Below are 50,941 nucleotides of genomic sequence, written 5' to 3'. Positions count from 1 at the left end.
TTAACACTTTCAATTGTAACCTATCGTTACTGCAGTTTCGTCCTAATATGTGGACCAACTAACACAATTGTATTAGTTTGAAAAGTGGTAAAAAACATATAAAGTTTCATTTTTCATGATTTCCTACCACGTAGTAATGGTTACATCAATCAATTCACAAAAAATGCAACATTTTTGTTCTTCATATGATGTATTTCTCTTTCTTTCATGCCTTTTTGATCTATTCAATAGCATAGACTATGTATGCGCGGTATGGGTTTTTGGCGGGACACAGTGCAGAGGACACTTGAAAATATTCTCAAGGACTTCAGCTCATGAGTACTTTTCACGAGAAAGAAAAGTCTTAAAAATTTTCGATTTCTTTAGACTGGTACAATTTATCAATTAATGAAAAATTTTCGTTAAAGAAAGAAACATTACAGGTTATTAAAAAATACTGTACATGAACTAACTATCTGTAATATTATGCCGATAATCTACAAACAAAAATGTAACTCATCTCACAATTTCTGGTGCAGTGAACTTAGAAATGATTGTAGGGCAAGACTCATAAAATACAGTGTTGAAGTAGAAACATGTTTTTCAGTTTCTTAGTGTATATTGAATCGTTAGTACGCACTGTACCTCTGTGAGGAGAGAATACACATTCGACAGCCAGTAGTTAATGTTATTCGTTCCAAATAGTGCGGTTATTGACAGCAGAGTAAACCTTAGAAAATGAATAAATTTGGTAAGGATATACAGATAAAATACCACAATAAAAGATTTCAGTCTTTTCAACCGAAAGTGCCTATTGAAACTAATATCATTATATGTTTTTCTGAAGCTCATACAACGTTCAAAAAGATTTGTTCGCTATGTTTTGATGCGCCTTTAAATGGGTTTTTACTGTGAACAACTGAATATAATGAACCAACACATAGTCGTTCTGGTTTGAAATTTTGGTAGTGAACACAATAAGATACGCTGCCTGATGATCCCATCAGTGATTAACATGTATTTGAATAAAAAACAGAAAATTGCGCATATAAAAACATCCAGAAGTATTTGAGCTAAAATATTGAGAAATAAAATTGTATGTTTTAAATCTGATAAGATTTTACAGGGTAGCCCATTATGTTTGCAACAAATGGGATTTTTTGTTAGTTACACAATCGATATTTCAATACGGTCAAAAGTTAGTGTATATTCGATAAACATATTAAAAATACTTGGCATCAAATGAAATAGCATATAGCGCAAAAATTGAGATTGTAATGGTTTTTCAAATTTATTATGTTATCTCATTTACAATTCACCTAACTTAACTTAACATAACCAATTAGGTGAGGTAACTACTACTGTTGTATTTGAGAATGGGGAATGCTCTTCCTGACAAAAATCAAGTAGTTTTCATAAAAGAGCTCTAAAACAACGTATTTTAAAATTATCATTTCAACTTTTTTCTTTAAAAAATTATTTAAATAATTAAAAAAGAGGAATGAAATAATGCATTAACATTTAAAGGGATTCGTTTCTATTCCGCCATTTGGCAACATCGGTTATAGCTAATAAAGGACAATGAATCTGTTACCTGTATGAAACAAACAAAGATGACATATTTCAGAGGCGTGCTGTTCTGTTTACTTATGTTTCGAGTTCCGAGACATTCCGTGACATATGACATTTTGTGCATCTAACCTATCTTCCTCTATATAAATAAATAAAAAAACAACTGTTGTTTATGTGTCTTGTGGATTTGATATTGAACTATAATTTATATTTTGCCTCAATTGTTGATTTATAAAGATAATTTTCCTTTTTTAAAGTAGAATTATTTCAACTTGATATAGGGGCTGTGGCCAATATGTGAATAAGAAACAAATCCCTTCAAAAATCAAAACCCAAAGTAAAAGTAAAGTAAAAGAAGTTCAAAGACTATTCAATGAAGCTAAAGAGTCAGGTAACTGGGAGCTTTATAAAGCTACTCTAACGACATACAACAAGGAAATTAGAAATCAAAACGGGAGTCTTGGAGGAAGTTCTGTGAGAGTATCTCTGATTTACCTCGCAGCACAAGAATTCACAAGATTCTCTCTAGAGAGCCGACTGCTAAAATTGGGTCGCTTAAATGACCCGATGGAACATTTATGACCTCTAGTAAAGAAATGTTAGAGCTTTTGATAGAAAACCACTTTCCTGGAAATCCGACTCTTGATGATAACAGACTGCCCATCTTCGCTAAACGCTCAAGAAAGAACGACTGGGACGTCGCAAAAAAGGTTATCACAGCACCGGCAGTTGAATGGGCTATCAAGTCTTTTCAGCCCTTCAAATCTCCCGGAGAGGATGGTCTATTTCCAGCTCTTCTTCAAAACGGACTGGAAATAATTTTACCAATTCTCACAAAATTGTATAGAGCTAGTCTGGCGTAGAACTATATACCACCCAGTTGGTTGGTAGCAAGGGTGGTATATATACCTAAAGTGGGACGGAGATACCCACACCTCAAATCGGTATGACCAATCAGCCTAACATTCTTCTTGCTGGAAGGACTTGAGAGGATACTGGACGGACATATCAGGAATCCCCCCTGAATAACCACCAGTATGCTTATCAAACCGGCAAATCAACAGATTCAGCATTAAACAATCTCATTGATGAAATATCCCAATCCCTTGATAACAAGGAGATCGCAGTGTTGTATTTCTTGACATTGAAGGATCATTTGACAATGCACTACCTAAATCTATAGGATTGTCTCTGGCTAGGAAGGATATAGAATCGACCATAACTGGCTGGGTCTATGCCATGCTAGTAAACAGAACTTCAAGGCGAGGCTATCAGGTTCAGGGCCACCAGGGCTGCCCTCAAGGTGGAGTACTATCTTCCCTTCTTGCGGTGAAGGGTCGAATAGGCCCACTCACTTTAGACCAACCTAGACCTGCTTGATGCCTTCTACAGAAGAGAGGTTGATCTGCGAGCTTATGCAGATTACCTTATCATCCTGGCAAGGTCCACCTCGGGAAGGGTAGCTTGTTGTCCAAAGCGCGTTGGACGCTGTTCACAGTTGGTGCCTGAGGAAGCAAATGTCTGTCAACCCCAGCAAAACCGTGTTAATCCCCTTCACCAAGAGGAGAAAATTGGACGATGTAACGCCACTTTCCCTCAATGGTGTGGTCATTTCATTCGGAAGGGAGGTGAAATATCTTGGCATTGTCCTTGATGAAAGACTCACGTGGAACGCTCATTTGGAAAAAATTTTACACAAAGCCAGACTGTATCTATGGACATGCCGAAGGATTTGTGGTTAAACTTGGGGTTTAGGTACCAAACAAATCCTCTGACTTAGGCGAAGTTCTCTGGCTTACAGAAATAGTCTTGTTTGGCTATCTCTGGTGTCGTCAGTACCACACCGTCAGCGGCCATGGAGATCCTTCTAGAACCACCTCTTTTCCAGATTTTTCTGGAGAGAGAGCCTAGATAGACTGCATATAGACATGATTACATCGCTAATTGCACAAATCAATTCAATGCAGCGTGCAACAGACTGTTGGTTGGAATTGGAAGTCACAGCATCCAAGAAATGACCTCTGACTTTATGCCTCCAACTGTCAACTACGAAATGCCTTATGAAGTACTATTTCCAAGGAGAGAGGACTGGATCCTCCAGGAGAAGGAAATATTAAGAGCAGATAGTTGTTGGTTCATAGATGGATCCAAAGACACCTTCCGGTTCTGGTGCAGGTGTTTTTAGTCGCAGACCCAGGACAGAGTTATCTACCTACCTAGGAACTTATGCGACTGTATTTCAAGCGGAAATTTACGCTATTGAATTGTCTGCGGAGAGATTGGATGAATCCAACCTCACTCAAAAGTCAATAAAAGTATTCTTGGACAGTCAAGTGTCGTTAGAACCTCTTGGCTCCTACCGAGCAACGTCTAAATTGCTGGCAAACTGCCAAAAACGGATCTCCTCGATAGGAAGACTCAACAGATTGTCTCTGGTCTGGATTCCTGGCCATACTGGCCTGGAAGGCAATGACGCTGCTGACTCTCTTGCAAAGGAGGATGCTGCAAGCAGCTTTATCGGACCAGAACCTGTCATAGGCATCGCTTTGGGCTTTGCTAAACAAACACTGAACGCCTGGATGGCACTCCAAGGCGTTTATTCACCCTTCGAAGCTTGATACCAAACAGTTGTTGGACTACAGTAGTGATGAACTACGATGTCTAACAGGCCTTCTTACAGGTCACTGTAATTTCAATCATCATATGAAGAAACTTGGACTATCGGAAGACAGTGTGTGTCGCCTCTGTCTGGAAAATGATGAAACATCAGAGCATATACTTTGTGCCTGCCCCGCTGGGGACCGAATCAGGTTCGTAGAGTTCGGCAGATCCATACTCTCACCATCTGACCTGAAAGACCACTCACCATACAAACTAATCAGCTTCGTTAAGAAGCTGGGTTCATTTGGCCGAGTGTGAATATGTGTGAGCCATAATAAACCCCTGCGGGTTGCCATGGAGGATCGAATAGACCCACTCATTTTAGACCTACCTACCTACTTCCGTATGATATACTTTTCCAGCATTCTGAATCATAACATATGCAAAGTAGCCAAAATCACATCACTTTGGCACAATTTTCTAACATTTCCAACGTATATGAAATACACACGAAAATATTTTTTTTTGACATTTTTCTGTAGACGTCATTCAATATTATTCAATTCTGTTTGCAGAAATCGGTTATACAAAATTGGTTCTGGGGCAAAAGTCCGTGAGGTGTTTAAAATGAATATATTTTTTTATTTTTTCTGTGTTAACTTTTTGCTCTGAATATTTATTTCACTTTTCACACAGATTTTTTTGAAAATATGAGCTAGTTTTCACAGACCCGTATATTATTAGAGTTGTGCTGGTTTTTGGATAACTGCCTGAAGTACTTACTTGTAGCTAGTTTTCTTTTGGACATACAATTTTTGTATGGTTTTCATTGTACATATTTGCCAATGATCCCGTCTGTTTGAAATGTTTGAGAATTCTTGTAACTGTTGAATGGTGAAATTTTTTTTCTGTATGTATGTTGTTTGTCTTTTTGTAATGTGTAGGTATATCCGAGATTGGCTTGAACGTTTAAAGTTCATTTCTTTAGATTTGTTTGTAATGCGGATGAATTATGAAAAGCAAAACTGTTTCTTTGACGTTTTTTAGCTGATGTTGCTCATAATGATTTGAAATATGAATTTCATTTTTCGATTCAGAGTTTTCATTATCATATTATGTTGAAAAGATGGTGGAAACGATTTGCAAAATTTTTCAATGCTCTTAAATGTTGCAAAAAATATTATGTTGACGGTTATCTAAATCCAAGTGAATTCTACTAATGCGCTTCAATTCGATTGATTATGATACTTTGTATACGTATCATAAAGGTACTTCATTCTAGAACAAATTTTATATATTTTTTGACCTGCTTGTTTGTATGCTGTCATTCTAAGTGCATTGAATTGGTTATCGAAAATGCTTAACTTTCCTAGCTCAGAATTATTTGTTATCTGGTTACTTTGCAATATGTTTTACTCCTTTATCATGGTTAACATGTTAGCCGGGTTAGCGGGGACTACATGTTAGCCGGGCTACTCTGAACAACTCACCGAAAAACACTGAAGTCGAACAAGTTCAACCGTCCTCTCGATCAAAGGCGCAGAAACATAGTCGAAGCACAGTATATCTGTATACAGTAGTTTCACTCAGCGTCGGTCCCTTTGATGTCGGTGTCCAGGAGTTTCATTTTTTATAATGATGACGTATTTGACACTAATGACATTTCTCCCTACTACAATCTCAACCAAAGCGTGTATACACTGCTCAACATAACAACTATTCATATAAACTGCTCAAAAAAAAAACAGTCTATGAAAACCATGTTGGGCACCTGAGAAAATTGTACAAATGATAATTTTGCATTTGTGTAATATTGAAGTAACCTAGATCATTTGGGCAATGATGAACTAAGTTTCAAGTAGATTTTAAAAATTCATGGAATCGGCAGATGTTTATATTCGAATGTGACAAAATATATTTTCATTTCAACAAGAAAAAAGACAAGATAAAGAACGTGTTTTGTTATTCATGAACCATGGTACGAATCCATGCGAAATTTCTTTGTAGTGATTTTTGGGGCCAAATATAGCATATTCATTTATTGATTGGAGAATTCAAGATGGCGGACGAGTTTGCCGATTCGATTATATTAAGGACCAATTATTAAAAATATTCCTAATCGAATTCATCAATCAAGATTAAGGAATCTGTAGAGCCTATTCTTTCTGAATTATGTAGTTACTACTCAGGACTCGAAGAAGTAAAAAAGTAATTAAGTATGTAGTGTTCAATCATATAAAATAATTATTTTGTATGAATGTACTAACTATAAATGTATGTGAGAGTTTTCGGAGTCGGAAGTTATGAATTATTTACACTGTAAGATAATAGGTTGTTTTGCTGCTTCCAGCTTTTATCCAAGTAAAAATTGATAATAAAATCACTGACAAGTCCAAATGCATTTTGACTATACCATTATATATGTTTTCCGACAGAAAACAACTTCTTCTTTAGCTAATAACTCGACATATATTGACAAATGTTGATATTTGAATCTATACAAGTCTAGATGTCTAATCAACCCCGAAAAGTTGCTGCGTAGATTAAAAACAGTTATTCTAAATGAAACATGTCCTATTAGTCAGCAACTTCTTATATAATGTAAATTTGACTATCAAAAATACCCTACGACTGTTAACCTTTCGGAATCCAAGTCGCCTCAGACATAATTGCAAAGATTCTCACTTTGAAGAAACAACTTTGCAAGAGCTCTCTAGGACAAATAGTGGGACTTCGCCTGATTCGAACAAGGAACCAACTGCGAACCGTTTTGAAGTGTTCCTCATCAGTGCAGACCATGCTATCACGGTTGTATACACACAGGGACTCGTTATTCCTCCTAGAGAGCTCTTGCACAGTACCATGGTTCATGAATAACAAAACTCGTTCTTCATCTTGTCTTTTTTCTTGTTGAAATTAAAGTATATGTTGTCACATCCGATCCCATGAATTTTTAAAATCTACTTGAAACATATTTCATCATTGTCGAAATGATCTGGGTTACTTGAATATTACACAAATGCAAAATTATCATTTGTACAATTTTCTTAGGTGCCCAACATGGTTTTCATCGACTGTATTTTTTTGAGCAGTTTATATGAATATTTGTTATGTTGAGCAGTGTTTAAACGCTTTGATTGCGTGCCTGTCTTGAACTCGTCATTTGCGCAGACCTGAGACTGCAACTCCTGGGTCTGCGTGTAGAAAATTCAAACCAAAAATCACCCGAAGTGGGATTACTGTATATAGTATACTGTGGTTGAAGTGCACATTTAAAGTTGGCGGCACTCTCAAAAGCCAAAAAAAACATTGAATAGAAATGAACCGGCAGCGAACTAGTCCACGTGGACTATAGACTTGACGGTTCGTATTGGATAATTTTTACTAACCGAGTTTTATGATTAGCTGAGAAGTCATAAAATCAAATTTTAAGTTATGTACGGTGATGAGGGGATGGTTTTCGCCGTCGTGTTCAGCTCAGGAACTGATTGCGTTTTGAGTGTTGAAATTCGATATTGGTGCAGTTATAATTATTATTTATCATTTGGCGTCCTTGGATAAGTACTAATAATAATAACGAGCGTTATAACAACGCAGACTTTTTCCGGTGTGGTGATTCCAATAGCGATGGTGAACAATGTGAAAAAGAGATAGCAGTGAATACGATTTCAATGCATTTGAATATTAAAACACAGAGACTAGGTTTCAATGTATATAAGAATCTACATCTCAAGTTTGGTTTCAAAGGAAACAACATCAGATTTGACCGAAATTCTTTTCTCATCTGTACGTAAAATAGTCAAAAACAAACCTTATGAACGCAAGACGCGATGTGATGCAGGATTACCAAAACCTTTAGATTTTCATTTGATGAAATCATTGAAAAAAACAATATACGACTGTTGCAAAAGCAATGAGATTCCTACAACTGAAATCATAAGGAAGGTAGAGATTGAATATTTCCGGCCATAACGTGAGCTGCTGTGACAAAACTCTTCAGAATTTGATAAAGAAACTAGGATTTAGATTTAAAATAATAAACAAACGTCAAGCGAATTACATAACAAATACTCAAAATAAATGACTAAATATAGACAAGAAAAACGGCAAATTTTCTTTTTGGACTAAACTTGGTATGACACCCACGACATACTTACGAAAGGGTGGACTGATGGTTCGATAATGTGTACGCCTAACATGCCTGCAAACAAAGGATCGCGATTCATCATTGTGCATTGCGGAGGCAGTAAAGGATGGGTTACGAATTCTTTGAAATTACATGGAAAAAAACTTGAGGACTGCAATGTTGACTACCATAAGAACATGGAAGCTAATATTTTTGAGGAACGGTTTGAAAACACATTGATCCCAAATTTGGATGCGAATAGTAAAATAGTTCTTGACAACGCTTCCTATCATTTGCGATAGCTCATCAAAGTGCCGAATAAAAATTCGAGGAAATATGAAATATAAAGTTTTTTAATGAAAAACAGTTTCTATTTTGAAGATTACTATACCAAAAACCAAGTACTTGAAGTTTTAAAAACAAAAACATTTGAAAAAATGTATGCCCTTGAGAGTATTGCTAAAAAGTATGGACACACCATACAGAGACTTCCCCCCTATTTTTGTGTTTTCAATCACATCGAATTGATTTGGGGAAAATTGACATATCACCGAAGAAGACTGACAGAAAAGTAATTAAAAAGTGATTTTAGTTGAAAAAGACCATATGGTGATTGGATACTTCCATAATAATAGTGGAAATAAATTCATCTGATTTAAATGACGACAGTGATAGTGAAACAGATAATATGGAGAAGGAACTATCAGAAGCTTTCGAAGAAAGTTAGTGAAGTGTTTTTGATGTACATTAATAATTTAGTATTAATATAAGTTACAAAAAGGATTTGAAGCTTTATAACTCCTATTTAATTATATGCGAACGCTTTCGACAGTTGGTCGTGCTATTATCATCAAGGCTCTACTCAAACTGAGTAGAAGTATAGTATATTATATTAATATAATTATTAATATTCCGGTAAGTGCATTATGACATGCTGAAGGTTGCCCCTTTCCTCTCATGCAGACTTACGACTTTGTAGGTACGTGTGGTAGATACCCAACGGAAAAATAGCAACTAACCCAACTAATGCCGTGCAGAGAGTTGAAGTGGAACCATCAAGCACCTGTGCAACGTCTTTGACTTGGAAGATTCGTCGCAAATTATTTCCCACTACGAAAAGCAGAAATTAATTTTGTTTGGTCGATCAGACCAATCGATAGATCGGTTTCGGGGTGATTGCCCCATCATCAGTACCGGGCATGGTCTCTTCAGAACGGTGTGAATCATCTCAGTATCACGACCAAACAGACGACAGCCATCTTGACTTTGAACAGGTTGGAGCCTGGCTCCCTTACCCATACATCTGATGTTTGTCAGAGGGACAAATGGGTCATAACTGATGGTGGGATGGCGACATGAATGTCTTCAGACATCAGTGCCGCCTTTCACGGTGTAACCCTACCTGGCTGGAATGAAATGGATGAAAAGATTGTTCATTTTTCAACGAGGGACATAGGGGCCTCATTCGACAGAGTCGGGGCCTTTTATATCGGTAGGGGTCGTCTACAGCAAAATCTATAGCTTCCCTAACTAAGGGATTTTTATGAGTTTCTCATGTTGTTGATTATGAGTTTCTCATGAAAATCCATTAGTTAGGGATTTTCTGTTGATCAGAGGGTACAGACTCGATCAGCCCTCGATCCTTGTTTTAACGGATATAATGTGCGGGTTCCAGGTAAGCCTACGGTCCATTAGAAGGCTGAGGTACTTTACCCGCGCTTGCCAATTGATCTCACTTCCAGATACCCTCACTTCCCTACGACCAAACGAATATAATTTCAGCTAGTCATACAATCTCTCTCCAGTGGATTCAGTGGGATGACCACTGCGCCACCTGTAGACAGAGTCAGGAAACAACTCAACAAGCATACTCCGGGGTGGGAATCGGAATAATCATTAATATTCTGGAGAGGTGCATTATGACATGCTGAAGGTCGAGTGTGTATGATACAATTCAAAAATGTAACAAATAGTGGACATAAAACTCCAAAAAGGGGGGCAAACCGCGGACACGTGTTTCTGGCTATTGGCCTCATCAGCGCGGTGCAGCCAAGTGTAAAGATGGGCAACACTTGTTTGCCGAAAGCAGGATACAGCACATACGTACGGAGTCAATAACAGGAGCCAACCCCACATTTGTGGTTCCAGTTAGAAGACCTAGAATTCTCAGGGTAGATCTAACATGACCACGTAGGTACTATAGCTACCTGCGTGACATCCGGGTCCAGGATATAAATACAGAGAGAGATTTTATCGAGTGTGTATGATACAAATCAAAAATGTAACAAATAGTGGACATAACACTCCAAAAAGGGGGGCAAACCGCGGACACGTGTTCTGGCTATTGGCCTCATCAGCACGGTGCAGCCAAGTGTAAAGATGGGCAACACTTGTTTACCGAAAGCAGGATACAGCACATACGCACGCAGTCAACAACAGGAAACAGGAGCCAGTGAAGAGTTTGAAGATGACTTGAAAAATCGGGAGTTGCGATTATAATGTCATCTAAATACACAAAGACAAATTCTTCCAATTCAGGCCCCAAAATAGTATCTATGAGACGCTGCCACGTTGCCGGACTGTTATGGAGTCCAAATGGCATCCTAGTAAATTGATATAAGCCTCGAGTTGGTACCGTGAAAGCGGTTTTGTCTTTACTGGACTCTTCAAGCAAAATTTGATGATAAGCACTTTTGATGTCGATAGACGAAAAATATTTTGCATTATTTAACCTCGCCAAAATGTGATTAACATAAGGGAGGGGGTAAGCGTCTCGCCGGGTTACTTCATTGACTTTACGAAAATCAATACAAAATCGGTAATTTCCATCAGGTTTTTTAACCTGGGCTAGACCATGCAGATTTGGACGGTTCGATAATACCTAGAGATAACATCTCGTCTATCTCTTTATCTATCACCTTCTGAATATAAGGCGAAACTGGCTAATATCTTTGTTTTATGGGAGGACTGTTCCCTGTATCAATAACATGAGTGATCCCTTTTGCACAACCCAAACCATTTCCCATTTGATCAAAGTAACCTTGAACTAAAAGGCGATCAACAAAATCATACGACTTTCCCAACTCATATGAATTATTTCTAAAAGAAGTGATGATATCCATATCTCTCCAAAAATCTATGCCAAAAATAATTTCATCCTGTAAATCTAACACAACTAAACATTTCATCAACTTAACCCTTGAATCCAATTTTATCGGAATATTAACTATACCTAAGACATCACATTTTTCCCCATTTGCCAACGAAACACTATGAATATTTTTTTCTAAAAGTAAATTAAATTTAGATAGTTTATACCAACCATCTCTACCAATACAAGTCCGAGATGCTCCGGAATCTAGAAGACCTCTGAAAAGAACACCATAGATCGTGACCTCTAAGCGGGGTCTCGGATCTGAACCAACCGAAGTGAACAAGGCATTCACTTTTTCTCTTCGGTATTCTCCACCGACAAATAATTTCCATGACTCCCAGGAGTCATCAACCGGTTTTGTAGAAATACTTAACTTAGAGACCGTTGACCGGTTTGACGTTGGCCTCTCTTGTCGTTTTTTGGATTACAAGAACAAGTATATTTTGTTACACCTGATTTTCCACAACAGAAACAGAACTTTCTGGTTCTAGGTTCCCTACACCGAGAAAATTTGTGTTGATTAGAAGTACAATTCCAACATGATTTATTAGAACTCTTAGCCTGATCAACATGTACTTCATGAACCGAAGGTGGGTTTTCAAGTGGACCATTGTATGCTAAGTCGGGTTCCAAAAGACAAACATTACCTTGCGTCTTAGACTTGTATGCAAGTTCACGTGAAATCTCGATTTTTTTACAATTTTTTAAGAGTTCATCAACACTCCTTATTTCAACCAGAGCTAATTTTTCAATGAAGTACGGTCCAATATTCCGTTGTAAGGTGGCAAGTTTATCGTCTTCACTACAATTAACAGGGAGACGGTTGAACATGTTTATCATACAAGCAAAATATTCACCAACTTTTTCGTTCGGCTTTTGTCGCCTATTTCGGATTTCTTCCCAAAGATTGACTTGATAGTCATGTCCCAAATATTCAGTTTTAAGTTCGTTCACAAATTTTTCCCACGTATCGATTTTTTCCCTAACTGATCGAAACCACAAGAGAGCTTTATCACTCAAAATATCTTCCAGAGAATCGACTAAATCCTGGTCTGATACGTGCCATGATTTTTTATACTCTGAAACGCGTTCTAAAAATGCATTAACACTTATACTGTTAGGTTTGCCAGAAAAAGATATGTCCCATTTGTAGACAGGAGTGGAATTCGTTTTATAAACCGTATTTACTACCGGTACTGAAGAGGTTGTAGAAACTACTCCATCACCAAGAAAAAGCTTGTCTTCCAATTGTTCCTCTAACTTGCATAATCGTTCGAAAATGCGAGCTGAAGTTGCATCATTGTCCGGGACATTGATTCTCTTCAGTCTAGCATACAAATGCTTGAGCTTCGACTCTACAAAGCGAGCATCATGGCTATTTGATTTTATGCTTTCTCGAGAATTCAAATAATCAGCTAAGGAACGAATTTTTTCCTCACAAATCTGTAATTCTTCCACAGCATTGAGTTTGCATGAAGGATGACAACCAGCAGAACCAAATTCCTCTCCTTCTACCAACTCTTTTAATTTCATACGCATGGTTTTCACGGTTTCGCTTGTAGTTTCCGTGATCCCTCTTACATGTAATTCATAGACTAATTCGTCTCTGAGCAATCGTGAGAAATCCATTTTTATATAAGTTTCCCAGAAACAAAATACGAAAATGAATATAAACAAATTCACCAAAATTAGTGTATGCTCCCGTACTATGGAATTATCGTTAATGCATCAAGAATCAAAGCAGTCGACACAAATGTAAAAAACCAATACCATGTCTTGGAGAAAACAGAATAAAAAATGTATAAAGATAACGACTACCTACTGTTCAGAAAGTCAACTGAACCTACAATTTTTTAGGTATAATTTTTTTTGTTTCGTTTGTTTTCTTATCTTTTTGGCAAGCAAATCTCATGTCAATGACAATATATAGGTACAATATATAAAGAACTTCAATTAACACTACCAAATGAAATGAAATGAAATTTATCTATGCCTGAATAACAAAATGTATTTACAGGCCCCACGTTGGGCGCCAAAATCCCTTGTTACGTAATATTTTTTTTCTTATTACTTACTATTTAATCATTAGTTCATATGTGGGGTATTTTAGATATAAACAGGATAGGGTTATTTGCTCACTGCTAGCTTTTAGACAGCGAGAGGGGGGGTGAGTTATACAAATGATTTATGTTCCAAGGGCGCCAACAGATTTACTATTAACCCTATATAATGTAATAGCAAGCAGATCCAAATCTATAAAGTATCCACGATACAGTAATGCCCCAATAAAACTCAAAATTTGGCAAATGGATGTATTGACATATTTTCACACAGGGTTTGGCAATGTGCAAGGAAAATCGTAACTAATAAATAATAGCCAACCACGGAGGGGGGTCGTGCACGACAGAGAAAACTGGACAGGGTGTTTGGGAAAAAGAAAACTACCCTTCCAATCTCCTGCACAACGAGGGGGAAAACTTATTTTCTAGTTAGAAATTTCTGAAGAGAAATTTGACCGGAAGACATGATATTGGTAATGTGAAATGTGAAGGTATTAATATAAAAAATAATATATATATATATTAAATTTTCACTCAAAAGGAAAGTCCTTAATGCCGCTATGCGGTACTTAGCCTCGATTCCAGAGGGCCAGCTGTAATACGGCACTATTACGTTGCTCCATCAAGGAAGAGAATGAAATCCCATGTGTCATTTCCTCATTTCCTTGTCCCCAAATGAGTGTTCGTATAATAATATCGAGTTTTTCTGGGTGGTACAAAAAGTTATTAAAAAAAAAACGCCTGAAATTAAATTATTGTTAGATTCCTCGTATTATGGGATATATTGTTGTCCTGTGATGACACAAGGAATAATACTTGAAAACTCACCTCCGATTATCGAACCCTAATAATTCGAAGACGTTTTCATATACAGTTGGAAAAAAACTGATATAAATATCCTCCGAAGAGATAAAAAAACGGAATTCTCAACCTTCCAAATCAGCACTATTACGAATCCGTTTCTGTGAATATGTGATTTACAACCGCTTATAGCGTTTACGAAAATCCCTAAGTTAAATTCACAGTTCAAGTATCATTGTCAATTTCCAACTGAAAATGATTAAAATACCTTGGTCAAGGACCAACAAAGTTTCTAATTTTTCCGTTAGTGGCAGCAGCTATCGGGTGGTTGTTTATGATCTTAATATGAGCTATTAGTACGTGGGCAAGCGACAATAAATAGGTACCTTTTACGGATAACGTAACAATATATTGGAGGTTATAACTGGATTCAAACAAGAACTCTGTATTTCGTCATTCGAAAGATTTTATTTGTGAATTGCCAACGTCGATAACGTTGGCAATTACGTGATAACGTGTTAGGAATGACACGTTGAGAGGTTAGACCTCGTTAGTCCATAGCTCGCACAAGTTTCGACTTCTGAGGGTTGTCGTTCGTAGGGGTGTAACAGCTGGTTAACGAAAGCAGAAAAGGTTAAATGAAAAGTCAAGAGAATAGTCAACAGATACAGGACAGAAAACATTGCAGTCACATGCAATAAATACATTGAGTAAAACATAGGGTATAACAATACCACACAACTGATTTGTACCAAAATTTTCAAAAATTATGGAAAAAAATAATGAAGGAAAGGATAGTGAGCTTCCTGAATAAACAAGAGACCTTTTCACAGTCAAAATATGACTTTAGACAAAAAAATCGACTGAAATATACCTGCTGAATATACGAAACTATCTTTGTCAACAAGATTTTTTTTTTGGACAATAAAGTATATTATTATTATTTTTATTATTATCTATAAAAGAAAACCTGCTTTAGACATTTCAGTAGTATCTGTCAAAGGCCTTCGACACTACAAAAACGCTGAATGACCTTGACTATTTACCAGACCGAGAGCAAAGAGTCAGCACGGATGGTATTATGAGTGATCGAATGACCATTACATACGGTGTACCGCAAGGGACAGTATAGGGCCCCCTTTTACTCATCATCTAAATGAACAGTTTGTGTTCGTAATGAAACAGTTTTTCATTACGAACACAAATGATATTATTAGGAGCTTCGCTGATGACACCGCCATCTTCTACCAGTCAGTCAATGTGATGTTTGGAAGCTATTTTTTCAAATATAACGAGTGGTTCAGATATAACAAGCTCGAATTTAACTTGGAAAAAAGATACATAATATTCACTTCTCATTCAGCTCACCTACCTAATATGGAATTATTAAGATTCGGAAAAACTGTGAAATTAAGGAAGACATATCAGCATTCGAGATGGAATCTCCCAATTCAAATTTTAGTGAGAAAACTAAGTGGACTCACATACATTCATGCACCTAAAAATAGTATACTACGCTTTGGTTAGATCACTATTATCTTATGGAATCATAGGATAGGAAAGTGTGAGTGACTATTATCTCGAGAATTTGATTGTTATCAAAAAAATCATACTGAAAATAATTCAGGGGAAAAAGTTACGTGCCCTAGAGACAACATGTTCAAAGAAGTGTGTGTGGTGTGTGAGGTAGATTTATTGCTTAAATATTTTGACTGGTGTGCGGAAGCAAACAATTCCTACCAAGGCTATTGGACAGCCATTTGCTAAATATTTTGGTCCTCAACTTTATAACATGGCACCTGAACTTGTTAAGATCATTTATATTCGATTTTTATATGAAAATGAAATCAAATATTGGAATATGATTAACGGAATTAAATTGATGGTGCAGGATACTTGAAAAACTTGAGAGTGTGACAATACATAAAACTATGACAACATGCCCAACATGCTCAACTAGTGTCCGACCGAAAGCTCGGTTTCGGTCGAGTTTCGGCAAAAAAAACGGGTTTCGGTTTAGTTTCGGTTTCGGCGACAAACTGCCGAAACTACGACCGAAACCGAAAATGCATTCGGGAGTTCCCGCACTGTGATCGGTCATGTTCGTCGCATTGAATTTCATGCAAGCGACGAAGCATTTTGCCGAGTTCACGTGCCTAATATTGTCATGACTTACTTTGTGATTCACTTTGTTTATTACATAAATATTAATCAAGTACCTATTGTGATATTAGGTAACTCAAATAAGTAATTTTATGTTTAATATTTTTGAAAAATCATCAATAATATTCAAAAGAAAGATCTACACCTACTCAAATAAACACCTCACCTATTTTCAAGGTGCAATTAATATTTTTTCTTAAATAAGGGTTTGTTATGTTGATTATCAATAAGTAAAAATGTCGAAAACTGCATAACGTTGTGATTTAAAGATGAAAAAATTAAGACTGACTGATTGTTATAACGTTTTCTTTATTTTTCCCTCAAAACATAATCCTTATAAGGATTATTATCCTTATAACACTTCATTGTGAGAATTTTACTGCATAGTTTTACAAAACCGAAAGAAATGTTTCGCTATACAATAGCTTTTTCGGGTGTGTCTGAGTTAGTTACCTGTGTATATAGGTGATTATAGACACTGGCGTTTATATAGTGAGTGAGTATAAACACGCCCAAAGAAGCTGTTGTATAGCGAAACACCTGCTGAAAGAAACAACTGTTGGGTGAAAATCACACAATGAAGTGTTTCTTGAATACACTTAACAATGTCATCATACCTCTATGTCTGGAGACACATCTATGACAACATAGGTATCCAATTATGTCAATACTCCTAATTACGACTTTCATAAGATCAATTAATATCAGTTACGTAAAAAACACCATAGTACAGTAAAAACTTAAACACCAAACAGTCTTTCTTTTCAAATCATCTGAAAGAACAATTCGTTCAAGCCAGTCTCAAATTGCCTACACTGTAAGTTGATGGAATGATACCTATCAGAAAACAACTTCTCCCTTGGATAATACCACGAAGGTCGTTGGATTATATCCGACAGTTGTCACTGCAGGATTCTTCACTGAAGTTCCTCTGGCATATGCTGTTAGTGATACAACTGCCGCAATCGATTTTCAATTATTGGAACACACTTGGAAACCGGTTTCAGGCTGTTTGGCCACTCGTCAGTGCAAGGTAGTGTCTATCATCAACATAAAGTCGATGATTTTCAATAATTGGAAATCGAATTCCTTCAAAGTATATTCCAAGTATGCCCACTCAATTTCTGCATAATGATTCAAACCTTCACTGACAATTTGTTAGAAATTTGATGTTACAAATGTAAAATAATATTTTATTCAGATAAGATTATCATGACTAATATTATATTTAAAGTAAGTCGCTTGTATCACATAAAAAAGCAACAGTTTCACCACTAGCACTTCGTGATTCTCTCCTTCTTTATTCGTTCCATGTCATTGTTTTCACTTTTGTACTGAATATCTCAACAAACTCAATTATATTATTGTTATTTCGTCTTCTTTGTGGAAGATTCGATCATCTGCTACATTGCATGATTTGTAACTTTTTGTGTTATAATACTCAATTTTTCATTCCCTTTAAATTCTACTCATACGAATATTTTATATATACTTTGTTTTAGCATTTACTTTTATACATTTCTATATTCCATTATTTTTAATATTTATTTCATATATACTCTGTAATAATAGCATTTCCTGTAACTGGGTACTCCTGTTGGAAATAAATCGCTTTTTTTTCTTGTTCGCGACATTGAAAAAAACACTGGGATGAATATTGCTAACTTTCCTTCTGTTATGACATTAATTATTCATGCGCATACAATCGCAAATATCATAACCTCAATTGTCTTTGTCCCCCATGCCTCCCGGGTTGAGTGCCCTGAGTTGAAATATTCTCCACACGGTTAATGTGTACAGAACAAAACAATCTTGTCCATCCACAACCGCTCCTCCGGAGCGGTCCTCGACTTACTTATGGTCACTTCAGCAAGATTGACATCTGTTTTTCTTTGGTCGAAAGTCAGCCTCTAGGTGCTTTCATTTTTTGATCTGTAGAATTGTTTTAACATGACTTTCCTAACTGAATTATTGCATGGGGTCCCCAAAAACTATCCGGAGATTAGTGTTTTTAGCAGCGAGCAAGTGTTGGTTCTCGGTGAATCTGAAAATTAGATCAATTTGAAGTCTGGTTAAGAAATGTTTATACTTACCGGAGCCGCTTGACAGCGACTCTCGGGGGTGGTCTTTGGTTCTGCTTCGTTGGCCTCTTGTGTTTGTCCCTCTCTCGGAATCTGGGGTCATCCCTATTCAATGCGTTATATAGGACGCTTAGCGCTGGATTGTCGTGCGCTTGAATTCTGTCAAACGTGTCCTCTGCGTGTTTCCTCATGCCTGCGTGTATGTTCAGGACTAGATCCCGGAATATGTACCTATTCGGTACATATCTTGGAGCGTTTAAGGCGGCCCTTACGCACGCATTCATAAACGACTGGATCTGTTTTCTGTATGTCGCATACAGGCATACAGGATTATCGGCAGTATTAAGGTCTTTTTCATCAGCAGCTTCACTTTCAATCCCATGTTGCTTCTTCGACCTATTATTGGTAATAGGTTTTGTCGGGCAGATCTCGCCATTCCTATTCTCTGCCGTATGTGGGACATGACGTTAATCTTTTGTCCAGGTTGAACCCCAAATATCTAGCTTCGTTAGTCCACGGAATCTCTTGTCCGTTGAAGATGACGTTTTCTTCCGGGTGTACCATTCTCCGGGTGAACAGTATTGCCTGACTCTTGTCAGGGTTTATACTGATCTTCCACAGGTTGGCCCATTCCTCTAATATATCTGCTTGTTGCTGCAAGTATCTGGTGACGTGCGCTTGACTTGTTGATCTCGCCAGCAAAGCTGTGTCGTCCAGATAGAGCACCAACTTGTTGAAGTTGTTCTCCGGCTTGGGCAAGTCTGCTGTGTATACCGAGAAGAGGTGAGGCGAAAGGACTGCACCTTGTGGGACCCCTGCTTCCAGTAATTACATCGTTGATAGTTCTTGTCCCACTCTGCAGCGGCATCGAGTGTCAGCTAGAAAATACTCCAGTAATCTTACCATTGGTTTTGTGTAGCCAAAGTTGATCATTTCGACCAAAAGTCCATTATGCCAGACTCTTGTCAAATGCCTTGGAGACCTCTGAGAAAATCGCTCCGGTGTTGCATCCTTTGCCAAGGATGAAGCCTTCCATGGCAAAGTCTACTAACCTCAGGACTTGCAACTCTGTCAAGTATTCAGATCTGAAACCGAACTGTTCATGTGGTAGGATTCCTAGTTCGTTGGTTTGGTCCTCTAATCTTTTCAGGATGACACGTTCTGCCACTTTGTTTAAGGAAGGGATTAAGCTGATTGGCCTGGGAAATTGTCTTTGTGTGCACCATGACATCTATCAATACCCAACAAACAGAATGTCGTCAATTTGTTGAGTCCTTGATTATTTTCATAGTTCAAATATTTCGGTAGTTGTTCTGCCATTCTGGGCAGAGATCTATCAAATGAATCAAAAATTAATGAAATCGGCCCAGCCGTTATTGATTCATAAATGGTGTACCTACGATTTTACGACTTTGTGTTATATATCTACTACATTATTTTTCTAATTCTTCAGATGTTTTGATAGTAATTCTGCTATTCTGGGTAGAGACAAATATAACCAATCAAAAATCATTAAAATGAGTCCATCCGATCTTGACTTATAACTTGTGAAACTAAAACGATTTAGTTTTATATATAAAGATAAACTTTCATGTATTATTACTAGGTCCTGGATATGCTTCACCTCAAGATGCCATGAAAAATGGACCAAGGGAAGAGCTTTTGTATGTAGTATGTGTCCAACCAAATGGAGGCAAAGGCAAATCGGATCTGTTGGCAACTGTGGATGTCGATCCGAATTCTCCGACATATTGTCAGGTGAATGATACTACATAATAAGTATATCAATAATATATGAATGGTTCACTATACTATATCAATCCAACAAACAAAGCACTCCAAACAACGAGAGATGCGTGATCAAAGCATGATCACAATGCACATTTGCTTTCAATAGGTAAAATAAATAAGCCTCCTTACGCTGGCCAATCAGATTTACTTGTAATCGGCTGGCAGAATTCATTGTTTCAGGTATATCGCTACAGTGTCGGAGTGGTCAGTTACGTTTTAACTTCTGTGGTGTGTACGAATACGGTATTTTAGAATTTAAAACTTTCAAAATGTCAAGTACTGATACGGCTGAAGAACCTGCTAATCTGTGTCCTTACACTTCACCTAAAATAGAAAAAAAAACTGCACCTTTATATTAATGAAAAAAATGTATTTATGAATATTTACAAAAATTAAATTGAGGCAAAGACTTTATTGTCCGTTGATAAAATCGTGAAAAAAGTAGGAACCATCGCTGGAGTGTCTCCTTCAAATGTATATGGAGTTATGAGATAATATAAATAAAAACATTCTTTTTCTGATCTAAAACCTTCACGAAAGAAAACCATTGATAAGGTAGACGATTTTGATTTGAACGCTATTGGAAATAAAGTACATATTTTTTTCCAAACGAAATGACAACAGTATATTCAGTTCCAAATTTCAAAAGGTCGACATTCCACAAATTATAAAAAAATTAGGTTTTACGACTAAAAAGGAGGGAGAAATAGTTTGTTGCTCGAGGAAACAGAAATAGTATTGTGGAGACGACAATATTTGATGAAAATAAAAGCCTACAGAAGAGAAAATAGAAAAATCTATCACCTGGATGAAACCACTAGGCCACACTAGGCCACACTAAGTCCAAAATTTGGGTTGATGAATCGATAACTTCTTCGAGACAAGCCTTTTCAGATGACCTCTCAACTGGCTTCAAGAATCCTTCAGGTAAAAATTACCTAATTATACTCTCAAGAAACCGCGTGTGTTTGTGAACAAGATAACTTGTTATTTGAATTGAAGGGGTTATATTTATAGGAGTGATTAATTTTTTGGGAAAGGAAGTTTTTGGCTTTCTACTACTCCATCTGATACAAAAAAAAGGGATGAGAGAATCTTCCAAAGAAAGGAAGGAAGTAATCAATTTGAAACTTTATACATGAATGTGTAGATCATGCAAAGAAGTAACTTTCAGATACAAACTGAAAGAAAGTCCTTTCTTTCAGATCATGTGCACTATGCATGATAACGTTTTGAAACACTCCGTTGCTTGAATGGACAGAGTTTATTCAAAACATAAAAAACTTTGGAGATTCCTGAACTTATTCAACTTCTGAATTCTATCAATTCATAAGTTTTAGTAAAGTTACTTCTACGTTTTATTGTGGAAACGAAGCGATAAAGTCTTTTGTGTTGAATCTGCCCATCAAATACCTAAATATATATATCTGAAAAAAACGGACCACATCAAGCTTATCAATTATATGAAGTAATCAAAGGTCAAATTGTTATCCGTTTGTTTTTGTTTACATATGTGAACTGTTAGATAACTGTAGTGAAGTAACACGAAGGAAATATGAAATTGAATATCGAACAACTTTCTGTAAATTTATAAACAAATTTATAATGCCTTTTTAATACTGATTCCAACACACCTCCTCCATATCAAGAGATCAAACAGAACACATTTCTTTTTCACTTCCTTTGCATAATTGTATCTGATCACAATATGTTTTGTTTTGTCATTATGTCTTTCTCATTGTAATAATTTTCAACAACTTTTGATCTTCCAATAATTTGATTGATGTCAATGTTTTCTAAAAGTTTTTGTCATTCGCCTCCTGATCAGAGGAAGCTTATCAGGAGAAATCCTGTTTTTTGAATCTCCACCCCAGTCTGCATCCAGTCTCCATCTGCATAACTATACAGAGTTGAATTGACTCTTTGTGGAATAACTTGCATAAGTTTCAAAGTTTGTGTACTTTTCGTATAATTCCTAACTATAATTCTTATAAACTTAACACTTCTGTCCAATCTTTATACGTCGGACCACTTAGTTTTATACTCAAAATTGAAGTACATATTGAAATATAGCTATGAACAGAAACGATCCAATAGCTCTTTTGTATTAATTTCATCAGTAAAACGTCTGTAATTTCAAAATAATCTAAAAAATATTCGATATACTTTGGCATCCATCATTTTGAAGTCTTCTAGAACTCAATTTATATAAGTTGACTGGTGTATGGACTGAAAATTCAACTCGAATATAGAAGAGAGGCTATCTCCAACCTTTTTCCGATGTTCCAGACTATCAAGGTTACAAGTGATGTTCGCGCTTCCAGTGAGGCGGATGACTCTTTGCTGGAATCGAGCAGCTTTAGGGTATATTTGGGGGCGGGTATACATGAGAACAATACTCCAAAGAAGGTCTGATCTGAGCTTTATAAAGCATCAAAGGTTGCTGAGGTGTGTACAGTTTTCTGGTTTGGAACAGTGTTCCAAGCTTTTGAGAAGCAGCCCTTACAATTCCAGCATCATGATTGTCCAAGACATATTGGTGTCCATTTCAACCCTCAACAAACTTATCGAAGCAGAAAGCTGAATTGTCTGTCCTGATATTATTATATTCGGTTCGGAGAGATTTACCTTTTTGAAGAAAACCGATGCCTGTGTTTTCGTGGCATTGAATTGAACCTGGTTAGTTTCACCGCAATTCGAAATCACTTCTAGATCCCCATTAAGATATGGAACCTCCTGCCTGATGAAGATGTGCATCCGCAGCCGATGTCCTGGAATCCAAATGGAATGACGTAACAAGTGTACTGTCAACAGCAGAGCAATGTATCGGATTCTTGATTTTTTCCAATAAGTCGTTAATATACAATAAAAGAGGGTTGGAGACAATATGAATCCCTGGATTGAAAGTATTCGAGAGATATCCATCGAGGCCACTTGCAGGGAATGTTCATTCAGGAAGCAGGAGAGCCATACACAAAAATCCGACAAGCCATAGCATCGAAATTTGGCCAGCAAACACGGCCACACATAGTCAAAAGCCTTAGAAATAATAAGCTCATCAGCTCTTAACTCTCCATGTTTCTCGATTGCGTTATCCAAATATGGTTGAGATACGATAGGAGGCCGCCTGTTGATCTTTGTTTCCGAAAACCATATTGATGATCGCTCAAGATGTTGGAGCCTTCCAAATATTTAAGGTATGTAGTTATTTGAAAGATTTTTTCTTGCCCTTTTTGGGAATGGGCTGAGCGCGGGAGTTCTTCCAACAAAAAAAACCCTCTTTGTAAGACAGGTTGAAAGGTTTACAAAATACCGGTGCGAGTTTATTTGCGCACTTTTTAAGTACGATGACGGGCACTTCTCAGGACCACACGCCTTGTTGATACTAGGCTGTTTCAAAATTCTCCTGACTAGACGTTATCGAAAAGTAATTTCTGGCATTGTGGATTCTAGTGTGGAAATAGTGGATGGTGCCTTTCCAAGAAAATCGACTGTGGAGTGGAACGCAAATTGTTCAGCTAGTATATTTGCTTTTTCTATGGCTGTTGTTGCAATCGGACCATCCGCTTGTGTTATTGGTGGAATTGTGGATTTTGTAAATTTTGATTAACAGCTTTAGCTACCGACCAGAAGGATCTAGAACCGTTGGGACTGGCAAGCAACTCATCCTTAATTCTCTGATAGTGAAGTTATTTGCATTATTTATTTTAAGTTTGCAGCTGTTGTGAGCATCAATAAACCTAGTTCGGTTTTTGGCACTGGGATGTTTGCGCCACTGCCGGTAGGGGAGATTTTTGGAAGCAACAGCTTGCTCGCAATTTTTGTTGAACCAAGGTTTGACGTTAGAAGTTCGTTTCATTTAAAAAGGAATATATGCATCCATGAATAATAGAATAATTTCCGTGACATCAGAAGTACAAGATAATGGATCATTATGGCTGAAACAAACATCTAGCTATGGGAAATTTCGAAAAAGGTCTTAAAGATCGTCCCACTCAGCAGATCTGTAATGCCAAACTTTGCGCGGCTTGGATTGTTCCCCAGTATTTATCGGTAATTCACTCAACACTGAAATGAGTTTGTGGTAAGAAGATCCTAATGGAGAGCTTACGGTGACTGTGTAAAGTTCTGGATTGGTTGCTAGACTGGATAGTAATTTTTCAAATCAAAAAAATATTTTGTATAGGACGAGTTTTCTTAGGGTGAAAACATGTGGCCTGAATTACCACTACTATTGAAATCAACATTATCAGTAAAAAGTTGAAATATTGCTTTCCCCAATTTATTTCATGCAGCAGGAATTAATTCAACATTACATTAAGAGTAGGTCAACTTGCTAATGTTCATTCTTCTGTGCACTTTTGGATGAAATTTTGTATTTTGTCGTTCTATGTGATCTCCGGAAGGCAGTTGACACGTCAAGAAGAGTACTTCGACCACGTTACTGAAGATGACTGCCACAGTTGCAGTTGAAACGTTTGGATATTATTACCAAAGAAAACTACGGCAAAACCCGGAAACCAACCAAAACACTGACGACAGCCGTGAAAGCCTACATTCCTATAATGACAATTTTGCAGAAGTTATAAAGCATTTACTGAGTCTGAGATTTTTATTAACTCATTACTGATATTTGTTTTGGCATGTAAAAAAATGAATGATTATACTTCCACTTGGCAGGGTATGTGCTGTACAAACCCGTAAAATAAGAATAGCTTTGACACGACCGTATTCTGTTACATAATTCGTTAGTTAAGAAGTGATCCTGAATTCAAAAGAACTCTGCACCCGTGTTCATTACCAGATGAGTTGTGTGTATACACAATGTTTCGTACACAATAAAATATTACTATGTGAGGCCATAAATGAATTATGGGTTATCACTGACTCATGTTGGTTCAGTAATGCATTTGGTTTAGATTTAGTTTCAGCGTTTCGATTCTGGAAGTTATTCTGGGAGTGAACATTATTGTGTAATATGTTTTTGTCATTTTTTCAGGTCTGTGGTAATGTTTTTTATGATTAAAAAATGATGAATAGATTGAATCTTGACAACTGCAAAACAATAACACTATTCATGATAATATAATTTCAAATTTTCACAATATAGACTTCATTTTGAATACGCGTTTCACTACATAGTACCATCCTCAGTTGAATTGAAAATATAGTGGGCACCTTTACAAAAATTGTAGTGATGTCCATTAGTCGATACATCGACAGATGAGTGGGTAATATAGGGGATAATAACCCCGTGTTTTGACAGAAAAGAAGTCCTTCAATTATTCCTGAAAAAACTTCAATGATTGATTAGTTTAAGTAAAAGATAAGTTTATTCATTTCTATTGACTTCAACATATTCTCCTACCATTTTCCTAATTTTGATCCCTATATCAAAATCTGTTTCTGTCATGAAAAGTTTTTCTCTTTCAACTTTCAAGATAATACATCGACTCCGAACTGGTAATGAAAATGATGAATTACATCACTCTGGATGGAATGTATGTTCGAGCTGTCATTCGACATCACCTTGTTCCAATACAGCCGTAAGGGATAAACTTGTGTTGCCCGCTTTGGGATCAGATAGAGTTTACATCGTAGACGTTGGAAAAAATCCAAGGGAACCATCATTTCATAAGGTGAGTGGATAGTTGATATTCATCTCATTGGAGTTTAAGCAATTCAAAATCTCAGGTAGTGTTCTCAAGATGTTTTAGTTTTCACATTTCTTTTTTGAATTCAATATTTCACTATTGTGCAAAATTCAATAAATTTTTGCCGTTACTATGTGGTAGGAAATTATCATAAAAAATGAGAATTGTCTGTACCACTTTTATTTGTAACTAACGTTACTGCAGTTTCATCCTATAAGGACATTTTCAAACTTATACTTATATACTTATACATTAAAAACTTTTAATTTTTACTTATATACTTATACATTGAAAATTTTTAATGAATAGGTTTGAAAATGTCATTTTAGGACAAAACTGCAGTAACGTTAGTTACAAATAAAAGTGGTAAAAAAACATAGAAAGTTTCAAATCTCATTTTTCTTGTACAAAATTGTTACATAACATCTGACCAAGAGGCATAGAAACCGCGGGTGGTTGTTTTGTCGCATATCTGGATGGGAGAAAACAAACACCAGCGTATAATATAAAACGAACATTTTGAAATAAAATCCCAAAACATTCACTTTTCCCAACGTACCTGAGCGGTAGGTCCTGGGAAATGCCTGCCGGAATATAATTACTTCCCCGGGTAATACCGGGCACTACTGCTGGATGAACGAGAATCATCGGCAAAACTTACCTTTGTGAGGTATCTTGTATGACTGTCGTATATAATTCAATGTCCACCGTGGTATTAGCCGGGGAAGTATTTGTTTTTCGGCAGGGATATACCTGAACGTTGGGAGAGATGAATGTTTCGAGAACGAGAATCTTCTGCAAGACTAACCTCTGTTGTGTATTTGCAGATGATTTTCTCGTCAGTCGGATATAATTCATTGTCCAGCGTGGTATCAGCCAGAAAAGTAGATTAACGTTTCGAAATTTCATTTCGAAATATTTATTTTATTCAACTTTAAAAAATTCACAAAAATCAGCAACTGATTTTGAAAAACGTCACCCAATTGTTATTGCAGCCAACTCCAAACGAGGTAAAATTATCTTTTCCACTGGAGCTACTCTAGATTTCGCTTGAATCAATTAAACTGAACTGTATTTTCAAAAAAGTAACAGCAGCATATGAATATTTACAAGTACCACAAAATGTGTGAATTTCTATCTAAGCCATCTGACCCCAGAAAGGGCAGAGAAGTATCTAGGTGTACAAATAGAATAGACCTTGAAACCAATTCAAAAATTCACTCTCAATCGGTTCACTCTATTCATCATCCCAACCTATTTTCTCTTCCCATGTCAGTTGAAGCAATAATTTGCAATAATTCAGGATACAAAGTTGCCTTATCATACTTTTCATCTGACCAATTATTAGGATTGATAGTTGTATATAGGTATCGATAGATGTATCACTGTTCCACAATAAACCGAGTCCATTTGATGTATTTTCTTGAAGATCATCTTCTGCTCCCACTTCCACTCTCTTACATCATCATGATTCATTGTCAACTGTAACCGTTTCCTGAAAAATTCTCAATACTTCTTGATTTGAATATTCTTTGGATAATTAGTCGAATGGATCTTTGTTACCAAAAATATCTAGTTCCCATGAATCCTTTATTTCAAAATTATATATCAACATGGAATGTCCAGCCCAAAAAAATGTCTATTGCCATTAAACCTGACTGTATTTGAACAACTCAACCTGTCAATAATTACCTAGCCATATTGGTTGTATCAGGAGTTCCATCTCTGGTTATTCATAATCTGATAAAGTTAACACCATTTTCAGCTACAACGTCGTTCATAACCATTATTTTCCGTCAAAATCAAGATAATTCTTTGGAAGAGTTTTTTCTGGTGATATTGGAAATAACTTCATCTGTTTGTGATCCATTAGATAATTCACCTTATATGTCATTTGCTTTTTTCAATGAACACATCAGCACATGAACACATCACCAATGCCACATGAACACATCACCAATGCCAATAATTTCTCAACATTTCCTTCTCTATGGCAAGTTTTTCTAATAAAAATCCCAGTTTTATTGCATCAATGGCTTTCGAATAATCCTCTGCTGTCGGCAGGAAACTCTCCACGCCTATTATCACCCTAGATCCTTGGAATGTTGATTGAATGAGGTACTGGAACTTTCTTTATTGACGATTGTGAAATCGTCATCTAATTTCTTGAAAAAACCCTGTACGTAGAGCCAATTTCTGGGATTACCTCCAAATCTATAGCACTTTGAAACTTCATACCACTACTTACAGAACAAATATCGTAGAATGTAAACTTTCACGGCGGAAGATACCTGTATGAAGACTATTTTCTGGGTTTTCTGATCGTGGTCTGTAGGTTTTTATGCCTGACGTTTCGTCTGTTGTTGCGGTAGACATTTTTAAAGGCGATGTGGTAACGGTCGCAATACCCAAGCTGGTGCTCTGGTTCTTGTTCCTGTTTTATCCAACGCACTCTATTTATAATTGTTCGTGTTCGTGTACCTCTATTGAAATTATTCTTATGTTTTGAATCTCTATTGCTTCTCTCTCTCTATATATAAATATATATATATATATATATATATATATATATATATATATATATATATATATATATATATATATATATATATATATATATATATATGTAGTAATTTTGGGCTCTGTCGAGTATTACTGTATCTTCTAATGAGACAATATGGGTAGCTTCCTTGTTGAGAAAAGATTATAGACATGAAGCTACGTCCTGGTGACATACTAGTGAGCTTCGACGTGGTCTCCTTATTCACGATGGTGCCGACCAAGGAAACGATACGGCTAATTAACGAAGTATTCCCAGCATATATTACCATAATCTTCTCACACTGCTTATCATCAACCTATTTTCAGTGGGATGGAGTGTTTTACGAACAAACGGTCGGTACCGCAATGTGAGAAACAAAACGTCCCATGTTTTTTACCACTTGCATTTGTAACTAACGTTACTGCAGTTTCGTCCAATGACATTTTCATACGTATACAATAAACTCGTTTATGAAAGGTTTGTACGAAACTACAGTTTACAAATACAAGCGGTAAAAATATAGGAAGTTTTATTTATCTTTTCTTAGGCAATAGAGAAAGAAACCAATAACAACGATATGACAGAAATTCTCCCACTGATTAACTATCAATGTGAAATGAGATTTCAATGAAACCCTCATAAATCATATAAATAACTGCTGAAATACGTTGAAGTGGTGGTGGAAACCGCTTGTTTTCTATTGAACCCACAGGATCTTGCAAAAAACGCACATTGATTCACGAAATAAATTAGCGTCTGTAATATAATACGATACATTGAGTTTGCGGAATGCAGACATATCAATGAAAAACTAAATGAAGGACGATTCACATCTTCTATTCGAATTCCAGTCAGGTCACATTTTCTCAATTTAGTTTTTTGTTTATATGTCTGTAAATTCAATCTTTCAGGTCACTGATTCACGTACTATGAATACTGACTCACATGTATCATCATATTCTATGTTACCATATCGAAAATTTTAGGTTATAGAATCTTTTGAAATGGTCAATTTTGACTGTAGAACACCACACACCGCTCATTGCTTGGCATCTGGAGAAATTATGATTTCAACAATGGGAGACCGAAACGAAGAAGCAAAATGTGATTTTATACTCATAGATGGTAAAACTTTCAAAACAAAAGGTAGGTATGTGCATCTATATTTTATAGATATTATTTCGAATTAATCTCACACAAATTTTACTTATTGATATTCTGTTTATCACAAACTCTAACAACATAAAGGTCAATAACTATCTTAATCTAGTGTGGGCTTCAGAATATAGAATTGTTTTCGAAATCTTACAATCCATCCACCAAAATGATCAATGTGTCAAACGACATAAACAGGTTAGATATTTGTGATGCACTGTTTGGAACCTTTGGTGTGGTAATTAATATTACTGGAGTTCTATCCCAACACCAAACAATAATAATAATAATGATAATGCCCTACGCTCCAGGGGATATTGAAACCGATGTGGGAAACGAGAAGTGCCGAATTTATTGGGACTATTCGTTCCTCACTCTCAGGCTCATATAAGCTAATAAGCCCGATATATAACCAGACCACCAGAGCAAGAAGATATTTGTCGTGGAGTTTTCAGCTCCTGGCAAGACGAATATCGTCCGAAAAGAAGAGGAAAACGGATAAAATATCGAGATTTTCTCTTCGAACTCCGCAGACTCTATTCAGACCACCCTGTCAAGATGGTTGTTCTGATTATTGGAGTCCTTGGTGGAATGATGCTCTCTCTATTCACGAATCTTCAAATAATACTGGCCTGCCGCACTAAGGCAAAAATCTTAGCCGGAAAGATGCAGAAGGCTCTCATTCTTGGCTCACTGCGTCGCTTGCTCAGGGCACATGGTTCTCGGACCCAATGATCATTTACCCCTCGGTGTGGGGAGTGATCGTTGATTGATAATGCTGGCGCGCCCTCTCGAATGTATCGGGGCTTCGGGGGATAGGGCCTGACCAGCGCATACTTCGATAAAAAAAATAATAATACGTATTTATATTCACCATAAAAGTACAATCGAAACAAACAAAAAGAGGAAAAAGAAAACAATTTTCAGTATGAAGGCGAATAGGCTGTTTTTCAACTCGACTTCGAAATAGCAATAATCAAACAATAAAAAAGAAGTCGAATTAACAGTGATACTGTCATGACAAGATCAGAAAATGTTAGCAACCGCTGTAGAATATTGCTTTTTGTAATGCCAAGGTCGAGAACGGACGATAGACTAGACAGTTAAGTAGATCTTCAGTCTTCTTTTTAAAGTTTTTCATTGTATAAGATATAAACTCACGGGGTCTAAGAAGAAAGATTCATTCGCACTGAAGAGAAACCAGAAACCAAAAACTCACGGGGTAGTTGTAATGTTTAGGTGCATTATACGAGAAGCAGCGGGTGAAGATGGAAGATTTGTGTTTGGGGATGACTAAAACTGAACTGTTCCTTGTGGTAAAACTTATTATTGTTGAGAATGTTTTAAGTTCCTTCAGTAAGTAATCAGGTTGATAAGATATCAAAACTCAATGCGTGCTGATTAGTAGATGAATATTCTAAGTTTCTCAACTTTTAACCATACTAATTCTTGCATGGCTGAAGATATAAGGTCCCATTTTCAGATACCAAACGAAAAAAGTAGACAGCTATTCTGAATACGCTGTAGACGGAGAATATCCGATTGTTTTAAAGCAGGTCCATGAATACTGTCGCAATAAGAAATTTTTGACATTATCTGTGACTCGCATACTATCAGTTTCAAGTTTGTGTTGAGCAAATCACGATTTGGAAACAGCTGCTTGAGGACGTTATGAGAAGTTTGGTTCAGCAGATAACTGACATGTGTTTAGTGAAGCAAAGTTCTGGATCAAACCACAATCCTAAGTTTTTCATCTCGGTCACGGAGGAAAGTATTTCATTTTCGATGCGGACTTGAAAAGTGGAGTCGGTGACCTCTGTTCTTTTTGGGTCCAAATTGTTATTTTCAATACGTCGACACGTGTTTCAATGACAAAGTGATCATTTTTAAGAGGAAGATTAAATTGTTCAATCTCCCTCTTGAAGATGATCACTTGGTGAAAAACACGTGTCGAGGTGTAAGAAACAACGGTTTGGTATTGGGATAGAACTCCAGTTATATTCAGGTTAGATATTGACATATTTGTTTGAATGGTGTTCAAACTTTCATTACCTATACCTTTATAGCACATTCAGGTCCTATAGACGTACGTAGAACGTACGTTATAAGCTTAGGTGTCCTAAGATTCTAGTGACTGACGTACATTTTGCTTGACTTCTTACTGTATTGAAACTAACATTTCATACAAAATGAAATTTAATGAAATTACTCAGGCAATCACAATGCTGTCTTCCATGTTATCATTGAAAGTTTCTATTGATATCAAGTTCTGGATATATAACGAAATATTTTATGAATATATTTAATAAAATGAAACATAGGGTTGAGAGTACTAAACTTTCAAGAAGGGCAAGATACAAATGAGTCATCCGAGGACGTTTTCATTTTTTTTTATTGAAGTCATTCGATACCAACATGGAGGAAAAATTGAAAAAATCAACCAAGACGAACATGGAATGGTAAAAATTCATATTGATGCTTCTCGCTAGGTTAATGCAGATCCGTCTTCCAAGCAAAAATAATGCAATATTTCAATAATAATTTGATGGATATAGCCATTTCTACGTAGTAGAAGTCATTCAGAAGTTTACTTCACAATGCTTATGTTTGTGAATTTACAAGGATTCCATAGTGCGAAATTTCCGTATCGTTCAGATTCTAGAACTTGTGGTTGCATTCCAAGGAATGGTTTGAAAACGTCGAATCATTTTTACTTAGTATGAAGGACCCATCATGTTCAGCCATTTTGAGAAAATTCGGCCACATTGTCTAACATAAACACTATTACACTCCGGACACTTAAGCTTATAATTTCCATATTCCTAGATCTTGTCCACTTTATCTTTGTCAATAAAAATGAACTGGCATGTGGCCCGAATGCCATTTCCACATTGTTTTTTCTGAAAAATCCCACAATTGTCTGTTGTTTCACCAAAATATGTTGAAGTTACATATTTTTTGATGTGTGATATGAGGATTTTTAGCAGACAAAGGCAATGAGAATGCTCTGTAACCTTTGTCTGCTAACAATCTGAATAGGGAAATCAAAACCATTATACAGATATGACAGAATAATGGTTTCGACGCACATGCAATCCAGAAGTTAGTCAGAAAACAAAGCCTCAAATTTACATATAGAATAATATGCCCCCAGATCAAATAATCAGAAATCAAGAAATATGTGGGGGAACATTTAATAATTTCCTGAAGACGAACACATTAATATCGATATTTATAGAAATATTCCTTTTTATCTGCCATATGGCAATTCCAACAACCTGATGAGGTTTGTTAAGTTATTTTTGTTTGTTTATAAAAGCTACAAAAAATGTCAGTACGACAATGAACATCATTGTTCAGTTAGAATATTCTCATTTAGTTTTCGGTTTTACTAGTAGAAAGGTATCACGTCAACAATCTCTAAAATGGTCAAATAATTTTTTTGGGTACCTGTATAAATTACATCATTTCAATTTTCATTACAATTATAGTGTTCGTTTGGGATGTTATTATTGCTATAATTTTTTTTCTGCTTATTAAAACACATATAATATATTTTTGATGTAGATATGTTTCAAATAATCATAAAAGGTTTTCTTATTCGAAGTTCATTGTAGAAAACGCTCAGAGCAATGGAAAAAATATGAATAGGTACCCAAAAATGAAAAAAAAACTCTCGAAAAACTCTACGGTACATAAGGAGACGTGAAAGTTGCTATTATGTTTTTATTCATTCAGTCAACCAATTTCCAGGACAGTAATTTAAAAGGGAATAATTCACACAATTAAAACCGAATATTACCGAAACATCACGAAATATAAAATTTTAATTTCTCAGTGTGAAGTGAACGTCTACGATCCAAAAACTACAACAAAAATACAGGTCCGTATTTAAAAATTCAAAGATGGGGTGGCCCAAGTCAGATGACACCCTGTATGAAAGATTCATCGATATATTCTGAGAGCCCACATCAAGTGACAATAGCAAAATGTGGACAGATTTTCAATATGTCTACGAATAAAGAAGATATAGGCAAAAAAATAATTTGGGATTTTTTGGTTTTTCCTGTATATCTCCAGAACCAGAAGAGTCATATTCGATTTCTTCACATCATTGAATAGGTCTCTAAAATACACAACTTTGCAACAATTCAACCGATACTTTACCTCTTATCGTTTACAAGATCCCCATGTACAGAAACGAATTTGGATAGCTCTGTATATTGATGTTTACATGAAATAATGATTGGAGAGCTATGTAGTATTTCATATAATGCATATTTAAAAAAGGTGAATTGATTCATCTGATTTACTGAAATTTTGAAATAATCAACACGTAACTAGTCATTGGGATAGTTTTCATGATATGAATACTACGTAGGTCTTCAGAATTATTGTATTATTATGCTTACGATTCTACCTAACCTTATTATGCAGAAATTCAATTGAAATAAATTTCAAGGGACTTGGATTAAAGGAGACAAAAAACCAAAATTCAACTACGACTTCTGGTATCAACCTTATTTTGATGTTATGGTATCCACTGAATGGGGAGTACCTAAACTCTTTAAAAAGGGCTACAATCCTACAGAGGCAGCAAACTCAGACACATATGGCAGAAGTTTGAACTTTTTTTCATGGAGTAAACGGGAACTTATACAGTCCATCAATCTAGGTGAAGATGGTATTGCCCCACTGGAAATCAGGTTTCTGCATAACCCGAAGGAACCACAAGGTTATGTAGGATGCGCAGTGAACGGAAACATTTTCAGGTGAGATTCAGAACCGAAATTACTAAAATATTGATATAGTGAATAAAATCAGAAAAACTCAATTTTTTTACAGACAAAAGATAGAGCCAAGTGTCGCGTAACACTTTCGCAGAAATTGATTTGAAGTAAACAGGTATTTGAAGAAGATTAATTTCATGAAATCTTATTTGAAACGTTTCAAGGTATTCATCAGAATTTTTGAATTCACAATTTTTTTTCTAATATGTTTAATGAGTACATTATGTCGTCTAAAATTTGGATGAAATACATTTAAAATCCATTTTTAATAGGTATTAATAACCGAATATTTGAATACCCAGCTGAATTTTTTTTATTATTTCATTTTTCGCTATTTTCCAAATTTTCTCATACAAAGATTTTTTTGATACCCTATGGAAATTAATTATATGGCAGCCGGATAAGCTAGTTCATATATAATGAACCAGAAAATCATCTGTATTGATTGTTCTTCTACACCTTCATATTCATATTATACACAACAGCTTTCTCAAGATGCAATTCATTTCAATGATCTCAACTTTGTTTCCATTTGAGATATTACATATTTTATTTTGACAGATATAAATTTTGAATGTTCAAAACAATATAGGTTTTTTACTTTTTCAGATTTTATCTCAAAGCTGATGGCACTTGGGCTGCTGATAAAGTTATAAATGTTCCTCATAAAAAAGTTTCTGGATGGGCAGGAGGCTATCTTTCAGGTCAAATATTTTACCTTTTTTATTATGACAGTTTTTTTCAATTATCTATGTTTTTTAGGAATGATCACAGATATTCTAATTTCTCTGGATGACAAATATTTATATTTTAACAATTGGCTCCAAGGAGATGTAAGACAGTATGATATAACGGACAGAGCTAATCCAAAGTTGACAGGTAAACGATTTACTTGAGACCATACTCTGAAAGATAATACTCGTAGAGTTATTCTTTTTATTTTACTTATTCTGTTCATGCACAAGCCTCAAGGATTTGTATCAAATAACAGGAAACTACGGGCCAGAACGATTCATTATCACACAGGAATCTAATTCACGTTTTATTTGTACATAAACAGATTCTTGATATGTACTACATGATATCAAGCCAGTTTTTTCGTATTCAATTTACGAATATCTTGTTTGCAACGTCTGCTAATCTCTCCAAAAAGCCCCCACTCCAGAACCGGCCAATATCACAGATGTCTCATCAGCGAACTGCAGGACTAGTTCCGGACTCAGCGCTTCCGGTAGATCGTAGACATAAAGTAAAAATAGAATTGGTCTCAGGATAGACCCCTGCGGGACTCCTTGGGAAGTTTCATTCAGTTCAGAATGAATCAGTTCACTTCGTAAAATGCTTGTGATTTGGTAGCGTTCTGACATTAACGACTTCACTTACAAATCAATATTTCATCCTCTGACAAATTTCAAGAACATGCTTAGTCTTTTGTCATAAACATATTCAACTCTTTGTTGTGTTTCTGCTGTTCTACTTGAATTGACATGAATCATTTTTTTTCAGCAGCCAATCTATGACAGCCAGTTGTTCTTAGCTTGCTTTGTTTGTTTGGGTAAAATTTAGTAATTGAAGTTTGACCTCCATTCCTGTTGACAGTGTGATCTGATATTTGGTACACACATTTAGTTTTAATGACAATTTTGATACAATTCAATAAATACTATATCATTGTATCCAAAATTGCCGCAGCTACAAAATGGCGAATTACATATTGCTTCACAACTACCTAAACATGGGTATCAAATGACAGGGCTTGAATAGTAAAATAGTAGTACACTGCGAAAAAGATACAAATTCAAAATGGACGCATCTACAAAATGGCGGATCACAGTTTTTTTCACAACTAGTAGAATAGTAGTACTTTGAACTTTGAACATCCGACAACATCCATATCAGCCAATCAACTGAAAACTCTTCTGTATACTTTCATGGCTGCCGTAGCTGCTGCCAGCGTAACTTTGTTCAATAATTTTACAATCTGTTGTTTCATCAGAAAAAAATAATATTTTTATTGAACGAGAATTCACATTGGAGAGTTCCATTTGTGTCTTACAAAATTGTACTCTCTCATCAAATTGGCACAAACAACAATTGCACCTTATATCGGTGAAATTTGTTCTCAAAAAAACTTTAGAAACTTTATTTTTTCATTTATCGACATGTGAAACGATCCTATAGGACAGTTGACTGGATGTGTAACATTTGGCTCAACTAGTATGTATACAATACAACGTGTACTTCCACAACACGCCTATGGAAAAATTGGTTTCCGTTAATTTGGCTAAATTATTTCAGCGTCCTGAAAAAATGTCTCAATGGGCAGAAGATCCCAAATTCATAGGGTCCCACGATGAGGCCCGAAGAGTCAATCATCTGTAGAATCCACTTCGTCACAATAGTGAAATGTGTTTAAGAATTCATTTCTTAAATTATGAAATATTTCTGGTGTGATTTCATTGCAATTCTAGTCATGAGCTATGGAATAAACTGTGTGATGGATACTTCAGATTTCCCGAATCCTCACAAAAACTCAGGGTGTCAATTTAATGATCTATTGGGCCATTCTAAAGACCACGTCTGCCTATCAACCGATCAAGATGATTTTCATCTAGTTACTTCCGAACCAGCCTGTCATAATGAGGAAATGTATGATTTGGTACTGTCAATTATTCACACCGCTTGATAGGCAGACATCCCTTATGAAAGCCCGATAAATCACCTGATGATAATAATAATAATAATGATTTTATTCCAGTCAGATCACAATTCAAATGAACAGTCAAAAAAAGAGAACACAGCACATGTATATATAAAATCTTGAATGATAGTAAAAATTATAAAGTAATATTCTGATAATTATCACCGGTCATATACCTAAGAGTATAAAATACATATTTGAAATACATTTGAAGTGCATTCAGGCAGCATAGTTACTCGATAAAAAACGCATCTACTTTATACTAACATTTACTGATTAGAAGCTTTCTCAATTTGTTTTTGAATATTCTGTACTCCCTCTCACTCGCAATATCCTCAGGCAGCTTATTGTATAGTTGAACCCCTGTAAAGGAAGGGGTATTTTCGAACAGGGTTGTTCTATGTTGTGGTATCTGCAAGCGAGTACCGTATCTTGTATTATAATTGTGATTATCACCACTTGTTGGGAGGTTAGAGAGTTGTAATTTAATTGCCAATAATGTTTTCATTATGTAATGGGTGATTTTTTTGAGGTTAGGATTTTCATGCATTAGTATTTGACAGATCACGCGGGATTTCAGACATGGTGCAAAGAGAAAGATGCTCAGTATGCTTTGACATTTCATCATGAATAGACTTACTAACGAGCAACGCTTGCAAATCATTGAATTTTATTACCAAAATCAGTGTTCGGTTCGAAATGTGTTTCGCGCTTTACGCTCGATTTATGGTCTACATAATCGACCAAGTGAGCAAACAATTAAAGCGATTGTGACCAAGTTTCGCACTCAGTTTACTTTATTGGACATTAAACCAACCACACGAATGCGTACAGTGCGTACAGAAGAGAATATTGCGTCTGTTTCTGAGAGTGTTGCTGAAGACCGTGAAATGTCGATTCGTCGCCGTTCGCAGCAATTGGGTTTGTGTTATTCGACCACATGGAAGATTTTACGCAAAGATCTTGGTGTAAAACCGTATAAAATACAGCTCCTGCAAGAACTGAAGCCGAATGATCTGCCACAACGTCGAATTTTCAGTGAATGGGCCCTAGAAAAGTTGGCAGAAAATCCGCTTTTTTATCGACAAATTTTGTTCAGCGATGAGGCTCATTTCTGGTTGAATGGCTACGTAAATAAGCAAAATTGCCGCATTTGGAGTGAAGAGCAACCAGAAGCCGTTTAAGAACTGCCCATGCATCCCGAAAAATGCACTGTTTGGTGTGGTTTGTACGCTGGTGGAATCATTGGACCGTATTTTTTCAAAGATGCTGTTGGACGCAACGTTACGGTGAATGGCGATCGCTATCGTTCGATGCTAACAAACTTTTTGTTGCCAAAAATGGAAGAACTGAACTTGGTTGACATGTGGTTTCAACAAGATGGCGCTACATGCCACACAGCTCGCGATTCTATGGCCATTTTGAGGGAAAACTTCGGAGAACAATTCATCTCAAGAAATGGACCGGTAAGTTGGCCACCAAGATCATGTGATTTGACGCCTTTAGACTATTTTTTGTGGGGCTACGTCAAGTCTAAAGTCTACAGAAATAAGCCAGCAACTATTCCAGCTTTGGAAGACAACATTTCCGAAGAAATTCGGGCTATTCCGGCCGAAATGCTCGAAAAAGTTGCCCAAAATTGGACTTTCCGAATGGACCACCTAAGACGCAGCCGCGGTCAACATTTAAATGAAATTATCTTCAAAAAGTAAATGTCATGGACCAATCTAACGTTTCAAATAAAGAACCGATAAGATTTTGCAAATTTTATGCGTTTTTTTTTTAAAAGTTCTCAAGCTCTTAAAAAATCACCCGTTATATACATGGCACAGTGAGGATATTGTTTTCTGTACGTTTAATCCCGAAAATGAGGCGTATTATTCTCTTTTGTGGTATCAGCAATCTTTGAGATGATACTGCATTACCCCAGACAACTATATTATAGGATATATGGGGATATATGAGGGCATAGTAAATATTAATAAGTTGAAGCTTATTGAAGATGTTCTTCATTTGCAGAATGGCATAATACACACTTTTTACTTTCTTGCTGATATGATCGATACAGTTTCTGAAGGATAGATTGGAGTCTAAGAACGTGCCTAAAAACTTCGTAAATTCTGATGTAATAAATGTTCCGTTACGTATACTTATTTCCGGGACCATATTATTGTTTTTTATAGAGTATTGCATAAGCATGGTTTTGTTGTCGTTGAGTATTAATCGCCTTTAGAATTTTTTGAGTTTCAACGTGGAATCTAAAATCTACGCTAAACAACATAACACAACCGCAGTTCATTCCAGCCTTGCCTTGGAACCGTCGAAACATTGAAACATTTGTTCAGGTCATAAGCGCCGCGCAATATTTCACATTCAAAAACATTAACCGAATATAAACAAATGGCTGAGTCAATTACTAGCAAAACTGATATCATTCATATTTATTACGGCAGGTCTTGCCTTGGGATTATTGAGTTCTGGGTCTTGTGCCCATTCAGACAATTCCACTTTTCACATAGGTGTTTTTCGGAATCGTTCGTTTTAAACACGATTCACCGCTAATTGTGATATTGGAGAACAGTTTGACTGAGTTTCATTGAGAACAGTTCGTTTCCAAAACGCAATCATCCTTAAAACTGTTTTCTTTCCAGTTTCAGTGAGTTTTGTTATTAACTTTTCTTGAATTGTGACAATTTTACAGATTAAATACACTGAATCATATTCGACATAAGCAATTGCTTCCACGAAGTCTCCTCTTATATTGATATTTTCATTCGAATACATTTCGATTATTAATTTCGTTATTCATTAACTGATTCTGACTTTCTGGTTCATTCAGTGGATAACACTTTGCTTGTTTTAATTTATATAGTTAGGGTTACCATCCATTAGGGATGAAGGAGTGGAATGTTGAAAATTACAGGCTCAAAGACTAATCTAACAATAAAATCGGCCTATAAGAGTATTCTTCCCAAAAATGTTATCCATCGTTTTTATAGAATTCTTCATGCACTGTAAAATATCCACTCGATATTTTTCGCTAACTAACAATATTTTCCACAGATATATTACCATTTCATCACCCCTTCAAGCAAGTCTCATTTTACACCAATGAGTGATGTTTTAGTATTGAATACCGTGTTCGTAAAACTAATTATCTGGAAAGAGTTTTCATAATTTTGGAGGTTTGCCGGTAAAGCAGTGTCATAATTTGCATTAAATATTCACTTATTACATTTTGTATATTATACTTCTAATAGGTCACTACTATGTAGTTAACTATTGAACTTAGAATATCTTCTCCTGTTCCTCCTGTTCCGGCCAAGGGCATTGAGTTAGCGTTATCAATAATATAATGCGCATGAAGTGCATATATATTCAACTTTGATCATTGCTTTAATGTACATATCCAATATGCCATTAGAAATTCAAATAGAAAAAATTCGAAGATCTTTGATGTCATATGTTACAATCCATCCACATTGGGAATAAATGGTAGAGGATATTCATCTGCAAATGTGCATATAATATTTATATACTTGAATATACATACGATATTTGAATTTATACAAACCAAAAAGCACATAAATTAGATCTATTTGGAATTGGGATACATATTGCATGAATATATCATGGGTTGAAGAAGCCCCATTCCATGATTTGGTAATCAAATGAACATAAAAGACTTGTTTTTGTCTTATGGTGATTTATACATTTCTGTTTTTAGGACAAATATTTTTGGGAGGAAAACTCCTGAGTGATTCAGGTATTGTTGAAGTTCCACAACTCACCGAACCACCAAAACCAGTTTATATCAAAGGAAAACGATTTTATGGTGGTCCTCAGATGCTTCAATTATCACTTGATGGTAAAAGGTTGTATATATCCTGCAGCGTTTTGTCACCCTGGGACCGTCAGTTTTATCCAGAGATGGTACAAAATGGAGGAAAAATGGTTAGAATTGATATTGATACAGAAAATGGCGGTATGAAATTGAATGAAGACTTCTTGGTTGATTTTGGAGAAGGGCCGGACGGCCCACTGTTGCCCCATGAAATGAGGTATGTGCATATATTTCAATGAGAGAAATATGACAATATATTATGACAATTATGATAATTGTGACAATTATGATGATTATGATAATTATGACAAAATTTTGTATGGAAATGAACGATAAAATGTTTGAAATAGTCAGGGTTTCCTAAAACCCATAATGATGAATTGGCCCGGTCTCCAACTCTGGGGTTGTGAGTTAAATTCCAATTTCGACCAGATATTTTTTTACGACAATTTCCATGCAAACGACCCTATATTTTCAACTCAAAAAAGTCATATTGAAACAGTCCTTTATATTTTCAGGTACCCTGGTGGAGACTGTACATCTGATATCTGGTTAGCGGAACACTAATGAATTTTGAATTTACATACTGAATATTATATTGCAATAAAGCAATCCTAATGAAAATATTCTCAATTTTTGCCTGCCATTTACAGCTCACATAGAAATCATCTATCTCATCATGTGAAGGGTTATCTAGTATTATAGATGATTCGTTGATTTCAATCGGTTTGAAATCGCTATTGATCAGTTACTTACCTCCACCACATTCTCAGTTCATTCTAATCAGTTTCGACGATAATCTCAAGGGTTCTAGCATGAAATTCGCTGTTCTGTTGTTAGGGTGAAATTACAATTCAGTTTCAACTATTTCAAGTTTTATTTACAGGCACGTTCGTGAAAAGACTTTCAACTTTTAATCAAACGAACAAAAATCTGTGAAATTTTCATGAAATATTGAATGAAAGTCATGTTTTCGTTTTCTCAATTGATTCAGCTGACCTTGCTTGTGTACCTGTAAGGACAGCTAGCCAGATTTTATTGATGTTCATTGCCTCTTTTTTCCAATTAAAATATCCTGTGTTTTATATATCTATTGCCTCTCTTCATATTCTTGGATAGTAATTTTGAGTTTTATCGAGTATTACTGTATCTTCGAATGAGATAATGTGAGTGCTGTCTTCGTTGAGAGCATTACAGCTGATTTGTCGGTTTGTCCGAGTTGATAATTTCTCTTGATTTCAGAGAGACGGGCACCCACACTTCTTTTCATGGCTCCAATGTAGATCGACCCGCAGCTACAAGGAATCCAGTTTACCCCGCACTGTTGAAACTGTCTATAGTAATTTTACAAAAAAGCGTTGTATTGTTACCGCATAACATTTTTTCAATAATAAAATCACGTTTTGTAAAATTACTACACGAACAATCCCAACTTTGGTAAAAACAGATTTTGATTTTCAATGTGCTGCATTCTGAATTTACTACCCAAATAAATTCAACTTTGTTTTGGAAAATTACAAAAGATTTGTTTCCAAATATGTTTTGGTAAATTACCCAAATCGTATTGAATATTGTATTGGCAACACACTGATTCTTAAGGTTCTCTGGGGTGCTTAGCTGACCTTAAATTTTGTATTATGGTTTTTGTTAGCCTAAATATTGGTTCCACGTCGTGTTTCTCCCACATTTTCTCAATCCGGTCCGAAACATTTCCCACCCAGATAAGGAAAGCTTTTTCCTTAATCAGCCTAGCTGGAGTTAATTTGGCTTTCTCTCTCTTGGGTCGTATGGCCCACTCGAATTCTCCTTCGATGTACCCATTTCTTTTTGAAGCATTTTCAGGTGATTGAGTTCTTCAGAAAGTATTTGAGACAATTCAGAAATTATTCTATTTGATATATCGAAAATGAAAGAACTGAGTATGCTAATGATTACCATTCGGGTATTATGAAATGAAACTTGATAGAAACCTCCTGGCCTAAAGCATACATTAGTTTCTCCAAAGGAACTGAATCGAAGGTTTTTAGCAAAGCAGCGGGATACAGATCAAATCAAATGAATTAAAACTTAGATTCATTACATTTTTCTATAGACGTTCATTAGAGTCAAACATTATCAATAACAAGCGAAATGGAAACGTATAACAATGAAACATTACAAAATATTCATAACGAAGAAAACAAGTTCCATGCAATTATTTGTGTTTACTGACGAGAATAACAATTGAATGAGTCCAAAGCAATTCAAATAGTTCGAAATATTGTAATCAAACACAAGTGACAATGTAATATCTATTTGTTTCCTATTCGAGTACTTACATTCTTCAAATAAATACAGTGAAATCTATAATTTTGTGATTGTTACGTGTCAGATTGCTGCAATGTGAAGTTATTATCATTTCAAATCATTCAATATTCATGAAGGAGATTTATACTCTAAACTTGAACTGACCACTCAATAAAATTTGCCTATAAAAATCTATTATTTGACTTGTATGCCGGGAAATCGCTAGGTAGTATATTGAATTACTACTTAGTTGTTGTCTGTGACTCCTTTGCGTGGACTTCAGTTCTTGGGTTTTTCCAGATTTTATAATAGTAAAAAAGAATGAATGATCATTATAGATGCATGTTTTGAATTTGTTCTAAAAGAATCTTCTTCACCAAAGAACTATTTTTTGGTATACGCAGCTAATTCATTTAGCGAATGGTTTAACGGATGGGGAAGTAAACATTGAAGAAATAAAACTTCTTAATGAATCATAAGATTCTTCTCAATATTATTTTCATTGAATTTTTGAACAAATGGGCACCAATAAAAGTGAATGAATCATATCGATTTATTTTGAAGCAGCTGTTTTTATTGCAAATGAAAGTGATGATGCATAATAGTATATAACGAAGAAATCCGAATAAAAAATATTTCAGTAATCAATAGCATACTTTTTCCTATATATTGATATGAGGCATGGAGTAACTGGAAGGTAATATTGAAAGTTCGTGACATTGATGGTGGAGTGAAAGTTTTGACTAGACCTATCAGTTTCATCGTTGTTAGTTTATCGCTGTAGGGAAGAAGCGTTTTTATCACTGTAAAACTCTGTTTCGGGGCCTAACTTTCTGTTTTGGTGCCTAAATTTCAGTTTCTTCATAATTTCCTTTTTTGTCAATACACATGTATTAATCTTTCGGATAATTCAGTTCATGAGAAGTGATGCTGAAGCGATGATGTTCATAAACCAAAGGAATATTGGTACACTACAAGTTTATTGAATATTCTGTATAAATTATCAGAAGCCAACGAATCACAATACCTACAAACCAATCATGATACCATTAGGCAAAGTGAAAAAATAATGTAGGTTAAATTATTGAATATACTTTCATTGTCAGGGAATCTTCACAAAATCATTATAAAATGATTTAAATGGACCTCTCTCTCACTTCTTGTGCATGTCTGTGTCTTCCATTATGAAGCTGCCTCGTAAGACTAGCTTTTCCTGACCATAACCAAATAGGTGTTTTCGTCTTTCAATTAACAAATTACGTTGTGTGTAAGTGTGATGCATGTAACTTTCTCAGGTGCTAAATTAATTCTAGTTGAAAAAAACTCCAAACTGTTTGTAATTGAATATTTTTTTCTATGGTTATATTTATTGAAAGATTCAGTTTCATGATATTGTAACTATGATGAAGAAGAAGTAGGAATTTTATTAACATCAAATTACAATTTCTGTTACATTCGTGAATATTTGCAATAACAAAATTTGATTAGGAACGTCCTGCAGAAAATAAAGAAAATACACATACACTACATAAGAAAAAATTCCACACTACAACAATATAAATAAACATATGAACATATACGATGCCCAATAGGTTTAAACAATAGGTTTTTTTGATTTTCATGGAATTATTTTCCAGCAGCTTGATAAATATATATATATATATATATATATATATATATATATATATATATATATATATATATATATATATAGAGAGAGAGAGAGAGAGAGATTTTATCGAGTGTGCATGATACAAATCAAAAATGAAACAATTCGTGGACACAACACTCCAAAAAAGGGGGGCAAACCGCGGACACGTGTTTCTGGCTATTGGCCTCATCAGCGCGGTGCAGCAAGTGTATATATATATATATATATATATATATATATATATATATATATATATAGAGAGAGAGAGAGAGAGAAGGAAAGGTTAGCTTGACTGGCTAAGTTAAGGAATAACGTAGGGAATGAATCGGGTATAGTAGTCAGAGGCAGAAAGATTGTAAAACTCTTTTTTCTGTTCAAGCTTTCGAGGCGTTTATTGTCTCTTCATCGGGAACTCTACAATAATTATTGAATAAATAAACGGGTATGGACAACGTGTTCATATTTACGAAAGTGAGGTTAAAATGAAGTTAACACATAAGTAACAAAGAGGATCCTCATATATGTATGTCAAGATTAAAATTGGTTAAAAACATGTAATATTCAGTCAGAATTTTGCAATAATGTGAGATGATTGCATGAATAATATGAAACAATGAATTTGAAAATTGAACTCAACAGGTAGTCAGACATGATTGACAGAATTTCTTGTTCTGACCAATGCATTGCTGCCAATGAGATTTCACAGAACTGTAAAATGATGATTCACAGAGAGTGAAGGTAAGGAGTTTCTGTTCTGAATTGTTAAGTATTATCAAATTCATTTTCTTCATTTAAGCAAAGGAGATAGGTATAAATCAGGCTGAGACTTTCAATGTCTGTCCTGGAATTAATAGTATTTGAATTTTTAAATATATGACACATTTCTAAGAAAGTTCTTTTTTGAGTATTATTTTCTGAGTCTGAAATTTCAACATTCTCGAAGGAAAAAGCATGATCCAAATTTATGGTGTGATTAGAAAGGGTACATGACGGTTTATTACATCTTATGTCACTCTTGTGCGAAGTGATTCTGTCTTTTTAATTTTCTACTCGTTTGTCCACTGTAAATCTTTTCACAACTGGAACATGGGATGGAATAAACCACATTGGATAAATTGATGATATCTTCTTTGTCTTTCAATTTGGAAAAAAGTGTCTTAATAGTCTTCAGATTTTTGAAAGCTAATTTCACATGTTCAAATTGACTAAAAATTTTTTTAAGATTGAATGAAAGGCTACCTAGATGAGGTAACGAGAAATAGAATGTCATTTGTGGGGAATTGTTATTGTTAGTAATATTTATATTATTATGTAAATTCTTATTTTCATACAAATTGTTATTATCTAGAATTGTGTTAATGGAAGATCTGTTGAAGAGTAGTTTATAAATGAGAGATTTTGGATAGCCATTTTGAAGAAACAATTCTGCAAGTTTTTTTAAATTCTGTGAACGAAGGCTGCTATGAGTAGTGCACACTACTCGATTTTTCATCCCCAATATTAAATTTATTTTTTGTTTTTCCTGATGGAAAGAATTATAGTGTATAGTATTATATATATATATATATATATATATATATATATATATATATATATATATATATATGTATAAGGTAGATAAATAAGTACCATTCTCATCATTCCCATATTGATTTCAATTTAAGAGCCACCGGTAGACAGCTGTTTCAGCCTATTGGGCATCGTCAGTAACGGGTGATAGAAATAATAATAATAAGAATAATAATAATATATATATATATATATATATATATATATATATATATGACATGCTCAGGGTTGCCCCTTTCCTCTAATGCAGATCTACGACTTTGTAGGTACGTGTGGCAGTTACCCAACAGAAAAACAAACAACCCACTCAGCTAATACCGCGCAGAGAGTTGAAGTGAAACCATCAGGCACCTGTGCGACGTCTTCGATTTGGAATATTCGTCGCAAATTATTTCACACTATGAAAAGCAGACATTAATTTCGTTTGGTCGATCCAACCAACCGATATACCGGTTTCGGGGTGATTGCCCCATCATCAGTACCGGGCATGGTCTCTCCAGAACGGTGTGAACCGTCTGAGTATCACGATCAAATGAAAATAATTCCAGCTAGTCATAGAATCTCTCTGCAGTTGATTTAGTGGGATACCCACTACGCCACCTGCATACAGAGCCAGGAAACAATTCCACAAGCATACTCCGGGGTGGGAGTCGGAATAATGAATAATATTCCGGAGAGGTGCATTATGACATGCTCAGAGTTGCTCCTTTCCTCTCAAGCAGACCAACGACTTTGTAGGTACGTGTGGCAGATATCCAACGGAAAAACAAACAACCCACCCAGCTAATGTCACCTGTTGGTGACACCGTGCATATGTGAAATTTTTCATTTTTGGTAACCAGTTGTTGTCCATCTTTGCAATTGGCTGCACCGTGCTGATGAGGCCAATAGCCAGAAACACGTGTCCGCGGTTTGCCTTCATTTTTTGAGTGTTCTGTCCAAAAAATATATATATATATATATATATATATATATATATATATATATATATATATATATATATATATATATATAAGGTATATATATGTTTATATTCTTTATCAAGACATCTACAAAAAAATTTAAACATTGCTACAAAATTGTAAAACAGGAAAAAAAATCTACTAACTAACTTGAGGTTATAGTAAAAAGTCAGACGTGGCAATGAGAAAAATAAAGTTAATACTTTTCATCTTGTAGAAAAGTGTCACACATTCAATTTAACATTACAGAGAAAAAGTACAAAAACTTATTTCATTTAAACATTTAAAAGATTATTCTACTGAGATGATCTACTTATTCACGCTTCTTCAACTATAAGAGAAGTGAAACAAGTACATAACATGATGATGCTCCATATACTTATGGAAAATTTGTTCCAAATATTCACGTCACATACAAGTACTAGACAAGCAAATAGTAAAATTAAACAGATATTAATGGATTCTTGCTCAATCCAACCGCATACCAAAAAAATCATGAGCCACACTATAAGCAAACATGCTCAGATATAGTAAGCAATGCACTAAGAATGGCTGATGTCACATTAGAAAGATTATGGAATATTTTGTTAGTTCGCTTTAGTTTTGACAACAAAAAAGAAATAATTATTTTCAACGTTTATTATAGTTATTTTACTTCATATCTTTGAAATTTCTTTTCTCAATGACTGATGTATTGCCTTGCCTTCCGGCATTATGTCTGATGGGTTTCTTTGAGGTGTTGTTTTGTAGGCTGGATTAACTCTTAGGTTCCCATGAATTGACAGGTAGCCATAAGGCACTCTGCAAGGCTGATAGGATTAGTAAAATGTGTATTCTATTGAGATATGAATTGTGCAACTATAGGAAAAATTAACACAAATGTTTAGTGATACATTCTTGAATAGATTTTTCACCTCCTACTATATATAGATACTATATTATATATTATATATACTATATTATAGAAATATCTGACAGATACGAAACTTGCTTTTTGGTTAACGAAGGAAGTATGTATTTAATCAAAGCTTGATTGAATAAAATCTTGGTAATTAAGTGAGTTAGTATCAATTATTACTTTTTTACATTCCTAAAATGATATTGGTTTTCATCATGAACTCAAATGAAAGTGATATTTAATATCATTATAATAACTGAGATCATCAAATATTTGTTCAATTTCAATTATCATTTCTTTTAACCTATTATAATATACTCACTCCACGATGTGGAGAGTGATCGTTGGTTGATAATGCTGGCGCGCCCTCCTGAATGTATTAGGGCTTCGGGGGATAGGGCCTGACTAGCGCAAACTCATCATATTATCAAAAGTTATTTGAATGATCGTGAACAGAGTGTCAAGATAGGTGATACAATGAGTAATCCGGAAACTGTGAGCTTTGGGATACCTCAAGTAACTGTGCTAGGCTCGTTCTTCTCACAATTTACTTGAATGAACTGCTCTTTCTTGATACAAGAGGTAAGGTCTTGAGCTTTGCGGACGACACTGCCATCCTATACACAGGATCTACGTGGGAACAACTCAAGTTATGTGTAGAAGAAAATTTTTGCTATCAATGGAACGTTGGTTTCGACAGAACAAACTCACAATTAACTTCGGTAAAACGAATTCCTTACCATTCACGTCATACTCCAATCGATTGCTTGATATTGGACAACTCAATATCAACAATAATTACTATATAACTGAAAGGGACTCAATTAGATATCTAGGGGTAACAATTGATAGACACCTTCGTTGGGACTTACACATAAAAAAAACAGTAAGAAAGATGAGAGGTACACTTTCTAAATTCCAATATCTCAGAAACTTCCTAGACATGAAATACTTAAAAACCCTATATTCTGCACTTGTTCAGTCTCAATTGTCGTACGGGATAATTGGATGAGGAGGAGTTATTTGGTGAATCTTAATTCAATTCAAAAGTGGATTTGAAAAATAATACTTCATAAAGGCCGAACATACTCAAGTGACAGTGTTTTCAGAGATACGCAGGTCCCTGACATGAGGCAATTATTCTGTATGAGTATTCTAAATAATATTCAAAAAGGAAATATTCAGATAACCCTAGCTGAACACACCTACCACATAAGAAACAGGGATAATTCTGTGATCGCCCCTCATTGTGAGAAAACGATTGGACAGAGAAATGCATGTTACTTGCATTGTTCTTATCATTCTGTACTATTATTTTGGTCATTTTATCACACACAAAATATATTTTGCGTTCAACCGTCAATAACCATTGTTGCTGATCTACTGTAAAAATTAGCCTGATCGTAAGCACTATTTTATAATTCAGACTTTTTTAAATAATTTCTTAACATTAATTTTATACTACTTCTTATGATGAATTTCAATTTACCTCATATTATTTACTGATATGGCTATATATAACGTACAAGGAACACCCCTTCGGCAATGCTCCTTCAATGCCGTTGTTTATTTACTCCTTTTTATATTTGAGATTTATGTATACTTTTTATCTCTATTGAGTGAATAAACATTATTATTATTAATTTTACCGTAGTATGCGCTGGTCATGCCTCATTCCCGAAGCCTCGATACATTCGGAAGAGCGCAACATTATCAATCAACGATCACTAACCACACCGTGGAGTAAGTGATCATTGAGTCCGAGAATCATGTGCCTTGAGCGCAGTGAGCCAAGAATGACAGTCATCTGCATCTGTCCGGCTAAGATTTCTGCCTTAGTGCGGCAAGCCGGTATGATTTTAAGATTCGGGAGTAGAGAGGGCGTCATTCCACCAAGGATTCCAATAAATCAGAACAACCATCTTGACTTGACAGAGTGGTCTGGATAGAGTCGAGGAGAAAATCTCAATATTTAATCCGTTTTTCATTCCCTTTTTGGATGATATTTGTCTCGCCAGGAGCTGAAAACTCCAAGACAAATATCGTCTTCCTCTGGTGGTCGAGAAGAACTACATCAGACTCATTAGCTAGTATGAGCCTAAGGGTGGGGAACTTCTTGTTTCAATTTTAGGGCCGCGTTATGTCGATGGATATAGGCTGGACATGCTGATAGCAAGTGCATTAGGGTTTCGGACGCCTCGCGGCAGGCCCTGCACCTTGTGTTAGAAACCCCTATACCTATCACGCGACTGCGTTAGACTAAGGTGTTGAAGACACCATCCTGGCAAGCCATGATGAACCCCTCAGTTTCCGACTTCAGGCCGCTTGACCTGAGGAAAGGCAAAGTCAGGTGCTTCGATAAACCAAGGTTATTGAAGAAGACCCCATGCATTGGCTTATCCGCAAGAGAGGTGATCTTTGCGACTTTTATATGAGCTTTTTGCTGAACGGGTTCCAACTCGGTGACAGAGTTGTGGTCACCTCGTTCAGTGTCGAAAACTAAATTGAGTTCATCAGCTTCTCGGGCAGCTGCCCTGAAGAGAAATGCTTCAATTCCTGCT

At 35.6% G+C, this 50,941-nt stretch overlaps 1 protein-coding gene across 1 annotated transcript; it reads left to right on the top strand.

Annotated features, from left to right (window-relative positions):
• The first annotated feature begins 581 nt into the window (after positions 1–581).
• LOC111513093 (methanethiol oxidase) lies at positions 582–41,638 on the top strand. Its single transcript, XM_074183771.1, has 9 exons — positions 582–730; positions 20,144–20,295; positions 25,770–25,967; positions 29,511–29,670; positions 34,142–34,451; positions 35,079–35,173; positions 35,232–35,348; positions 40,898–41,231; positions 41,533–41,638. Exons 1-9 carry the CDS (start codon positions 718–720, stop codon positions 41,579–41,581), a joined length of 1,428 nt encoding a protein of 475 aa, XP_074039872.1. The 5' UTR covers positions 582–717; the 3' UTR covers positions 41,582–41,638.
• Positions 41,639–50,941: the final 9,303 nt, after the last annotated feature.

The sequence above is a fragment of the Leptinotarsa decemlineata genome, unplaced genomic scaffold (assembly GCF_025532065.1).
Source record: "Leptinotarsa decemlineata unplaced genomic scaffold, Ldec_3_MD MMD2_tig00026345_RagTag_RagTag, whole genome shotgun sequence".
Lineage (NCBI taxonomy): Eukaryota > Metazoa > Arthropoda > Insecta > Coleoptera > Chrysomelidae > Leptinotarsa > Leptinotarsa decemlineata.
Note: the sequence above shows the minus strand (reverse complement) of the source record. Positions and strands in the feature narration are given on the sequence as shown.

What these genes read in the sequence shown, in the direction of transcription:
- LOC111513093 (XM_074183771.1), top strand. An exon ending in GGGAACCATCATTTCATAAG is followed by an intron (nt 25,968 to 29,510) that starts GTGAGTGGATAG and finishes CGAAAATTTTAG; the next exon opens with GTTATAGAATCTTTTGAAAT. An exon ending in GTGAACGGAAACATTTTCAG is followed by an intron (nt 34,452 to 35,078) that starts GTGAGATTCAGA and finishes TTACTTTTTCAG; the next exon opens with ATTTTATCTCAAAGCTGATG.